At 38.4% G+C, this 72,089-nt stretch overlaps 1 pseudogene; it reads right to left on the bottom strand.

Annotated features, from left to right (window-relative positions):
- Positions 1–30,959: 30,959 nt before the first annotated feature.
- On the bottom strand, positions 30,960–65,416 carry LOC124527236 (tigger transposable element-derived protein 1-like; annotated as a pseudogene).
- Between the last annotated feature and the right edge of the window lie 6,673 nt (positions 65,417–72,089).

Raw genomic sequence — 72,089 nt, 5'->3', positions numbered from 1 at the left:
TGTGAGCAGTAAACAATTCTGATATATGTATTCTTTAGGGGGAAATGGAAAAAAGAGGGCCACAATTTCCAATAATTTCGTAATTTTAGATGCACCATGCTGGCAGTTATAGGAGAAATATAACATTTTTTAGCTTACAAAGTACTGGTGTATATGCCAAAGAATTTTCTTCTAGGGTTAGTAGAACCTCTTGGGAGGTCACAGTACCTCTGTGATACCAGAATTAGACTGTATTTTACACATACAGAGTTTAAGGCTTTTATCATCTCTCTCTAATTGGAACGCCTTCTTCCCGGAATGGTTTACCAGCTGTTAAACTCATAAAATACTTCTATGTCAATTCATAAATAGCTTCATCCTCTAACCTACTAAATATACCCAACCTCCCATAGCCCCAAATTATCTACCTGGGGCCATTGACTCTATACCTCCATCAATGAAACTGTTAATATCTAGCCTAGCCGGGAGTTTCCAGAATCCAGCTCTAAACTCTTCTGATTTCTCCTCTGATTGGCTCGTACCTAGGTCAGGCTGATTGTTAAATATCTTAAATCACATTTCCTAGTTACTAATTTTACATCTATTATCGATCTTTCAAAACTGTTGAAATCTGTCATCTCTTATGTCTTTCTAGTTCTTTTTGTTTTGGGGGTTTATGCCTTAAAAATCCTAATACTGTGATTTCAGTAGCATGTCAGGAAGGAGAAAAAATAAATGCATTAGTCAGTATGCTTTTTTTAACCATAGTTTGATTAGTAATATTAAAGGACGCTGAGAATATCTGCTGGAATAGGGTTTATATGAAAGCACACTGTGGAACTGGGTTAATAAGTGCTACACTTTGATCCAATAAGTGTAGAAATGTTGGATTAAAAAAAGTCAAACATTCTCCCTCCCAACTTTTTAATACTTTTTGTGTGCTATTGTTCATTGTTAATTCCCAAGTTAAGTTTAAAATATGCTGTGTTTCTCATATTTTTTCCCCCTCAGAATCCTCCACTCTTTTAAATGCAACACAAATGTCTTTTTAAGGTAATAACATCTTATCATGAGCATTGTTTTAGAAAGTGATGCATAATTTGAGGGAACTCGTGCTGTATCATCTGTAGCCCATTGGACACTTCTGTCTAAAGTCTCATCTGACTTTCAGGAAAGAGGTCGGGAATTATATTTCTCAGAACCCTTGAGGTTGGTCATGAAAGGAACCTGGAAGAGGAGAGGAAATCACTATTTTCTGGGCATAGTGCGACCAGATGTGCAGTCAGAGGTGAGCTCTTGAGAACCACCAACTAAGTGAATTCAGTCTGAGTCAGTTAATAGAACCTTCTCAGAGATACTGAGGAATTGCAGCACCTTCCAGGCATGATCTTTAATCAGCAACGTTAGCACTTTAAGCTGAGGTGACTTCTCTAACCTTCAGAGGCAGTTCCCTTAACCTGTGGTAAAAGCTTCTATGATCTCTTCTAAGAAAAGTATAAGCTCCTAATTCTTTTTTTTAAATTGTTGTGTAGTTGATACACAACATTACATTAATTCAGGTGTGCAGCATAGTGGTTTGACAACTCTATTATGTTATGCTGTCCTCACCACAAGTGTAGCTACCATGTGTCACCATAGGTCACTATTACAGTACTATTCCTTATATTCCCTATGCTGTGCCTTTCATCCCTGTGAATTATTCATTCCATAACTGAAAGCTTGTACTTTCCAGTCTCTTTCACCCATTTCCCTTCTGCCCTCCCCACTGGCAATCGCCAGTTTGTTCTTTGTATTTATGGGTCTGTTTCTGTTTTTGGTTTATTTGTTTCTTCATTTTTTTTTGTTTGTTTGTGTGTTTTTTGTTTTTTGTTTTTTTTTAGATTCCATATTGTAACTGAAATTATATGGTATTTGTCTTTCTCTGACTTATTTCACTTAGTAAAATATCCTTAGGGACCATCTATGTTGTCACAAATGGCAAGATTGCATCCTTTTTATGGTTCAGTAATATTCCATTGTGTGTGTATGTGTGTGTGTGTGTGTGTGTGTGTGCACGCACGTGTGCTACATCTTCTTTATCCATTCATGTAGCAATGGACACTTAGACTGCTTCTATATCTTGGCTATTGTAAATAATGCTGCAGTGAACATAGAGGTGCTATATAATTTTAAATTAGGGTTTTTGTTTTCTTTGGGTAAATAGTAGTGGAATTACAGTCTTGTATGGCATTTTTGCTTTTAATTTTTTTAGGAATCTCTGGACTGTTTTCTACAGTGGTTGCACCAGTTTTTTTTCCCCAACAGTGTGTGAGAGTTCCCTTTTCCCTATAATCTCAACAACACTTGTTATTTCTTGTCTTTTTGATTCTAGCCATTCTGACTGGTGTACAGTGATATCTCATTGTGCTTTTGAATCTGCATTTCCCTGATGATTAGTGATGTTGAACATCTTTTCATGTGTCTGTTGGACATTTGTATGTTTTCTTTGGAAAAATGTCTATTCAGGACCTCTAAGTCCTAATTCTTTTTGAAACCCTTTAGATGCATGATTCATAGGGTGGCTTCTGTTTTCCTGATGCATCACAACTGATTCAATACTGGTAAAGGGTAACTGTTGATTAGTCAATCAGAAATGTCTATGTAATTGCCTATTCAAATGTTAGAATAATCACATAGGATTTCAGGAAATTTAGTCAATTTCAGGAAATCAATGTTTAGAGGATTTTTTTCATAGTGTTTTCCAATTTGGGGCTGAGCAGTGTAACCAAAAATAATGATGTTGGTCTTAGAGGCAAGTCTTTACCCAGAGGTTGTCAGTACTACTTATGTCACCAAGATCTTTGCTATTATGTTACTTGGACATTGAAAAGAATAATTACTTAATAAAATATGCTACAGATGGTATGTCAAGTTCAGATAAATTAATAATATTGAATTGGTGAGCTTTTTTTTTAAAAAAAAATTAAACGTTTATTTATTATTGAGAGACAAAGAGACATGGAGTGTGAGCAGGAGAGGGGTAGAGAGAGGGGGAGACACAGAATCTGAAGCAGGCTCCAGGCTCTGAGCTGTCAGCACAGAGCCCAATGCGGGGCTCGAACTCATAATATGTGAGATCATGACCTGAGCTGACGTTGGTCGCCCAACCAACTGAGCCACCCAGGCACCCTGGTGAGCTTTTTTTAAAAGTTTATTTATTTTGAGAGAGAGAGAGCAAGTGGGTAAGGGGACAAAGAGAGAGAGAGAGAGAGAGAGAGAGAGAGAGAGAGAGAGAGAGAAAGATTCCCAAGGAGTCTCCATGCTGTCAGTGTGGAGCCTGATGCGGGGCTTGAATCCACAAACCATGAGATCACGACCTGAGCCTAAACCAAGAATCAGCTGCTTAAGTGACTGAGCCACACAGGTACCCTGAAGTGGTAAGCTTTCTTATTGGAAAAAGACCCCTTCTTGAAAATTGGTAGAGTATGAGGATGAAACTGAGATTAAAGAGCATAAACAAAATAAACAATTAAAAACAAACAAAACAACATTTAAAAAAACCCCAACAACTTCCTTCCCTACATCAGGGTATATAAACAAGTCCCCTGATGTCGCTCTTTTTATCTACTTTATTTCCCCATTCATTCACCTTCAGTGCAATGCGTATTTACCTTTGAACATTGTATATTATAATCCTTCAATAGTTTTGATTTTGGAAACCAGAATTCAGTGTATTGTGATCCTCTACAGGGCTAGGACCAGGCCACTTTTGTTTTCTTTGGAAACTTGAACAACATGCAGTTTAGTGTTCGAAAGTTTTCTTTGTGTTGATTTTGAGGGTTAGGTGTTGACTTGTCTTTTCTGTTGTAAACATATCTTGTTTCTACTCTATTTGTGTTGTGGAAAGTCAAGTATACACAAATGAAGATCAGTTAAATCTAGGTCACATATCCTCTTACCCCAGGCCAAAGAAGAGTGGGCAGAACAATCAAGCTAGAATTTAGGCACTGATCTTTTAGTTTTTTCTTGAATAAGTAATGTATTTTCTGAACTTCCCAATCTGTAAACTATTATAAGGAATCACACAGTTCATTTACATGTTAGCCAATCAGTGAGAATGTATTGGGCACTTCTGATGTTCTAGCATTGTCATAATTGCATATTAGTTTCATTGTTAATAAGTAATATTTTTTTGGTTCTTACACAGAATAAAATAGATGAAAGATTCAATTCTTTCCCTAAAGGAGAGTCAAATTATATTGTTCTGAGTGAAATTAAAAATAGTTTTTAAATGTTTTATTTATTTTTGAGAGAGAGAGAGAGAGAGAGAGCAGAGTACGAGCAGGGGAAGGGCAGAGAGAGAGGGAGACACAGAATCAAGAAGCAGGTTCCAGGCTCTAAGCTGTTAGCACAGAGCCCAATGTGGGGCTTGAATTTGTGCGCTGTGAGATCATGACTTGAGCTAAAGTTGGATGCTTAACCAATTGAGCCACCCAGGCACCCCTGTTCTGAGTAAAAATTTTTTTAATGTGTTTTTAAATTTATTTTTGAGACAGAGAGAGACAGAACATGAGTAGGGGAGGGGCAGAGAGAGAGGGAGACACAGAATCCGAAGCAGGCTCCAGGCCCTGAGCTGTGAGCACAGAGCCTGACGCAGGGCTCGAACTTACGGATTGTGAGATCATGACCTGAGCTGAAGTCGGACACTCAACTGACTGAGCCACCCAGGCGCCCCTGAGTGAAATTTTAATACATATCAGGTCGTCATGAAATCTTGGATAGGTGTGCTTTAATCTAGCATAGGGCAAAACAGGCTCAATATAGCACATCATATCATTCACCTTTACAAAAATATGTTTATTCTTGTTTTCAAGGATGGGCTGGAAGATTCTACAGTTTCAACAAGTGGGTGACATATAGTAGCTGAAATGCCACCAACATGAATACAAAAGAGATCTTTGCAAGGCCAGAAGTTAGTTGTTTGTTTAATTTTCCAAGCACAGAAACTATTTAGTTCTGAAAAGCAGCTATGGAGAAATTTGTTTAAAATGCAGTCTAGAAAGAAGATTGCAATTTTCCCAAGTTTTCAGTCAGCATGGAGAGGTTGTTAACAGGACTTGAATAATCAACATTTTTTTAGTAAATTCCAGGATTCGCAAGTCTCATAAATGGTGTCTAATTTGGAGTTGGAGGCTTGACAATGAATGATTTCTTGGTCTTTTTGTTCTGGTCATTACCAAACACCCTAGTGAGAAAAACAAAACACAACAAAACTTGTGTCTTTCTTATGGCGACCTATGGATTAGTTTTGAGCAGATTGAAGAAAAAGGAGATACTTATAAAACGGACAGTTTTATAGAAAGCAGTATTTTTAGAAGCATAATATTTCAGTAGTTTCAAATAATTAATTACTTTAATTTTGGGGTTGGTTTGGATGGAGAAATGAGCAAAAATAAATTTTAAAAGTGGAGTTTAAATAGACTTCCACTAATAAAAATTGAATTTTTTCCCTCACTTTAAATTAATCCATCTGTTGCATAAGGTAACACAAACCTATGCCATCACTAGCTGATACGATTACTAGTACATATATAGTATATATGCTATTTCTGGTTTGTTTGCAAATACATGTTGCTAATTACATAGCAAAAGAGTCTTAGAACATAGGTCTGGGAAAAGTGGAAGTACTGAGATTGAATCAGTTCAGAATTCATGTACTTTTAAGAATATATCATGTCAAAAATATAAAGGTCAGTGCATATTCTGGATGACCGGGTTTTTAAGTAGAGTGTCAGCATGATGGCATATTCAGACATATGGCCCTGGTAGTTCACTATGCTATTCTACGGCACGTCAGATCAGTCAGGGCGCTCATGGTCAGATGATTCAGAGGAGATATAAAACCAAACTTTATTATTGATTTTTAGTACACACATAGTAAAGTGGATAAAGCACAATAATCTTAAGTGTCAGCTCAAGGAACATGTCCAAATAATTACTACTTAGGTGAAGATATAATATGTTTATTGGTGCAGAGCTTTCTTCATATCATTTCTCAATCAAATCTCAACCTGCTTACCATAACCACTACTCTGCTTTCTGTTATTGTCAGTTTTGCCTGTTTATTCATTTGTTCTTTTTTCTTTTTAAGTTTATTTAGAGAGAGAGAGAGAGGAGTGAGCGAGAGCAGGGGAGAGACGGAGAGAGAGAGGGAGAGAGAGAATCCCAAGCAGGCTCCTTGCTGAGAGCATGGAGCGTGATGTGGGGCTGTAACTCACTATGAGATCCCGACCTGAACTGAAACCGAGAGTTGGACACTTAGCCAACTCAGGCACCCCTTTGTGTTTTGTTTTGTTTTGTTTTGTTTTGTTTTGTTTTAACTGCTAGTAGTCTTCCATTGTATTAACTGTCACAGTTTATGTATCCATTCTCCTATTGATGGATATTTTGGGTGTTTCCAGTTAGAGGATATTATGAAAAAAAGCTGCTATGGAAATTCTTGAACATATCATGTGGTGGAATCAGAGGAGATTTTACATCTCAGTAATGCTTACTTAGGTAAAATGTTTATAATTATTCCTTTTTATAAGTAAACCCAGGGTGCCCACTCAATTGTAAGCCATGCATCTTCCTCCAGAGCAGGGTGCTTCTATCCCTGAACCTGTGCTTAGTTTATCAAGGATGTCAGTGGTACAGCTCCAGAGAGAAAAATTCACATTGTAGCCTGAGCTCGGGGGCATATAGAATAGTGCAATGAGACCAGCCTGATAACATTACTCTTGGCCACAAGGATAGAGGAACTGACAACTTTCTAGGTCCAGATTCACTGTTACTATGAGTAACTTGGTTAATCTATGCTACACACAATTGTTACTTATGAATATAGGATAATAATAATCTACAAGGACTTAAAATATGCCTTGTATATTTTGCTACACAGTTGTTAAATGTTAGCAATGTACAATTTTTCCTTTCCTTTTTTTTTTGAAAATTGGCATTTCAGAAAGAAACCCTAAGTAACATTCATGACTATTTTCAAGAATCTTTCCACCAGGTGTTTTCTTTATTCATATGGTTGCTCTATGTATTTAGATAGTCACGTATCAAAAAAAACATCCCTCAAGGCCTCTTGTAAACTGTAAAGTATGTTGAAAATAGACTCACCTGCTTGTGAATTGCAAAGACATGTTAAGTCTTCTTTATAATTTGTTGCTCTTGCTCACCTACTGGGTTTTACATACAGATAAGAGGCCATCTATTCATTATGCCCATAATGTTTTTTAAAATAATATTTTAAGAGCTGGGAAATGTTCCCTAGAAAATGGTTAAAAAACAAGTGCCTTATAGACAGACAAGGTAGATTCTGTCCCAGCATGGTAAATGGTGATAATGACTCAAATTTTCTCACAACTGGAGCAGGAATAGAAGAGGTGAAGTTCAATATTAGCATGTCTTTTTGGGGACAGGTCATGGTGGAATAAAATTCTGTGTCTTTCATAGACATTCATACATAGTTCATCTTCATTTTAAAATAAATTTGGTGGTCTTTGCATTTAGTCAATCAAGATTATCTGGTTATAACTGATAGAAATATATTTAAAATAGCTTACACATAATAGGAGTATCAATAATAATAAACTTAAGAATATTTTTTTAGACCTTCCCTCCATAGGTCTTCTATCCCACCATCTTTGGGACTTGAAAGGGGGCCTGAGGTACTCCCCCCTTTTTACCTTTCAATACTTATAGCTTCAACACCAATATTTGTGTTGAGTCCAGTAGGAGTAATCTCACTGTACTCTCTGCCCTTGTTTATTTTGATTCTCCTAAGAAGCCCAGCTTCCCAAGTCATCCCCACCTCCCACCCTGTACCCTGTAATGCCTATAGGTTCTGTGTACCTACTATTTTTTATTAATTCAATTTATTTAAACTAAAAAGAAAAAAAAACAGTTCACTCCCAATTTCTCCCACTCCTCACCTCTGGTAAGAACCAACCTGTGCTCCGCATCTATGAGCTTAAATTATTGATCTACACAGTTATGAAGTCCAGGAATGTATCTGGCTGTAGGCACGGATTCAGGCATGACATCAGCACTATCACTTTCACTCCATCACTTGGAGGTGTTGGACAGGGGATGCCCAGGAGTCCAATAATCTCGCCCATTCATTTAGCAGTGGTTGCATTCTTCATAAGCCGAGATACTAAGATGGAATTTGTGGTGCACGCTGTTTGTTAGGGATCAGCACTTGTGAAAAGAAGAGTGGGGGAAAAAGATTGGGTAGAGGGAGAAGTCAAACTGAATTTCGGTTCTAATGAACCTCAACCAACCTGGTGAAATTTGGAATGAGTATTGCCTTTCAAAGTTGTCTCCCATCAGGCCCCAAAGACCAGAACTTTATACCCCCCATCTCACTCATCACTGGATACATGCTGCCCTGGGAACTGTGTGACCTCTGTCAAGGTGGCTATCTGCGGCTGGAGTGCTGTATCAAACTCTGAGGGAGCTCACAGGTGGAGGCTGTCTACTGAGTGCACTTTGTGCAGTTAGTTGGGCAGAATGTTTTGTCCTCATTTGGGATCTTCTTGTCTCTCACAGTCTGCCTATTGTGCTGCTCAGATCTACTTCAAACTGCATTTGGGAGAACATTTAGTGGGAAGAGCTACACACAGGTCCTGCCACTGAAGTTGGTCTTGGGGCCACAACTGATATTTACCTCTCCTTCCTCCAGTATCCATCCTAGATTCTTCTTAATCTTAGCTACCATCTGTGCTTGTCTTAGTGGCCTTCTTTTAGTCATGACTTGAACCCTCAATCCAAGGTGGTCTGGGTCCTGGGTTGCCATGCTGTTTCTAGTCAAACTGTGATTCATGCCTGACAAAGCCTCAGCCAACCCTATTGTGAACTAGCAAACATAGTTTGTCAGTTCCCTCCTTCTAGCTAAAATGAATGAGGCTTTATAATCCTACCTTGCTCAGTCACTGGAATACAGGCTGCTTGGGAAGTTCATAACCTCAGATGGAAGTGAGTTTAAAACCTTAGGTAAAAACTGAAAAAACTGGTAACTGAAGGACATTTGCTGACCATAGTCTTAGCCTTGGATCTCAGCAGGATCTAAACAGTGCACTTTTAGGTCTGCCATTGCAAATCCAATAGAAATAGGCGGTCCTTTCCTAAAGCTGTGGCAATCAGAACAGTCTAGCATGAGTGAGGGAGTATTGGCTCTGATTGGCCTGCTTGTTAAACTTGCCAATCTCTCACCAATCACTGTGGTCAGGAGTACAGGCTTCCCCCACTGACTACCACTGTAGTCACGAAGGGGAGTGGTTATCCCATTTGGCATGTCATGATTCCACATACTGGATGGGATTGGAAACTTATCTTTTAGTTGTCAGACTAAAGGAGGGGGGAATGCTGGGCAGCCAAACATAGCTGATGTCCACTACTTATAGGAATCAGAATATTAGAGGCAGCTATAAAACGTCTGGAAAGTGAGCTAGTATTAAAGTCAAAGGCTCTAAGAGGTCCTGAGATCAACATTTTTAGTTCTCACAGTAGAGACTTGCAGATGAGAACAAAAGGAGGAAAAAACACTTTAAAAAAAAGTGTAGAGACAGTAGTGGCAGTAGTGAAAACTGCCCACCCCTTCAACCTCATGTAGAGATGTACTCTCGCTGTGTGCTGATGAAAAATAGAACAGAAGGCCACAGCAATAAAGTCTTTTGCTTAGTGGGAAGTCTCCCAGAATTTCATTTGATGTGTATTTTTCTTATGTAGAATCATTGTCAGAGTTTCATGTAGGAAAATAGAAACTTTTCCATTGCCTCAGGTTGAGTGGGAAGGAGAGGGAGAAATACCCTGGCTTGCTCTGATTTCCCAGCTATTCCAGTGCTTTTGAATAGTGTTGCTGACCCACAGGCCAGCTGATTGTAATCAATCCCCTAGCAGAGGCTGGAAAAAACAAGGCATATATCGGAGGGCAAGGTCCAGGAACATCACTTGCAGCCAGGATGAAAATGCTATCAGCCTTAGACTAACTAGCTGACTTAAATTAAAGGTGAAGCAAATGGAAGGTAGTTCAGAGACTGACATAGAGATTTCTTTCTTTTAGTGTTTATTTTTGAGACAATATGAGAGACAGAGTGCAAGCAGTGGAGGGGCAGACGGAGGGAGACACAGAATCTGAAGTGGGCTCCAGGCTCTGAGCTGTCAGCACAGAGCCTGACACGGGACTTGAACTCACAAACCGTGAGATCATGACCTGAGCCAAAGTCGGACACTCAACTGACTGAGCCACTCAGGCACCCCAAGATTTCTCCTTTCTGAAGTAATCCTTATTCTTCACAGTCCCCAAGACCAGTAAATTAGTAGTAATAGTTATTTCTCCAAGTCTCTTATCTGTGACACAGTAAGACTCTTTTCACTTTTCACATGATTTGTAATTGGGAAACCAGCTATGCATTAGTGATCTTGACTTCTTTATCTCATAGGGACTGGGGAAAGCAAGCACTGAAGCAGTTTGGGAGTACAGTAAAGTACAAGAAAAATTTACAGCTTGAGGTGTTATTACCTTTTCTAATACTGTGGTTTATTGAAGAGCAGCTGCTGTTTATCTGGAAACAATTGCTACAGCCTGGGCTTAATTGTTTCTTAGAAACTGCATGTATGTAACTGTCTGTGAAATTACAACATATAAAAGGCCAGATAAAGATAAAGCTCATTATAGCTGAATTACATGAGAAACAGTTGACCATTCTTTCTCTCTGAACACAGAACCCTATTGGCCATTTAGGATCAAGTAGGTCCCTGTATATAGCAATAGCCAGAGAGGTTCTTGGTTCAGGACATTATGAAAAAATTAAAGGTATTTGTTGAGATAACTTAAAGTTATGCTCTATAATGGAAGTTATATATAGTTTTCTCTATATATTTACACATGATTGGTCTTGATTCCAGTTGCTAATTTCTGTTCTGTAAGTAACTACAGCTACCTCCAAATCATGTGAGCTAGGTCTATTTGGATCTTCTTTAAAGAATTTATCATTATTCTGCGTAATTATGGAGTTTTCATTTCTTTCAACAAGAAAGCTATTACTTAGATTGTTGTAATTACTGTTACTTCATTGGCAATTCTTTACATATAGTAGATTACATTGATTTTTGAATGTTGAACCAACCTTGCATTTTTGGGATAAACACCATCTGGTCATAAAATATCATTTAAAAAGTATATTTCTGGATTTGATTGCTAATATTTTGCTGAGGATTTTTGTATTTATGTTAAGGAAGGATATTTATGTATAGTGTATAATTGTTTTGTCCTATAGAGTCTTTGTCACATTTCTATAAAAGGATTGCCATATTCAGCTTTGCTCTTCCTTTCTCTGCCATTATTAGGAAGGTGTTCTTGGTCAGAGAGCTAGGTACAAGTGCGATTCAGCTTGTGGTTTTACTCTATTTCATAAATTGTACTATTTTTCTGTCTTTTGTCTAGTGTCTGAAAAACATTTACCTCATTTATTTGTTCTACTTCTGTAGTTCATGGTGTGGGGGCTAGTCTGGAATAGGTTACTCAGTCACAGCAGACAGTGAATGGCCTTCTGGAGTATTCTGATATATGATAGGTTGTCATTCCTTTTCAAAAACATGTAGGATCTTGTTACACATTTACTATGTCAGATTTATTACTTGGATTGTATTCATTTATTTATTCACTTAAAGTATAATAAGTCAAGGGCTGGTTATGTGCTACCATCAATATCAAATACTGAATATAGGGTGAAGAGTGAAGGAAGCATTATATGTGACTTCATGTGGTCTAGTTATACTTTAGGACTGGCTTATGACATTAAAAATCAACTTTATATTTTACCGGATTTAATTGCATTTATAGATTGGTTTGGGGAATGTATCTTTGCAATATTTCTTCTTCCATTCCACAGAATTTCAAATTGCCTTTCTGTCCTTGAAAAAAAGCTTTATAAATTCTGTCTCTTCTTAAATATGGTGCTTGCATACTTCTTATTTACTTAACTCTAGACATTTTAAGGGCTTTATTGCTGTTGTCAATGTGTTATTCCCCCTCCCCCCCCCGCCCCCTCCATTATACTCTGGTGGTTATTACTGGTATAAAGGAAAGCTATTGCTTTTTGTTATGAGTCACTTGTAATCTCTCTGTGAACTCCTAATAGTTGGTTTCTTTGGGGTTTGCCAGGTAGAGCTTATTGGATCTTTCTTTTTATGAAATATGCCCTGCAAAATACTGGTTACCATTGTGAATTGATATAGTGTCTGTGTTTATCTAATGTGAGCAGATCGTTTATGCATTTTCTCTGCAGGGATTGGTATTCAATGTATTGTGGCCATAGGGCATTTAAAACTCTTTTGGAAAGATCAGCTACTTCCTGCTTAAAGTCAGAGTTGAAAATAGAATTCCCATCTATCCAGCATTGTATCTTATTCTGTGAAATACCATTAAACATCCTCCTGGCAGTAGTACCTTAGGACAGGCCTGTGTAACCATGTAAAGCTTTGTGGTGTTCAGATTACATAATTTTCATTTGGTGTGAGACTGTAAGGAGAAGCCACCATAACCCAAAATGTATGTATTTTGGGGGCACCTGGGTAGCTCAATTGGAAGCATCCAACTTCGACTCAGGTCATGATCTCACTTGTCAGGAGTTCAAGCCTCACGTCAGGCTTGCTGCTGTCAGCACGAACCCACTTCAGATCCTCTGTCCCCCTCTGTCTCTGCCCCTCCCCCACTTACTCTCACTCTCAAAAATAAACATTAAAAAATATGTATTTTGTATGTCCACTTGTAAACTGAAGCTAGTCTTTACTAACATGTATTTTAAAATCTGAAATATTTGATGTAAATACTACGTCCAATCATCATACTTTTTCAAATCAACATTAATAATAATATAGTTGAAACCATCGGTAAGTAACTGGATGAAAAATCATTATGGTGTACTATTCCATGACCTCAAGACACTGTTTGCTTTTTTTAAAATGTATTTTTATATATTACATTCTTCTTATTTTAATATTTTTTACTTTTTAACATTATAGTTTACATATATTAGTTTCAGATGTATGACATAATTCAATATTTGTATATATTGTGAAATGATCACCATAGTAAGTCTAGTTATCATCTGTCAACATGTAGAGTTTCAAAGTTTTTTTTCTTTTTTTAAAGTTCATTTATTTATTTTGAGAGAGAACACAGAAGGGGCAGAGAGAGAAAGAGGGAGAGAGAGAGAGAGAGAGAGAGAATCCCAATCTGTCAGTGTGGAGCCCAACATGGGGCTCGAACTCATGAACTGTGAGATCATAACCTGAGCCAAAATCAAATGCTTAACCAACTGGGCCACCCAAGCACCCTGCAATTTTTTTTCTTTTCTTTTTTTTTTTAATATATATATATTTTTTAATTTTTTTTTAACGTTTATTTTTGAGACAGAGAGAGACAGAGCATGAACGGGGGAGGGTCAGAGAGAGGGACACACAGAATCTGAAACAGGCTCCAGGTTCTGAGCTGTCAGCACAGAGCCTGACGCGGGGCTCGAACTCACGGACCGCGAGATCATGACCTGAGCCGAAGTCGGCCGCTTAACCGACTGAGCCACCCAGGCGCCCCAATTTTTTCTTTTCTTAAGAGAACTTTCAAGGTCTACTTTCTTAGCAACTTTCAAATATACAAGACAATGTTATTGAGTATAGTGACCACTGTATACATTGCACCTCTATGACTTATTTAAATGGAAATTTTTACTTCTTGATTCCCTTCACCCATTTTGGGTACCCCCTTGACCCTCTCCCATCTGGCAACTGTTCTCTGTATCTCTGAGCTTTGTTTCATTTTGTTTTGTTTGTTCACTTATTTTATTGTTGTTGTTTTAATTTTTTTGAAGATTTTCCATATAAGTGAAATCATACAGTATTTCTCTGACTATATTTGTCTTTCTCTGTCTGACTTATTTTACTTAGTATGATACCCTCCAGGTCTGTGTTGTCATAAAAGGCAAGATTTCATTCTTTTTTTTTTTTTTTAATTTTTTTTCAACGTTTATTTATTTTTGGGACAGAGAGAGACAGAGCATGAACGGGGGAGGCGCAGAGAGAGAGGGAGACACAGAATCGGAAGCAGGCTCCAGGCTCTGAGCCATCAGCCCAGAGCCCGACGCGGGGCTCGAACTCCCGGACCGCGAGATCGTGACCTGGCTGAAGTCGGACGCTTAACCGACTGCGCCACCCAGGCGCCCCTATTTCATTCTTTCTTATGGGTGAATAGTATTCTGTTGTGTGTGTGTGTGTTTACTGCATCTTCTTTATCTATTCATCCATTTCTGGAGGCTTAGGTTGTTTCCATATTATTTTTCACTTTATAGAGAAAGAAAGAGGAGGGGAAGGAGGGTAGGGAGAGAGAGAGAGAAAGAGAGAATCCCAAGCAGGCTCCATGCCCAGTGCAGAGCCTAATGTGGGGCTTAATCCCGTGAACTGTGACATCATGACCTGGGCTGAAATGACAAGTCAGACGCTCAACTGATGAGCCACCCAAGTGCCCCAGGTTGTTTTCATACCTTTACTGTTGTAAATAATCCCCCAAAGAACATAGGGTTGTGTATATCTTTTTGAATTAGTTTTTTTTTTCTTTTCCTCAGCTAAGTATCCAGAAGTGGAATTGTTGGATCATATGATATTTCTATTTTTAATATTTTGAGGAACCTCTGTAATGTTTTCCACAGCAGCTTTATAAATTTTATTCCCGCCAGCAGTGCACAAAGGTTGCCTTTGGTCCACATCCTCACAACACTTATTTCTTGTCTTTTTGATAATAACCATTTTGACAGGTGTGAGGTGATATCTCATTGTGGTTTTGATTTCTGTCTCTCTGATGATGAGTGATGTTGAGTGTCTTTTCATGTGCCTCTTGGCTATTTGTATGTCTTCTTTGAAAAATGACTATTCAGATTCCCTGTCCATTTTTAAATCAGAGTGGTTTGTGTTATTATAATTGAGTTGCAGGAGTTCTTGGTATATTTTGTATATTAATTGCTAATCAGACATATGCTTTGCAGATATCTTTCCCATTTAGTAGGTATCCTTTTCATTTATTTAGTGGTTTTCTTCACCTTGCAGAAGCTTTTTAGTGTAATGTAGTGCCGTTTGTTTATTTTTGTGTTTCTTGCCTTTACTTTTGGAGTCAGGTACAAAAATAATTGCAAAGACCAATGTCAGGAGCTTATTGCTTACATTTTCCTAGAAGTTTTATGGTTTCAGGTCTTACATTCAAATCTTAAATACATTTTGAGTTAATTTTTGTATATGGTGTAAGATAGTGGTTCAGTTTCATTCTTTTGCATGCAGCTATCCACTTCTCCCAACACCATTTATGGAAGGGACTGTTCTTTTGACATTGTATTTCTTTTTCACAAATTAATTCACCATATATGCATGGGTTTATTTGTGAGCTCTCTGTTATGTTTCATTTATCTATATGTCTGTTTTTATGACAATATATACTCTTATGATTAGTGTAGCTCTGTAATTTGAAATCTGGGATTGTGATACTTCTAGCTTTGTTCTTTCTCAAGATTACTGTTGGCTATTCAGAATCCTTTGTGGTTCCATATACATTTTAGGGCTGTTTTATTTCTTTGAAATAATCATTGGAATTTTGATAGGGATTGCACTTAATTTGTGGATTGCTTGGAATAATATGGACATTTAATGATATTTTAATGATGAAGATATTAATTCTTCCAATACTTGAGCAAAGAATATATTTACATTTAGTTATGTCTTTTTCTTTTTTAAAGTTTATTTATTTATTTTGAGAGAGAGAGAGTGCACATGAGAAGGGGAGGGGCAGTCAGAGGGAGGGAGAGAGAATCCCAAAATCCCAAGTAGGCTCCATGCTGTCATTGTGGAGCCCATCATGGGGCTTCATCCCAATAACTGTGAGCCAAAATCAAGAGTCAGATGCTTAACCGACCCAGGCTATTTGTGTCTTTTTCAATTGCTTTCATCTGTGTATCATAGTTTTCAAAGTATAGGTTTTTTACTTCCTTGGTTAAATTTATTTCTAGTTGTTTTATTCTTTTCAATGCAATTGTAAATGGGATTGTTTTCTTAATTTATTTTTCTGATAGTTTGTTGGTAGTATATAAAAATACAACAAATTTTTGTATATTGATTTTATATCCTGCAATGTTACCGAATTTGTTTATTTTTTGCTACTAATTCTGTAAGTTTTTTGATGGAATCTTCAGGGTTTTCTGTATATAAAATCATGTCATCTTCACGTAGTGATACTTTTACTTCCAATTTGTATGTCTTTTATTTATTTATCCTGCCTAATTGCTCTGGATAGGTATTCCAATAGTGTGTTGAGTAAAAGAGAGTGGATATCCTTGTCTTCTTCCTGATCTTAGAGGAGTAAAAGAGAGTGGATATCCTTGTCTTCTTCCTGATCTTAGAGGAAGAATTTTCAGCTTTCACCATTGAGTATAAATAAAATCTTACCAAATATGGCCTTTATTGAGGTACGTTCTGTTTTGAATTTTTTTTTTCAACGTTTATTTAATTTTGGGACAGAGAGAGACAGAGCATGAACAGGGGAGGGAGACACAGAATCGGAAACAGGCTCCAGGCTCCGAGCCATCAGCCCAGAGTCTGACGTGGGGCTCGAACTCACAGACCGCGAGATCGTGACCTGGCTGAAGTCGGACGCTTAACCGACTGCGCCACCCAGGCGCCCGGAGGTACGTTCTGTCTGTAGCCACTTTGTTGAGAGTTTTTATCATAAATGAACGTTGAGTTTTGTCAAATGCATTTTTTACGTTTATTGATATGATTATATGATTTTTATCTTTCATTTTGTTCATGTGGTGTGTCACATGGATTGATTTGTAGATGTTGCACCATCCTAGGATTTCTGAAATAAATCCCACATGATTATGGTATATGATATTTTTACTGTATTGTTGAATTTCATTTGCTAATATTTTATTGAGGATTTTTGCATCTGTGGTCATCAGGGATACTGGCCTGTAATTTCTTTTTTTCTTTTTGTTTTCTTTCTTTTTTCCTTTTTCTTTCTTTCTGTGTGTGTGTGAGAGAGAGAGAGAGAAAGAGAGAGAGAGAGGGATCTTTGCCTGGTTTTGGTGTCAGGGTGATTCTGCCTCATAAAATGAGATTAGAAGTATTCTCTCTTACTTATTTTTTGGGGGGGTTGCAGGGGGAAGTTTGAAAAGGGTAGGTATTAAATCTTCTTTGAATGTTTGTTAGCATTGACGAGTGAAGCCGTATGGTACTGGAATTTTGTTTTGGAAAGATTTTGAATACTGATTCATTTTTCTTACTAGTAACTGGTCTGAATGTTTTCTATTTTTGCATGATTCAATTTTGGAATATTGGATGTTTCTAGGAAATTATGCATTTTTTCTGGGTTTTCCAATATTTTGGCATATATTGGTTCATATAATCTATTATGATCCTTTGTACTCTATATTATCAGTTTTAACTTCTCTTTTAAAACTGATTTTATTTGAGCTTTTTCTTAGTCTAGCTAAAGATTTGTCAGTTTTGTTTATCTTTTCAAGAAAAATGTTTCATTGATCCTTTCTACTTTTTTTAAATCTCTATTTCATTTATTTCAGCTCTGATCTTAATTATTTCCTTGATTCTACTACCTTCAGGCTTCATTTGTTCTCTTTTCTAGTTCATTTAGGTGGAAAGTTAGACTGTTTATTTGAGATTTGTCTTTTCTTGAGATAGGGCTGTATCACTACAAACTTCCTTTTTAAAATGCTTTGGCAGCATCCCATAGATTTTGATATGTTGTATTTCCATTTCATTTGTCTCAGGTTGTTTTTTGATTTCTCCTTAGATTTCTTTGTTGATGCACTGGTGGTTTTGTATCATATTGTTTAATCTCTACATATTTGTGATTTTCCCACTTTTATTCCTATAATTGATTTCTAGTTTTATAACATTGTGATCAGCAAAGATGCTTGATATAATTTCATTGTTCTTAAATTTATTGAGTCTTGCTTTGTGGCCAAACATAGGATTTATCTTAGAGAATGTTCTGTGTACACTTGAGAAGAATGTGTATTCTGCTGCCTTTTGGATGGGATGTTATGTATATGTCTGATAAATATTGGTGGTCTAAAGTGTCATCTAAGGCTTATGTTTCCTTATTGATCTTCTGTTGGGATGATCTATCCACTTAGTAAGTGGGATATTGATGTACCCTACTATTACTATATTGCTGCCAATTTCACCCTTTAAGGCTGTTAATATTTGCTTTATATATTTAGGTGATTTATGTTGGGTGCATAGAGATTTACAAATACTATATCATCTTGTTGGACTGACTGTTTATCATTATGTAATATTCACCTTTCTCTCTTGTTACTGTCTTTGTTTTAAATTTTGTTTTCTCTGATATAATTATAGCTACCCCAGCTGCAGGTTTCCATTTGAATGAAGACAAAATTCCATCCATTCACTTTCAGTTTATGTGTGCCTTTGCATCTGAAGTGAGTCTCTTATAGGCAGCATATAGATATACCTTTTTTCTAAAAATTCATTCAGCCACTCTGTCTTGATTGTAGCATTCTGTCCATGTACATTTAAAGTAATTACTGATAGCTATGTATTTATCGCCATTTTGTTGTTTGCTGGCTGTTTTATAGTTTCTCTTGTTTTTTTTCTCCTTGTGTTTTGATTAGTTTCTGTATTATTATGCTTAGATTTTTTTTCTCGTTATCCTTTGTATATTTAATGTAGGTTTTTGCTTTGTGGTTGCCATGAACGTTACGTACAACAGTGTGTGTCTATATAAACTTATATTTTAAATTGATATCAAGTTAAGTTTCAACATATTTAAAAAATTATATTTTTAACACCCCTCCGTGTTTTATGTTCGTGATATCACATTTCACATTTTAATTTTATATACTCCTTAACTAATTATTATTTTTTCTCTCTTTCACTTCTTTAATACTCTGTCACATCATACCGTATTTAATATAAACAACTGTTTTAGTGCAATGTCCCCATATTTCTCATTTAACTCTAGCTCTTTGTAGATTATCCTTATGTTACTCCCAAGATAGGGTTCCTATTTTTAAGGGCTTGATCCTTGTTAGTTCATATTTTACTACATTATTTTTATATTTCTTATACTCCAATTTTTTTTTTTAATTCCTTGTGTCCTTAAGGGTCCTTATAGAACCTTTACCTTATGTTTACCATTTTGTTTAATTTATTTTTTTAATTTACAACTAAGTTAGTTAGCATATAGTACAACAATGATTTCAGGAGTAGATTTCTTAATGCCCCTTACCCATTTAGCCCATCCCCTCCCACAACCCTACAGTAACCCTCTGTTCTCCATATTTAAGAGTCTCTTATGTTTTGTCCCCCTCCCTGTTTTGATATTCTTTTTGCTTCCCTTCTCTTGTGTTCATATGTTTTGTATCTTAAAGTCCTCATATGAATAAAGTCATATGATATTTGTCTTTCTCTAATTTCACTTAGCATAATACTCTCTCATTCCATCTATGTAGTTGCAAATGGCAAGATTTCATTCTTTTTGATTGCTGAGTAATACTCCATCGTGTGTGTGTGTGTGTGTGTGTGTGTGTGTGCGTATATATATATATATATATATATATATATACCATGTCTTCTTTATCCATTCATCCATCAGTGGACATTTTGGCTCTTTCCATACTTTGGCTACTGTTCATAGTGCTACTATAAACATTAGTGTATGTGTCCCTTTGAAATAGCATACCTGTATCCTTTGGATAAATACCTGGTAGTGTAATTGCTGGGTCATAGGGTGGTTCTATTTTTAATTTTTTGAGGAATCTCCATACTGTTTTCCAGAGTGGCTGCACCCTCAGTTTGCATTCCCACCAGCAGTGTAAAAGAGATCTTCTTTCTCCTCAGCCTTGCCAACATCTGTTGTTGCCTGAGTTGTTAATGTTAGCCATTCTGACAGGTGTGAGGTTATATCTCATTGTAGTTTTGATTTGTACTTGCCTGATGATGAGTGATGTTGAGCATTTTTTCATGGGTCGGTTGGCCATCTGGATGTCTTCTTTGGAGAAGTGTCTATTTATGTCTTTTGCCCATTTCTTCACTGGATTATTTGTTTTTTGGGTGTTGAGTTTGATAAGTTCTTTATAGATTTTGGATACTAACCCTTTATTTGATATGATGTTTGCAAATATCTTTTCCCATTCTGCCGGTTGCCTTTTAATTTTGCTGATTATTTCCTTTGCTGTGCAGAAGCTTTTTATTTTGATGAGGTCCCAATAGTTCATTTTTGCTTTTGTTTCCCTTGCCTCCAGAGACGTGTTGAGTAAGAAGTTGCTGTGGCCGAGGTCAAAGAGGTTTTTGCCTGGTTTCTCCTCGAGGATTTTGATGGCTTCCTGTCTTACATTTAGGTCTTTCATCCATTTTGAGTTTATTTTTGTGTATGGTGTAAGAAAGTGGTCCAGGGTCATTTTTCTGCATGTCGCTGTCCAGTTTTCCCAGCACTACTTGCTGAAGAGACTGTCTTTATTCCAATGGATATTATTTCCTGCTTTATTCTGTTCCATTGACCTGAGTATCTGTTTTTGTGCCATTAACTAATTATTGTAGTTGTAGCTATTTTTGCTACTTTTGTCTTTGGATCTTCATACTAGCTTTACAAGTGATTAATCCTCTACCCTTACTTTATGTTTATGAAATAGTGAGATTAATAATGAGATTTTTACCTTCATGTTTTCTTGTTACTTGTTACTTGCCCTTCCTTTTCAGTTTAAAGAAATCCCTTTAATATTTCTTATAAGGCAGATTTAGTTGTGGTAAACTTTTTTAGCTTTTGCTTATATGGAAAACTTTATCTTTCCTTCAATTTTGAATAATAACTTTGCTGTGTAGAGTATTCTTGGTTTGAATTTTTTTACCTTTTAGCATTTTGAATATGTCATTCTCTTCCCTATGGCCTGCCTAGTTTCTCCTGAGAAATCTGCTGGTAGTCTTATTGATTTCTTCCCCTGTATATAACTTTTTTTTTTCCTCTTGCTGCTTTTAGGATTCTCTAAGTTGATATTTTAGTCATGATGTGTCTTGGTGTAGGTCTCTTTGGGCTCATCTAATTTCAAACTCTCTGACTTTCCTCTATCTGAATGTCTATTTTTTCCCCAAGGTTAGGGACTTTTTCAACCATAATTTCTTTAAATATGTTTTTTTTGTCCATTTTTCTTCCTTTTTTCCATTTGAGACCCCTATAATGCAAATGTTAGTTTGTTTGCATTTGTCCTATAGTCCCTTAAACATATCTTCACTTTGCTTTTCAAGATTCATTTTTTTCTCCTTTCTACTCTGTTTGAATGAGTTCTACTTCCCTGTCTTTTAGATCACTGATTCTTTCTTCTGCTTCATCTGGTCTTTTTTTGAACCCTTCTACTGTATTTTTCATTTCAATTACGGTATTCTTCAGCTCTGTGACTTCTGTTTGGCACTTTCTTGTATTTTCTATCTCTTTGTTGAAGTTCTCAACTGTATTTATCCATTCTTTTTATGAGTTCAGTAAACATCTTTAGGACTATTACTTTGAACTCTGTATCATGTATATTATTTCCCTCTGTTTCATTAAGATTTTTTCTGGGGTTTTGTTTTCTTCTTTCATTTGGAACATATTCTTCCATTTCCCCATTTTGCTTGATTCTCTGTGTTTGTTTCTATGGATTAGGTGAAAGCTCTCTCTCCCAGTCTTGAAGGAGTGGCTTTGTACAGGAGATGAACCATAACATTGAACCTTGCTGTAGTTCTTGGTTGTCTTTTGAACCTTTGTGATTGTCTAAGCAGCATGATTTATTATTGATAGGTCCCCGTTGTTGAGGATATGCTAAGACCTGTGTTCCAGAGGGAGGTTTCTCAGTCAGCACCTAGTTTCAAGCTAATTGGAAGCTAGTCCATCAGGCAGAAGCTTTTGAAGTATGCAAATATATAGTCCTGTGGTTCTGCAATTGTAAACCCTGCTGGTCTCCTGACCGGGTGATCTGCAGGTATTTCCTTGGCAACAGTTGTAAAAAGCAGGGATTGATTGATTGATTGATTGATCTATTTATCTATCTAGAGGAAGAGAGAGTGTGAGTGGGGAGAGGAGCAGAAGGAGAGGAAGAGAATCTCAGGCAGCTCCACACTCAGCACAGAGCCTGACATGGGGCTTGATCCTACAACCTTGGGATCATGGTCCAAGCCAAAATCACGAGTCAGACACTCAACTGGCTGAGTCACCCAGGCATCCCCAAAAGCAGGGTTTTAGACAAGTATATGAACTCCTTTCTGGGAGGTACTGGTGACCTGAAGGAAGGCCATGAGGGAGTGCAAAGATACATCCTCTGATCTTTGTTCCCTGTGAGTACCTCTGTAACCTGTGGATACATGGTAAACCTGAAGCTTGCCCCTCAGGCTGAAGCTTACAGACAAAGTGAATAGGCCTTTTTTTCACAGGAAGACTGTTAATATGTTTCAGTCTGCCCTCTATGCAGTGCCCTGAGAGTGGTAATCTACCAAGAACTGTCTCTTTGATTGTTTCAGATCTGTTTGGCTCAGAAATGTAATCCCCCTGGCAACTAGAGTGAGGCATTCTTGGGGCATCTCCTGTGTGAGCTATCAACATGGAGTGGCTTTGGTGTGGCAATAGTAGTGGAGCAGGAGTGGAACATGCCCACTCGTTCTAGGAGGTTAGAGGGAGAGTGCAGTATGGTTCCTGCCTGTGTTGGCACCAACAAGGTGGAAGGAAACCTCAAGATGGCACCTGCCAGTTCTTCCATCTCTGTAGCCAGTCACAACAGGCTTCTGCCCTTCCAGCAGATACTTTTATATTTTTTATGTTTATTTACTTTTTGATATAGAGAGACAGAGTATGAGAAGGAGAGGGGCAGAGAGAGAGAGGGAGACACAGAATCTGAAGCTGGCTCCAGACTCCGAGCTGTCAGTACACAGCCCAACGCGGGGCTAGAACCCACGAACTGTGAGATCATGAATGACCTGAGCCGAAGCTGATGCTTAACTGACTGAGCCACCCAGGCACCCCCAGCAGATACTTTTAGTTTAACAAATTAATTTTATTCACATACGATTTAGGTGCTTTTCAAACTGCTTTTTTTTTTGCTGGTTCCTAGGGCAAGTGAGTCTGTGCATATACCCTTTAAGAGTGTAATCTTCATTTCTTACAGCCCTGTGGTTCTCCTGGATGTAGCCTCATTGATTTCGAAAGCCTGACATTTCTGGGGCTTGTCTCTCTGGTACTGGTTGCAAATGTTGGGGTGCCTGATGTGGGGCACAAATCCCCTGATCCTCAGAGAGAAGGTCTGTGTTCGCAAGATCCTGCCTGATTGTGGCACTTGTTGGTGCAGTTTTCATAAGACCAGATCTTTGTCCTTCATATATGTTTCTGTGTGACCCGTTTAAAATTCTTTGTTGTGGAAGAGCTGTTCAGCTAATTTTTAGGTCTTTTTCAGGGGAATTGTTCCATATATGGCTGTAGATTTGTTGTGTCCCTTGGGGGAGGTATTTTCAGTTTTTTCTTAACACCACTATGGTGAACTGCCTCCTAACTATTACATTTTTTATTTAAGGCCATTAGTGGTATTCTTTTTTTTTTTTTTTTTAATTTTTTTTTTTTTCAACGTTTATTTATTTTTGGGACAGAGAGAGACAGAGCATGAACGGGGGAGGGGCAGAGAGAGAGGGAGACACAGAATCGGAAACAGGCTCCAGGCTCTGAGCCATCAGCCCAGAGCCTGACGCGGGGCTCGAACTCCCGGACCGCGAGATCGTGACCTGGCTGAAGTCGGACGCTTAACCGACTGCGCCACCCAGGCGCCCCGATTAGTGGTATTCTTAACATCACCCAGATTTTACTTAAAAGTAGTTTCCAGGGATGCCTGGATGGCTCAGTCAGTTAAGCTTTGGACTCTTTTTTAAAATTTTTTTTAATGTTTATTTATTTTTGAGACAGAGAGAGACAGAGAATAAGCACAGGAGGGTAGAGAGAGAGAGAGGGAGACACAGAATCCGAAGCAGGCCCCAGGCTCCTAGCTGTCAGCACAGAGCCCGACGTGGGGCTTGAACCCATGAGCCATGAGATCATGACCTGAGCCAAAGTTGGATGCTCAACCGACTGAGCCACCCAGGTGCCCCTAAACTTCAGACTCTTGATTTAGGCTCAGGTCATAAGGCCCCACGTTGGGCTCTGTGCTGGGCATGGAGCCTGCTTAAAATTCTGTCTCTCTCAGTCTCTTTCTCTTTCTCCCCTCCTCTCTCCCTCTCCTGCTCATGCGCTCTTTCTCTCTCAAAAACAACAGCAACAGGGGCGCCTGGGTGGCGCAGTCGGTTAAGCGTCCGACTTCAGCCAGGTCACGATCTCGCGGTCTGTGAGTTCCAGCCCCGCGTCGGGCTCTGGGCTGATGGCTCAGAGCCTGGAGCCTGTTTCCGATTCTTGTCTCCCTCTCTCTCTGCCCCTCCCCCGTTCATGCTCTGTCTCTCTCTGTCCCAAAAATAAATAAACGTTGGAAAAAAAAAATTAAAAAAAAAAAAAAACAACAGCAACAATAACAAAAAACCCCCAAAGCCCCCAAAAAACAAAAAAAATCCAACCCAAAACAGCATAGTTTTTAGTAAGTTTTATTGTTGATACCCATTGAATTCCTTTACCTGATAGCATTAAAATAATTTAAAACCAGAGTTAGAAAAACACACACATAAACACACACACACACATCATAGGGGATTTTCATTCTTCAGAAACATATGAACATTTTTTGAGACTGTATTGGAGAAAATGACTCTTTTATTGCCTGGGTTGTTTTAAGACATAAGAGAGAACAGAATGTTGGTTGGCTAGTCTAAGTAGCAAATCAGCTATGGTTTAAAAATCTGTTCTGAAAAACTGATATATGATGACTCTTCTCCTTAAGAAAAATGCATGTAAACACAGAATTTTACATTCAATTTTGATTTAGTCAAAATCAGACCTCCTCATTTTACAGGTAGTAAATACGTACAGGGAGAAAATAAACTACATGATTAAGTACAGTTAAGTTCTGGCTTATACTGTCTTCTGATCTCTTAGTCAAGGCCTTCCATGATCATTGTAGAATAGCTAAGCAAGAAAAGGGCAAAGAGGAGTAAATAGAAATGAAGTGGACAGACATAAAAGAGATGCAAACAGGAGCAAAGAACTATTTAACAATTATTTGACTGTCTAAGTGAATGTCAAAAAAAGGAAGCCATATGCAAGTGACAGTATGATCAATAAAATAATTTTTTTTCTCACTTGAAGATAAGAGCCAATATTTCCAACAATGGGCAAGTTCTATCATTATTATAGTTGAAACTAGTAGATTTTTAACATATTCATACAGATAAAATTTAGAACTGAAATGTACAAGGGGACTTTATCTGTGTCTGTAGAACTTGAAGGTTAATATATGTGGGTTGAATCATGCCAAGTGATATATGTATGTAGCACTTACTATAAAAACACAACAATTTTATTTCTTTAAAGAATCAAAATAAGAAATAGTCCTGCTAAAAGCAACAATAAAAAAATCACATAAAATACTCACTGTGTCTGTTGCATACAGCGTTGGGTCTTCTCATTAACTATTGTGAAAACATAAAATCTGTTTATTTTCTTGACTTCAGAAAGTTCTGCTTTGTGGATAGCTAAGGTAAATGGATTCCTTTGTCTTGAACCATGTAGTAACTTAATGAAGTCATTTATTTCCATGCCAGGCTCCCAGTTGTCTCTACAATTTACCTTTGTTAGAAACTTTTCAGTTTTATTTGCTGCACTAAAATTTTCTGGTATCATAATGAACAGTCAATATGTACCTCCCAACAGCTGATTTTATTTTTCTCAACTGAAAGATAGTGGACAGTGTCTTGATTTTTCTAGACCATCCCATCCTGTTTTTGGAAATTTGTAGATGCTGGTCTATTCTTGTGTTCTATCCTTAAAACTCTGGATTTTTCCTTGGGTGAAGCTTGAACTTCTTTTTTTTTTTTTTTTACGTTTTTAAAAAAATTTATTTATTTTGAGAGAGAGAGAGTGACCATCTGCAAGTGGAAGAGGGGCAGGGGTAGAGAGAGAATCCCAAGCAGGCTCTGTGCTGTCAGTGGAGAGTCAGACATAGGACTCGATCCCACAAACTGTGAGATCATGACTTGAGTCAAGATCAAGAATTGGACGCTTAACCGACTAAGCCACCCAGGCGCCCCTTGAACTCATTTTTTCTGACTTTCATTAAATTTTTGTAAGCACTAACAATTGAAGATTAATAAAAGGTCTCCATCATAGACCATATTTTGTTTGCAACCAATTGGAGGACAGACAAAATGTTTTGGAAGATAAGAGTAAAACATCTAAAACAGTTTTATATAGCAATAGTTTGAAGAAGGGAACAAAACCTGGTAAGGCAGATTTACCTTGTCTTATCAAAGGAAGGCAAATCTAATTTCAACACATCATCCAACAATATTAGATATTTGCATGCCAGAGTTATTAAAGAAATCTGATGTTCAGCCACTAGCCTAGATCAAGTTCATGGACAACTGTTTTTCTTTTCTTTCTTTCTCCCCCCCCCCCCCCCTTAATGGCATTACTGGTTCTATATCCAACTTCTATGAACACATCACTGGTCTTGAGGAAGCCTCATGAGAAATGTCTTTGACAAGAACAGTGTTTTAAAAATTGTGCTAATTTGAGTATAGATTGTAAGAACACTTCAGCTCTGGGAACAGTTCTCTCTATTCCAGATGCTGGAATAGATTTGCCCGTGACATAATCCCCGTTACTTCTTTTGGGAGGAAGTTCATGGCTGAAACTTAGGGAGATCCAGGACTGCAAAGTTCAAGTCAGGGCACCATGACAGTAGAGGTGGCTAGGGTTGGGAGTGAAAGCAGAACTCCAGCACAACATACTACTCTTCATAAGGGCTTCCCCCATATATCTAAATAATGTAATCTAAGAAGTAATAACTCTTTCCTGGAGTTTCCAGGTATCTATTAGGGAGAGGAATGGGAGGATTTAGGTTCTCTTGATTACTTTTGCCTTTTTCATTTGCTATTTTAAAGGACAGAATGGTGTGTCACTGGCTTCTCAGAAGGAGTTGAAATACATTTACAAAGGCTTTGAGGTCTTGACTATGTAGTGACCCAATAGGATTTTTATAACTAATAAAGCTTTTTAGAATTAATACAACCAATGCATTTTTACTCAAATTTACTGTTTTCAGAGGTGTGTCTCATAAAGGAAAGATAAGGAAGCATGTTTTGCTAATTTATATAGAAATACAAGGAAAAATTAATCTCTTGAAACTAACATTAAAGTGCTAGTTAGGGAGAAGTAATTCATTCACATTCATTTATTCATTTATTCATCCGTTTTCTCCTTGAAGTAGCAAAGCTCTCTCAACTCCTTCTGATGTATTGGTAATCATATGATCATATGTGTTGAAGATGCAACTGTAAGTGATGAATAAGTAGCACAAATTTTAAGTGCTTTAGCAGTTCACCTCACTTTGAGCCGTCTATGAAATAAGGGGTATACAGAGAATGAGGGAATGAATATATGAAAGGTAGTGTCGTTATAGTGAATAGTTATGGTGTCATTATATTTTTACTTGATTTTTTTCCTTCTCAGTTCGTTGCTCTAGATGAGCATACATAAAGGAACAGCATAGAGAACTAAATTAAAAAAAATGTGTAAGAAGCTTTAAACTAGTCTGTTTCTGCCATGGAATAGATATATCATGTATAATGGATTTATTATGCTGTAAAGAATCTGGTTGACTTTGCAAGAGGGTGGAAATAGCAGTTGTCACATCTCCACTTCCCTCTCAACTCTTTCCCTTTTTTGAATAAATGGAGCTGTTTGTTTTTGCTCATCTGTTAGAATTTAACAACTAAGAATAAGCTGGAACATCAGCAGTTTTGCCCTGGCAAAGGGCATTCTGTGAGTGACCCTGCTGACAAACTTGTATTGTCCTAACGGTAGCACAGCTTGCATTTGTCACAGGTGAATGAGCTCAATTAGCAAGAGAGAGACAGTGTTTCAATCATTTAAAAAAAAAGCAAACAAAGAAGAAAGCATTTTTTTCCTTAGGAGTTCTGAAAGTGAGGTGACATTGTAAGCATATAATTTTGGGGGGGGTGGTTTCAAAGAAAGCAACTAAAAGCAAGAAAACACATTATTTGGCATTGGCAAAGTGATTTGAAACAAAATTTCAGGGAAGAATTCTCAAATGACATTAATAGGGAGTCAGGTTTTTCATGGGTATTAATGTGTCTTACACCTCCTAAACTTACATGCTTCCTGTTCTGCTTATTAAAATCCTAGGAGAAATATTGGGCATTTGCTTATATAATGAAGAAGATAACCCCAGTTTTGCCTGAACTTATGCAATGTGGGAAGAGATGTTACTTCTTTGAGCTTGTGGGATAATATCTAGTCCAGTGGAAAAAGAAACCTTTTAGGTAGTATTGTGATGGGTTGAAAGTCTCACCCTACCGCTAACTGGTTAGGTGAGTTATGTGGGCTTTGACTGTAGTGAGGAATATACATTCCCAAAGTGTTGTGAACGAAATTAAATAGAACTGTGGAAACAGCATGATAGACTCTTCAATATTAGAAAAGGGATAAATCGGCATTTACAGTGAAAATCTGACTATATAGTTTCTCAAGAGGAGTTGAGTATTAAATTTAGTATTATATTATGAAGAGCAAGAAAAGGTCCGTGTTCTAGAGACTAGTAGAGAGATAGATGAAAAGAAGAAAAACCTGAAACAAAACCAAAATGGAGTCTATGGTACCTCCTTCCGAGAAGCACTCAGATCTCCTTGTTTCTCTGCTGCCTCTAATTCATTTGTCCATTTATTAACTGAGTTAAATAACAAGGCTTCATTTAACTCCTCTTAAATGTCAGGAAACAGAATAGGTGTTAGTGATACAATCATGAGTAAGATACAGATCTATCCAAAGAAATGTCTATCTACTAGCAAATATAGATATTTAAACAAAGAATGCAGGTAATGTTAAGATAGGTTGGATTCCACAGGTAAGTAAAAGTACATCAGGAGCAGAAGGAACAGGATAGATAACTTTGCCTACATCTAAATGATGAATTCTATTGAACAACACCTGTTACTGCCTTCAGAGGAGGAGTTCTGAGTTGGGGACAGCAAAGAGCTTTAGGTGCTGCCCACAGGAGCCACAGTCCCCGATGTCAGCCCGCTGCATGGTTTTCAAATGTCAGGTAAGGAAGACACAACTCACACAAACACTAGATGCAACAACACTTTACTGATAAAGAGAAGAGACAGAGCAAGATCAGCTTCAACTATGAGTGTCTGTCCCCATTGCCAGTGGGTCTAACTCACAGCTGATGCAAAGAGATGGTCTGCATATGTCTCTCTATACTGCAGGTGGAGGACTCCATTCTCTCCCCACAGATATGGCAGTGGGTACCACATGGTATTGTATGACACCCAGGCTTAAGCAGAGCAAAGACATACACACCAAGTCTGGAATAGGGGAAGATATTTCCAAGCAAACAGACATATCCAACAGAGGCTGTGATGGCTCCTTATTTCTTTGCAAAAAAATGTTCTAGGCTTATGGCCACTCTTATGCACCTGTGCAAGGGGCAACAAGCTATATGCAACTGTGTTTCCCAGCAAGTAGACTTGAGTGGTGGACAAAATGGAGAAGAGATGTTAGTAAAAGGACCAACACACGCAAAGTTGTAGAAGAGTGAAATAGCGGAACATGTTTATTTGGGGATCTTTACATGGTGTTGTTTATTTCCCACATATAAAGTGTGCAGTTGTCTTAAAGATTACATCAAGAAAATAATGTCAGGGCGGAAGGACAAGAGAAATGTAAAGAGTTTGGTCTTACACAGTTACTAACATTCAGCTGAATTTTTGGTTATCTGGTAGTCAAAACAAACAGGGCAGTATAATAAGTTTTGTGCCATCCACTGTCCTCCCAAGAGACAATTGCAGTTTCTTCAGATGAGAAAATCCTTTGCTTAAGGAGAAGGGGATGTCTCTGTTTTGTTTATTTATTGATCTAATTATCAATTGATTGTTCATTGATTGGTTATTGATTTACTGCTTCTCTCAGTCTGATTGGTGGGAATGTGAATTATGTGGTCCCACTTCCTCTGACCAACCTAATCATATAATTTCTTCTAGGAGTTTGCTTTTTCAAACATGTGGGATATGAAATGGCTCATTAATACTGATAAATTATGTGTCAGAATCAGAAAATGACTCTTCAAGTGTCCATGCTATTCAGATCCCCAGACTCATCTTTCATGAAATTTAACTGCTCAACTCTTCTTCAATTTTGTGAATTCTCCACTGTGTGCTTCTAATAAGTACAGCACCCTCCAATTTCCTTAACTAGAATTAGTTTCACGTATTTTTAACAAAGTAACACGAACCTTCTGATTCTGTGACAAATGACTTTATTACGCATGACACAGAAACATCATGAGTATCCTATTTGTGTCAATTTACCTTGCCCCTCAAGTCCCAAAGAAGCAACATGATGATACCTAGTTAGATGCTACAGTCACAATAGGTGTATGTCACAGCTGAGTTACCCTGAGTATAGGAAACCTGAAACTTTTATGATAGGCAGCAAACAAACTTGCCTGTGCTCTGGAGAGAGACATTATCTTCTAAAGCTGTTCACTACAGTCGTACCTGAGAAATATTGTAGATTAAGATCCAGACCACCATAATAAAGCAAGTATCACAATAAAGCCATAAAATGAATTTTTTTGTTTCTCGGTGCATATAAAAATTATGTTTATAGTACCTTGTAGTCTATTAAGTGTGTAAAGGCATTATATCGAAAACCCCCCCTAAATACATGCCCTAAATAAAAAATACTTTATTCATTAAAAAAATGCTAACACCATCTGAGCTTTTAGTGAGTTGTCATCTTTTGCTGGTGGAGGGTCTTGCCTTGATGTCAATGGCTGCTGACTAATCAGGGTGGTGGTTGCTGCTGGTTGAGGTGGCTGTGGCAGTTTCTTAAGATAACAGTGAAGCTTGCCACACTGACTGAGGCTTCCTTTCACGAATGATTTCTCTGTAGCCTGTGATGCTGTTTGATAGCATTTTATCCTCAGTAGAACTTATTTCAAAATTGGAGTCAATCCTCTCAAACGCTGTCACTGCTTTATCAACTAAGTTTATATAACATTCTAAGTCCTTTGCTGTCATTTCGACAGTCTTCACAACATCTTCACCAGGAGTAGATTCCACCTCAGGAAAACACTTTCTTTGTTCAACCATAAGAAGCAACCCCTTGTCCATTAAAATTGTATCATGAAATTGCAGCCATTCAGTCACATCTTCAGGCTCCACTTCTAATGTTAATTCTCTTGCTGTTACTAACATATCTGCCATGACTTCCTGCACTGAAGCATTGAACCCCTCCAGGTCATCTATGAGGGTTGAAATCAACTTTTTAAAAATTCCTGTTAATATTGATATTGTCACTTCCTCCAGTGAATCACAAATGTTCTTAAAGGCATCTGGAATGGTGAATCCTTTCCAGCAAGTTTTCAATGTACTTTGTCCAGATCCATCAGAGGAATCACTGTCCATGGCAGCTGTAGTCTTAAAGAATGTATTTCTTAAATAATAACACTTGGAAGCCACAATTACTCCTTGATCCATGGGCTGCAGAATGGATGTTGTGTTAGCAGGCATGAAAACAACATAATTCTTGTTGTCCATCTCCATCAAAGCTCTTGGGTGACCAGGTGCATTGCCAGTAAACAGTAATGTTTTGAAAGGAATCTTTTCTTCTGACAAAAGGTCTTACAGCTGTTTTTTTTTAAATATGAAATTTATTGTCAAATTGGTTTCCATACAACAGCCAGTGCTCATCCCAACAGGTGTCCTCCTCAATGCCCATCATCCACCCTCCCCTCCCTCCATCTCCCCATCAACCATCAGTTTATTCTCAGTTTTTAAGAGTCTCTTATGGTTTGGCTCTCTCCCTCTCTAACTTTTTTTTTCCTTCCCCTCCCCCACCGTCTTCTGTTAAGTTTTAAAATATTCAGTAAACCATGTTGTAAACAGATGTGATGTTATCCAGGATTTGTTGTTCCATTTATAGAGCACAAGCAGAGTAGACTTAATATAATTCTTAAGATCCCTAGGATTTTTGGAGGGATAAGTGAGCATGGGCTTCAACTTTCAGTTACCAGCTGCATTACCCCTTAACCAGAGAGTCAGTCTGTCCTTTGAAGCTTTGAAGCCAAGCATTGACTTCTTCTCCCTAGGTATTAAAGTCCTAGATGGCATCTTTTTCCAATAGAAGGTTATTTTGTCTACATTGAAAATCTGTTGTTTAGTGTAGCCAACTTCATGAATTATCTTCACTACGTCTCATCTTCTGCGTAACTTGCAGCTTCTGCATCAGCATTGTTGCTCTACCTTGCATTTTTATGTTATGGAGATGACTTCTTAAACCTCATGAACCAACCGTTGCTAGCTTCAGGCTTTTCTTTTGCAGCTTCCTCACCTCTCTCAGGCTATGTAAACTTGAAGAGAGTTAGGGCTTTGCTCTGGATTATGCTCTGACTTAAGGGAATATTATAACTGGTTTGATCTTCTCAGGCCACTAAAACTTCCTCCGTATCATTAACAAGGCTGTTTTGCTTTCTTACCATTTGTGTGTGTACTGGATTAGCACTTGTAATTCCCTTCAAGACTTTTTCCTTTGCTTTCACAACTTGGGTAACTATTTGGCACAAGTGGCCTAGCTTTCAGTCTGTCTTGGCTTCCAACTTGCCTTCCTCACCAAACGTAATCATTACTGCCTTCTGACTTAAAGTTAGAGAAGTCCTACTATTCTTTTCACATGAACACTCAGAAGACCTTGTAGGATTATATATTGACCTAATTTCAGTATTATTTTGTCTCAGGGAATAGGGAGTCCCGAGGAAAGGGAGAGAGGTAGGGAACAGCTGGTCAGTGGAGCAGGTAGGACACACACGCAACATTTATGAAGTTTGCTCTCTTATGTGGGTGCAGTTCGTGGCTTCCCTAAACAATTACAGTAACATTAAAGGTCACTGATAACAGATCACCACAGCAAATATAATGATAATGAAAAAAAACTTAAAGTATTGTGAGAATTCTAAAATAAGACAGAGAGACAAGAAATGAGCAAATGCTATTGGAAAAATGGTGCTGATAGACTTACTTGACTCAGGGTTGCCAGAAACTTTCAATTTGTAAAACTGGACTGTCTGCTAAGCACAATATGGTGAAGTGCAGTAGGTATGCCTGTATCCAAACATCTTTGAAAAAAAATATCCATATGAAAAATCATTTGGGTCCTCTGCTCACATGGTGTGCAGAATGCAGAACATGAAAGACCCATGAAGGGTCTTTCATGAAGAATTATCTCTCGACACAGTGAGGACTTCAAGATTGAGATGTTTAGTAGCCACTTTTACATAAATTCACACCATTATTATTATTATTTTTAAAAGTTGATTTATTTATTTTGAGAGAGAGAAAGAGAGACAGAGAAGGAGAGAGAGAGAAAGAGAGATTGCAAAAGCAGGGGAGGGGCAGTGAGAGGGAGAAATAGAATCCCAATCAGGCTCCACATTATCAACAGGGAGCCTGATGCAGGGTTCGATCTCACAAACCGTGAGATCATAACCTGAGCCAAAATCAGGTGTTGGATGCTTAACCAACTGAACCACCCAGGCACACCCAAACACCATTTTAAATATTGCTTGCATTTTCCCAACATTATGCTTTCCTGAGTGACTTATATTTCCTTCAGATTCAGTGATGCACTTAGTGACAGTTTGGCTCCAAGTGTCAACCTTCCATTCTCAGTTCTGATTTACTATTGTTATTGTTGTTGTTATTATTAAAATTTTTTTGAATGTTTATTTTAGTTTTTAGAGAGAGAGAGAACGAGAGCATTAGCCTGAGTTGGAGAGAGGCAGAGAGAGGAGACAGAATCCAAAGCAGGCTCCAGGCTCTGCGCTGTCAGCACAGAGCCTGACGTGGAGCTCAAACTCACAAACTGCAAGATCATACCTGAGATGAAGTCAGATACTCAATCGACTTAGCTACCCAGGTGCCCCTGTTATTTTTATCATTATTATTGTTACTGTTTGTTCAGCCACACTGTGACCTACTGCAAAAATATTGGATAGAAGGCAGTAAATGAAAGATTGGTCAACAGAATATATTAAATAAGAATAGTTAGGGGCACCTTGGTGTCTCAGTCGGTTAACTGGCTCAGGTCATGATCTCACAGTTTGTGAGTTCCAGCCCTGTGTCCAGCTCTGCACTGACTGTGTGCAACCTGCTTGGGATTCTCTCTCTCACCCCTCTCTCTCTGCTCCTCCCCTGCTCATGCTCATGTGCATGCTCTCTTTCTCAAAAATAGGATAAAACATTAAAAAATATTTAAAAATAATAGTTTAAATATCCATAGTTATGAAATATGCTAAAAATGTTTTCTTTCAACATGAATCAATTTAAGTTACAATATGTAACTATTAATTCATTATTGAGAAGTTACTTTGTCTAAGACTGTGGTGTTGATATATATTGATCTTTAAGAAACAGAACCTACCCTTAAGAAATTCACATCTAGATGGGAAGATAATATACATACACAAAAATTAAAATGCAGTAAGGTGCTGAGTGCATTTAGAGACAATACAGATAAAGTGTATTTTGAAGAGTTTAGAGGAGACTTTTTTCTGATGAGGTGGGTATCAGAAAGGAACACTTAAAAATGTGTGGAAGTTTTTTTACACCTAGAAACTGAATGTGGATGGAAGGAGTGGGAAGGAGTGTCCAGTCTATAGGGAAGATGTGAATATTGACAAAGAGACAGGGAAACATAGTGTGTGTGGTGAAGAGACAGTGGTTATGGTTTGGCTCTAGAAGAATGAAGTGAAGGCTATAAAAGTACTGGAGGACTTTGAATGCTATTTGTAGAACTTAGGGTAGAAAAGGTGGGATCAATGGGAGAGCCATGGCTGTTGAATATGAAGGGGGAAAATATGAAAATGTAAAAACTCAATGAGAACTTTACAAAATTTGAGGTAAAAAATGAAGCAGAATAGGTCTCTATACCTAGTATTAACCCCACTCCCCTCTCCCAGTGGGATCCCCAAACCTGAGAAAACAGAGTGGTAACTCTGCCTCAGACCTGTCCATTTGTTCTATTCTCTTGATTACACCTGTCCTTCTTCCTTAGGTTGGTCCATGTGAAAGGGACCTCTGGCCATCTTTTGTACCAGTTAGGGCACAGGCCTCTTTTACCCTCTTTCCTATTCCTGGGAGCAAAGGTAGTACCTGTTTCGATAGGGGGCGGCCAGCTCCAGCCTCAGCCAAAGCTTGGGGCCCAAGTAAATGTCTTGTCTTTGTTTTATTCCTTCTTTCTTTAGTATTCTTTCCCCACTTGGATAAATTATTTATTGGAATAATGTAAGTTGTTCAGTGATCTCCTGGGATATGGGGAGAAGAAAGGACAGGGATCAAAACTGGTGAGGGAGGGCAGATTTTTCAAGGTAGAGTCAATTGTCTGGATCCTCTTGAATGTGGATCCATGAACATCTGCTGCCTGGAGGAGGCCCTGTGTTTGCCCTTGGCCTGAACTTCACCTGTTTCAGCCTTGTTGAAGGCAGAGACAAGAGAAGATGAGTTTTTTCATAGCACTTTTTTTTTATGAAGAGAGAAAACTTGTCATCTGGGTTTGCTGAGATTTCACCTTATATCCACTACACTGTTTAAAAAAAAATGTTTATTTATTTTTAAGAGAGAGAGAGAGACAGAGACAGAGACAGAGACAGAGTGCAAGCATGGGAGGGACAGAGAGAAAGAGAGACACAGAGTCCAAAGCAGGCTCCTGGCTCTGAGCTGTCAGCACAGAGCCCAATGCAGGGCTCGAACTCACGAACTGTGAGATTATGACCTGAGCCAAAGTTGGACACTTTACTGATGGGGCCACCCAGGCACTCCCCAGTACACTATTTTTATCTTGTGCTAGGATAATGCATTAAAAGAGAAAAAAGATGTGAAATACTTGAATAAGCTTATAGTATAACAGTAATATTGTCTGTATCTGCTCTTTAGCCTGATGTAATTCATTCATTGAATATTCTAATGTCATTTTACTCCTTTGTAATTTTTGAAAATTATGTTTTTCCTTTTTATTTAAAAAAGTATACAAAATGAAAACTTGAAAGAATAAAGTATTTAAGTAGGATAAAATCACATGCTTTAGAAAAGACATTGCAGAATAATGTAATTGACTATGTTTAAGATAAATGCATTTAAGTATATTTAAGATAATGAAATTGACTTACTATTCTACAATAATACATATCAATAAATTTTCAATATATGTAAAATCATTTTGCAATAATACATATTCAATATATAGATCTATTCTGTAATAATAAGTATTCAACAAAATATAAACATATGTTAAAACTAAACTTACAGTTTTATCACCAGAAGTTTCAGAGAATGATCTTAAATATGGTGCCTAATAAAACATTTCAGCAGGCTGGGAAAATCAAATGTTTGAAGTGTTTATGTATGTGTTTAAGTGTGTGTGTGTGTGTGTGTGTGTGTGTGTATGCGTGTGGTTTTCTAAATGGAATAATTATAAAATACAAAGTACATTAGTAATACATGCAGAGTTTTCAAGGTCTTCATTGATAAACATATCAGCCCATGGATTATGATTTTCCAAAATGAATATTGAGGAACAACCTTAGCATATATTGAATGGGAGATTCAATACAGTTTTATTAAAACTTACTATGTGCAAGAATCTGTGGTCATTTTCCCTTATATTCATCAATCAGTTAGTTCTTTTTCATTTATACACCAATAAGATCTATTCCAGGCACTGAGATGCAAATATAAAGACATACAGAGAGAATGAGTCTCCTTATGACAAAAGTAATATTCTTGTGCAAGGTGCAATTAATAAATAAGTTTACAAGCACTTAATACCATTTAAAAAAAGTGCAAGTTTTTTTTTTTTTTTTATAGATAGAATATAAGAAAGGAGTTACTTTTGTAGGCAGCATGTCAGGGACAGTCTTTCTGAGGAAGTAATATATGAGTAGAGGTCTGAATGAAGTGAGAGAGAAAGCCAAATGAAGTACTGGAAGTAAAGAGTTCAAGTCAGGGACTAGAGTGGGGCAAAGAGTGATGAGAAGTGAATTCATAGAGGGAAGCAGTAATCAGATCCCAGAGGATCTTGTAAATGATGGAATGGATTTTGGAATTTATCCTGATTATGATGGAAAGCCATTAGAGAATTTTGAGCAGGAGAATGGTATATAGTTGATGCTTGAATAATGCCGTGGTTGGGGCACCTACCCCCTGTACAGTCGAAAATCTATGTATAAGTTTTGACACTCCCAAAACTTAACTACTAATAGGTTGTTGTTGACTGGTAGAATTACTGATAGCATAAGCAGTCAATTAATACATATTTTGTATGTTGTATGTATTTTGTTTTTATTTTTTGTTTTTTAATTTTTATTAGAGAGTGTGAGCATAGATGAGGGGCAGAGGGAGAGAAAGAGAGAATCTTAAGCAGGCTCTATGCCCAATGTGGAGCCTGATGCAGGGCTCAATCCCATGACCTTGGCATCATGACCTGAGCTGAAATCAAGATTCAGATGTTCAACTGACTGAGCCACCTAAGGTTGGAGTTCTGAAGGTCAGAGTGCTTGTCTCTGGGAGAGGTTGGAGGACTTTGGGGCTCCTCTTGGAAAGAAGGCAGGGCTTAGAGCCCGCAGACATACTGTGTGGAAACAGTGATCTGAAGAGTGCCTGGAGGACACAGTGAGGAGATTAGTTGCTCATCTTGGAGCATGTCCCAAAGAGGCAGCATTCACTACATGAACAAAGGAACTGGCAGGTGTCATTTCCTTCCCCTGCCCCTCAACATAAACACAGAGCCACCTGTGGGAACCAGCGTAGTGCCAATACTTGGTACCTAATTTGCTTATACCAAGCCCAGGTGGAACTGCTGCTCCTAGTCACACTTGCCTCAGGCAACATGGCAGTTTCCCTCCCCAAGAAGACCGGCCTAACCCCCTTCCATCATTGCATATCTCAACCCAGGAATTTTGTGAGGCCTCACTTCCAGTGATGATGGTGACAGGTCTCATTTCACAAGTAGACCAGAGAGCACACCTAGTTAAAATGAGTCACATTCAGGCCAGGGACCAAGCACCGCCCACAATAGGCACGGAGAACCTCTGGAGATGACTAACCTGAAGGATAAAGTATCTAGGACACAACAGCAGAGCACACACAGCACACATTGGAGACATTCCTGGAAGTGCCAGGCCCTGGGGAACAGGGGACACTACATGGAAGGGCACTACAGGACGTTTTCTTCCTAAAACCATTACTCTGAAGAACAGGAGATGCCGCTCACTTTCCAAACACACATAGGCAGACACAGAGACTTAGACAAAATTGGAAAACAGAGGAATTTGTCCAAATGAAAGAACAAGACAAGGCCAGTGTTGGAGACCTAAAAGAAACAGATATAAGTAACATGCCTGATGGAAAATTTAAAGCAATGATCATAAGGATGCCCACTGGGTTTGAGAAAAGAGTGGAAGACATGAATGAGACCCTTAACACAGAGATAAAGAATAAAATAGTGATAAAGTGCTCAATAAATGAAATGAGAAATACACTTGATGGAAGGAACAGCAGACTGGAAGAAGCAGAGGAACAAGTTAATGACTTAGAAAACAGAATATGGAAAGTAATCAAGCTGAACAAAGGAGAGAGAAAATTATGCAAAATGAGAACAGACTTAGGGAACTGAGAGACTCCCTTGAACAATACATTCATATTATAGGAGTCCCATGAGAAGAAAAAGAGAGAAAAGGGGGCAGAGAATTTATCTGAAGAAATAATGGCTGAAAACTTCCCCACTCTGGGGAGGAAAACAGATATCCAGATCCAGGAGGCACAGAGAATGCCCAACAAAATCAACAAAAGCAGATCCACACCAAAGTAATCTTGAAAAACAAAGCTGGAGGCACAAGAAACACAAGAAACAAGTGTTGGCAAGGAGGTGGAGAAAAAGTAACCCTTGTGCACTGTTGGGAGTACTAACTGGTGCATCCACTGTGAAAAATTGCATGGAGTTTTCTCAAAAAGTTAAAAATAGAACTGTCCTAAGATTCTGCAATTGTACTACTGGGTATTTACCCAAAGAATACAAAAACACTAATTCAAAGGGATATATGCACCCCTATGTTTATAGCAGCATTATGTACTATAGCCAAAGTGTGAAAGCAACCCAAGTGTCCATTGACAGATGAACAGATAAAGAAGATGTGGTATATATACCAAGGAATATTACTCAGCCAGAAAAAAGGAAGAAATCTTGCCATTTCCAATAATATGGACAGAGCTAGAGAATATAATGGCAAAAGAAATACGTTACTCAGAGAAAGACAAATACCATGATTTCACTCATATGTGGAGTTTAAGAAACAAATTAGCAAAGGGGGAAAAAAGAGAGAAACTAAGAAACAGACTCTTACCTATAGAAAACAAAGTGATGGTTGCCAGGGGGGGGGGCAGCGCTAAATAGGTGATGAGGATAAAGGAGAGCATTTGTGATGAGTACCGGTGATTAAAATAAACACTTAAAAAAAAAGAATGTGTTCAGGAGAGTAGTGAGGAAAAAGCCTAATTAGAGTGTATTTATGAGAGAATAGAAATACAGGAATTAAAGGCAGAAAATTCAAAGTAAGAAAGGAATACCCAACACTCTTTCAAGGACATTCCCTACAAATATTAACAGAAATACTGTAGTAACCAGAAGGAGCATGGATTCAGGGAAGATGTGCTGCAGCATAATGTATAACCATGAAGCCTATTTTCTTCTATTGCAGCCTTCGACTTTAAATGTTTTTTACAATAGTCTTGCCAGTCATGCCCACTATATAGTAGAAAAATCATGTCTTAAAAAATATATATAGGGGCGCCTGGGTGGCTCAGTCGGTTGGGCGGCCAACTTCGGCTCAGGTCAAGATCTCGCGGTCCGTGAGTTCGAGCCCCGCGTCGGGCTCTGTGCTGACTGCTCAGAGCCTGGAGCCGTTTCAGATTCTGTGTCTCCCTCTCTCTGACCCTCCCCCGTTCATGCTCTGTCTCTCTCTGTCTCAAAAATAAATAAACGTTAAAAAAAAATTAAAAAAAAATATATAGTTGTAACTTGTGGGAAGCATAACAATTACAAAGATTATTGTGTTAAGTATTACAGACATCTAAGAAAATTAGCTACATTTAGCATAAAACAAAAACAAAAAAAAAATAGAAAAAAAATTGTGGATATAGTTAGATTGCAGGTCTTCCCTGCACTGTAATGTACTAAATTTTGTGTAAAAATTATCTTGGGGGAATTTCATTGACCTAGTAAATACCTTTTAATTATTGTTCTATGGATGTATTCAAATGTGATAGAGGTATAGAACAAAGCACACTTGATACATGGAAAGATACGTTTTCTATATTATTATCATAAACTCAACCTGATTTAATTAAATGAAGGATAATTGTCAGGCAAAGAAACAATAACCATCATTTTTGTTTTATGTAGAGCTTACTCCCCATCAGTAAAATTGTTTCACTTTATTTATAAATCACAGGCTAGGTGGAGGAATATGGATTTATGCATATGATCTCTCACTCCTGAGGATCAATGGAAAGAAAAGGAATATAATGATTCAGTTACTAAACCCATTCTGTGACCTTAAAGGTTTAAAAATTCTGGCCAGGTACTGCAAAGTCTTTAATAATAGTGCTTATAGATGATAGGTATGTAACAAATATCTAGGATCCTTGGAGTTTCAATAAGAGTCTAATAAGAAGTGAAGTCATGAACTTGAACCTCTATGATGTATAGAGATATCTAGACTTTAAGTACAGCCTTTGGGGAAGAGCATTATAGGATTGAAGCTGTCAGAAGAGATCAAGCACTGCCTAATGAACAAAAAAAGCTTGCTAAAGCTGACACAGATTAAGTGTCTAGGAACAGTACACTCTTCCACATTAATGAGCCAAAAATAGCAGAAGTAGATAATATAAAAAGTTACATGTAAAATGAAACTGGCTTATAGCAACTAGAGATTCTTAATTATCACCAAATATTTATTGAATAGCTACTTGAATAAGGTACATTGGTTGCAAATAATGAAATTGCACAATCTCTTCTCCAGGTGATGTGACAATCCAGTTAGACTTTTAACATCCTTGCATATATCAACAGAAAGAACCAAGGTCCATACTAAAGATCAAAAGAAAATTCTTTGTTGTTGTGAGGGTAAACCTGCAGTACGGACTCTGGTATTTATGCCAATTTTTCTCATTGTAGTATCCTCCTTTTGGTTCCTGAAAGAATATTACCACCTTCTTCTGAGGAACTCTTCTCTTACATGTAATATCTGAGATGGGGCTGCAACTCAGTGAACTGTGCCCTCTTATCACCCTCTGAGTCATAGGAAAGTGAATATGACCAGTTATTTCTCTGATCACAGTGATTGAGCTAGGTAGATTCCTTTCTGAGCCAGTTAAGAGTCTTCCTGGGATTTTATATGCAAAAGTTGGTGACAAAAATCTCTCCTTCTCTGGTTTATAATCTAGGATGATATAAAGTTGGAGTTACTTCTGGTTATATGCCACCCATCTGCTCTCATGCCGGAAGCCATCTGAAGTAGGAGAAAATAGTCAAAATCCAAAGAGTAGCCAGGATGAGAGAGTAAAAGATCAGAGTGTCATTTCAGTGTTTGGACCCCTGCTGTCCTTCCCAGCTATATGAGCCAATATCTTTCCCACTCCCCTCCTTTTTTTTCATAAGCTAGTTGCAGTTGAGTCCTGACTAACATGTAGGCAGTAATACACTAGTAATAGTATATTACTATTATTCTGCATAGTTGAGTAATGCAGAAGTAAAAAGAGGTAGCATACAATGATTTGGTACTGTGTATGAGCCTGTACATGCTAGACGCAGGTTTCTAAAAAAAGAAAAAAAAAGAATGTTTCAACTATCTTAATACCTAAGGAGAATTTTAAAAATGCCACTAAAAAAAGTGCTTCATCACGTAAATGGGTAAAGTCAGGAAAAACCAGTGGTGTATCTCCTAGGGTCAAACAGCAAATCACTAGAAAACCTGAAACCCAGATCTTTTGCTTATAGTTCAATGACCTTTCCCCTATGTTACTATGCCAGTGATGAATTTCAACATTGTATTGGAAATTCTATTGGTATTGCAATCTGCAATTATGTCTGGACAAAATAAATCATTATAACAATAAATTCAGTATCTACATTACTGAAGGGCAAAAAATAAAGTCCTTTTTAGTGGACTTGTCTCATAAATATACAACAGGAAAGTAAGGGAAAATGGTTTGATGGAAAGAATACCTTGGATGTGCCTATTTATCCGTTGCAATAAAAAAGAGTGACATTCACTATTTCTGACATTCAGCTCTTCATTGGTCCTCTTGTTTCTTTTGAAAGCTGTGATGACAAATAGTCTTAATTGATAAAATGTTCTGCCAGTTTCTGGGTCACTCAGTGTTGTTCAGTCAGTCACATTAAGAGAGAGGGAGTCCCTTTATAAGGTTGACCCAGTATAATGTACTTATTAAAGTATTTGAAAACTTAACAGTTTGTTTCTCTTGAGATAGCTGGTTGAAACATGAGAGATGTAATGCAAAACTTGATCGTAGACTGTGGGAAAGTGACCACAATGATTAAAAAACTTGCACAGCAAACTCTAAAAATGGTAGGTGACAGATTTTAAAACACCATGGAAAGGTGCTTAGTTAAAAATGGATTTTTATCAAACAGTCCACTATCTTCTCGTACAATTGGGGATAATGAAGGAGACTTCAATATTCCTTGCCAGATTCACATTTGAAGTAGTAGACTTAGAGATCATCTGGGAAAGAGGATGACTGTCTCTTAACACTCTCTTCTCCTTTTTTCTAAATGCCTGGACACCAACCATGCTCACACTGATGCTAACATGGACAGAGACTCATCTGCTCAAGTGTGCCATGAGCAAGTCTGGCCTCTTTTCTCTCATAAACACCTTTGTCCATTTCTTTTAACACCATCTATGGTTGCCTAGTCTGTGGTACCAGACTGCCACCTCTCTTGCCTGGATGGCTGCTGAAGCCTCATGCCTCTTTTTCCTGTTTCCACACGCTGCTGCCCTTTAGTCAGTGGTGTGTGCTAGGGCTGCCTTGTTTGGGCTATCAAGAGCCAGCTGTGCCCATCACTTTCCAACTTCACCTCCACCTTGGTAGCTTGAAATTGGCCATAGTGGGAATACTTACAGCACAGAAATTGGAATATGCTATACAAATCAGGACTTTTTATAATGTATATTTTCCAGAGAGCTAATTGTTAAACATTTATTAGTACACCACAGACTATAATTCATTCTCCATATAGATGCAAAAGTGATATTTAAAAAAATATAAATTACCGGGCGCCTGGGTGGCGCAGTCGGTTAAGCGTCCGACTTCAGCCAGGTCACGATCTCGCGGTCCGTGAGTTCGAGCCCCGCGTCAGGCTCTGGGCTGATGGCTCAGAGCCTGGAGCCTGTTTCCGATTCTGTGTCTCCCTCTCTCTCTGCCCCTCCCCCGTTCATGCTCTGTCTCTCTCTGTCCCAAAAATAAAAAAACGTTGAAAAAAAAAATAAAAAAATACAAATTACCTTATGTCATCTTCCTTCTTTAAAGTCTATAGTGATGTCCAGTAAGATCCAAATTGCTTATTGGATCCTGTAGACCCTAGGAGTTTCTGACCTCAGCCTACCCCATACTCTTGTTTCTTCCACTATCCATCTCACTTACTCACTATAGTCCCACCACCCATGTCTGCTTTACGTGTCCCAGGATGCCAGGTTCATGGTCATTTCATGCTAGGCCTGATCTTTTGGATTTCTATGTAACTAAGTTGTGCTTGTTAGGTAGGTTTCAGGATAAAAATTAGTTCCTCAGAGAGCTCTTCCATGACCACTCTGTCTTAAGTTTTATGATACTATGTTTTTTTCTTCTTCATAATACATACTGTATGAAATGTTATGTACTTATTTTCTTTCTCCTGTATCATAAAATGCTTTGTAGGGGCACCTGGGTGGCTCAGTTGGTTAAGCGTCTGACTTCAGCTCAGGTCATGATCTCACGGTTCGTGGGTTTGAGCCCTGCATCGGGCTCTGTGCTGACAGCTCAGAGCCTGGAGCCTGCTTCGGATTCTGTATCTCCCTCTCTCTCTGCCCCTCCCCTGCTCGTGCTCTGTCTCCCTCTGTCTCAAAAATAAATAAACATTAAAAAAAAAGTGTGCTTTGTGAAAAAAAAGGTCATGCTTTTTAGTTCCTCTTGCTGTGTTACCAGCACCGGGAAAAATGTATGGTTCGAAGTAGCAATTGAACACATTTGTTGAATTAACAATTGGATGAACCTATGTAGTTCACAACTACACAGTATAGTGTGTGGCATAACAATTTATTTGAATAAATGAATGAAAGGGTGAGTTGTTATATAAGTTAATTTAAGAACTTGTGATTGAAGTCTTATTTTTAATTTCATCCCATTCTCTGTGTATCTATCATAAGGCTCGAGAGGAGAAACCATACCTACCCATAGTGGTGAGAGGCTTGTAGTCTGAAGCTCAGGATATGCCTGTCAGTTTCCCGGAGGAAAATCTAAAGATATCCCCAGAACTTTAATTTGATGTTATTGACTCTAGAAATTGGTTGAGTCTAGGTTGTAGAGACTGACATGATCTATGCCTTTAAGTCTAGACTGTTTTGTTCCCCAAAACATTATTTTTAAGACCGCTCTTGTAGTGTTGAAATGAGAGATGAGATCTCAAAAAACAAAAACAAAAAACAAAACCTTATCTTATGAGAGTATTTATTATTATAAGCATTTAGAATCTCCATAAGATTTCTTTTACCATTTGGCTATTAATGATGAGTTTGATAAAAGCTATAAATGACAGTCATAGTAGGTTTTGGAATAAACACACATGATCCTATAAGACCTCCTATACAGAGGGTACACCAGAATCTAGGTGAATAGCTCTTGCCCATCACTCTAAGGTGGCTCCCTTATGATGGCCACTTCTGAACCTGGACCACTCACTATTTCCTGTACTGCTAACTCACTGTTCCTCTGTGAGGGGGTGCCCTTCTGACTTGCAACTTTAACTGGACCCATTTTGCTGCCACCTGCCACCTTTAAACTGAAGAAAATAACCCCCACACCCTCAGGGTACCCACTGTCCTTTTTGCCTAGGGGTGATGAATGGTACCACTTCATTTCCACCAATTTTAATAGGGGAAGACCTTGGCATTGAGGTCATTGTTACTGGTATCATTTTCATTGTTTAGAAATCACAAGACAGAAGAAGAAGTATCTGCTTTGGGACAGATGGGCATTTTAATCCTTAATGCCCTACAGAAAGAAAACTTTGTGGGCTTTTCAGAAGTTTTCCCACTGATACAGACCAACTTTTCTAATTGGGATACCGATCAGAGTTGGCAAGACATTGGTATATAAAGCATGTTTTTTTTGGTGGTGGGAGTCTGTCTGGTCACTCATTTCTCCCTAGCTGTATGCCTCTGAAATGAAAGTCATGCCAAGAGATTTAAATTTCTTAATCTCTAAAAGTTAATGCTTAATACTCAGTACTCAGTGCTCAATACTCAGTACTATTTTACACAGACATTGCTCATTAGGGAAGCTGGGATATATTAATTTAAAGATTTTTGAAGTTTAGTTATACTTGATACTCTTTTCATGTATCTCTATGATTAAAGAGAACAGTTAGTATATGCTTAGATTCTATTTACTATACTGCCAGAAATCCTTTACATAGATTACCTCGCAATACATACCTTGCAATAACTCTATGCTATTTTTCCCATTTGCAGGTTGGAAACCCAAAACCAGAGTTTAGGTAAGTTGTCCCAAATCATACAACTAGAAGTAGAGGTAGCTAGAATTTGAACTCAGAATTTGAATGGCAGGATTCAAAGCTACTGCTCCCTTTGCTAATGTCTATGCAAATCTGCCTCTCAAAAGTTGACCATTGTGCCGGCGAAAGATGGAGGGCCAAACTGCAGACACTTACACTTCTGCACTCGTGTATACCCTGAATGTAATGGAGGTCACTTGTGCTCTCAGGAATCAAGAACACAGTGGAAAAAGCATTTGACTGAGAATGAAAAGAACCGTGATTTACTTCTGGTGTTTCTACTGAGTTACCTTCTGACCTGTAAAATCAGAGAATAAGTTGTTAATGTGTGAAGTGAAAGGTTCAAACTGGAGCTGTGGTGTTCATACTCTGCTCCTATTCACCTTGAGATTCTGTAGAGGGGTAGCAGGGTTGGCTTCTGGGGTAAGAGAATGCCAAGGATGCAGAGTTTCTTCTTGGTGCTGGGAAGTGTTTCTATTTTAGTCTTATACCATGTTTTACCTTATGGAATTGGTTCAAAATATGTCTTGAGGAAGGCAGGATTCATTTTTGAAACCAGTTCCTCCCTGGCACTCCCTTACAGCAGTCTGGCCTTACTTTCATTTGCCTGTTATTCTAATAATCTGTCACCTTCCAGAGAGAGCTAAGGATAGTTTCAAAATAACATGAATTTCCTTGGACTTTTGGAGAGAGACCATGTTCTTGTTTTCTTTTTTTTTTTCAATATATGAAATTTATTGTCAAATTGCTTTCCATACAGCGCTCAGTACTCATCCCAAAAGGTGCCCTCCTCAATACCCATCACCCACCCTCCCCTCCCTCCCACCCCCCATCAACCCTCAGTTTGTTCTCAGTTTTTAAGAGTCTCTTATGCTTTGGCTCTCTCCCACTCTAACCTCTTTTTTTTTCCTTCCCCTCCCCCATGGGTTTCTGTTAAGTTTCTCAGGATCCACATAAGAGTGAAACCATATGGTATCAGTCTTTCTCTGTATGGCTTATTTCACTTAGCACAACACTCTCCAGTTCCATACACGTTGCTACAAAGGGCCATATTTCATTCTTTCTCATTGCCACGTAGTACTCCATTGTGTATATAAGCCACAATTTCTTTATCTATTCATCAATTGATGGACATTTAGGCTCTTTACATAATTTGGCTATTGTTGAAAGTGTTGCTATAAACATTGGGCTACCAGTGCCCCTATGCATCAGCACTCCTGTATCCCTTGGGTAAATTCCTAGCAGTGCTATTGCTGGGTCATAGGGTAGGTCTATTTTTAATTTTTTGAGGAACCTCCACACTGTTCTCCAGAGTGGCTGCACCAGTTTGCATTCCTACAAACAGTGCAAGAGGGTTCCCGTTTCTCCACATCCTCTTCAGCACCTATAGTCTCCTGATTTGTTCATTTTGGCCACTCTGACTGGCGTGAGGTGATATCTGAGTGTGGCTTTGATTTGTATTTCCCTGATGAGGAGCGACGTTGAGCATCTTTTCATGTGCATGTTGGCCATCTGGGTGTCTTCTTTAGAGAAGTGTCTATTCATGTTTTCTGCCCATTTCTTCACTGGATTATTTGTTTTTCGGGTGTGGAGTTTGGTGAGCTCTTTATAGATTTTGGATACTAGCCCTTTGTCTGATATGTCATTTGCAAATATCTTTTCCTTCCCACTCCGTTGGTTGCCTTTTAGTTTCGTTGGTTGTTTCCTTGGCAGTGCAGAAGCTTTTTATCTTCATAAGGTCCCAGTAGTTCATTTTTGCTTTTAATTCCCTTGCCTTTGGGGATGTGTCAAGTAAGAAATTGCTACAGCTGAGGTCAGAGAGGTCTTTTCCTGTTTTCTCCTCTAGGGTTTTGATGGTTTCCTGTTTCACCTTCAGGTCCTTTATCCATTTTGAGTTTATTTTTGTGAATGGTGTGAGAAAGTAGTCTAGTTTCAATTTTCTGCATGTTGCTGTCCAGTTCTCCCAGCACCATTTGTTAAAGAGACTTTTTTCCATTGGATGTTCTTTCCTACTTTGTCAAAGATTTGTTGGCCATACGTTTGCGGGTCTAGTTCTTGGGTTTCTGTTCTATTCCATTGGTCTATGTGTCTGTTGTTGTGCCAATACCATGCTGTCTTGATGATTACAGCTTTGTAGTAGAGGCTAAAGTCTGGGATTGTGATGCCTCCTGCTTTGGTCTTCTTCTTCAAAATTCCCTTGGCTATTCGGGGCCTTTAGTGGTTCCATATGAATTTTAGGATTGCTTGTTCTAGTTTCGAGAAGAATGCTGGTGCAATTTTGATTGGGATTGCATTGAATGTGTAGATAGCTTTGGGTAGTATTGACATTTTGACAATATTTATTCTTCAAATCCATGAGCATGGAATGTTTTTCCATTTCTTTATATCTTCTTCAATTTCCTTCATAAGCTTTCTATAGTTTTCAGCATACAGATCTTTTACATCTTCAGTTAGATTTATCCCTAGGTATTTTATGCTTCTTGGTGCAATTTTGAATGGGATCAGTTTCTTTATTTGTCTATCTGTTGCTTCATTGTTAGTGTATAAGAATGCAACTGATTTCTGTACATTGATTTTGTATCCTGCAACTTTGCTAAATTCATGTATCAGTTCTAGCAGACTTTTGGTGGAGTCTATCGGATTTTCCATGTATAATATCATGTCATCTGCAAAAAGCGAAAGCTTGACTTCATCTTTGCCAATTTTGATGCCTTTGATTTCCTTTTGTTGTCTGATTGCTGATGCTAGAACTTCCAACACTATGTTAAACAACAGTGGTGAGAGTGGACATCCCTGTCGTGTTCCTGATCTCAGGGAAAAAGCTCTCAGTTTTTCCCCATTGAGGATGATGTTAGCTGTGGGCTTTTCATAAATGGCTTTTATGATGTTTAAGTATGTTCCTTCTATCCCTACTTTCTCAAGGGTTTTTATTAAGAAAGGGTGCTGGATTTTGTCAAAGGCCTTTTCTGCATCGATTGACAGGATCATATGGTTCTTCTCTTTTCTGTTATTAATGTGATGTATCACGTTGATTGATTTGCAAATGTTGAACCAGCCCTGCATCCCAGGAATGAATCCCACTTGATCATGGTGAATAATTCTTTTTATATGCTGTTGAATTCGATTTGCTAGTATCTTATTGAGAATTTTTGCATCTGTATTCATCAGGGATATTGGCCTGTAGTTCTCTTTTTTTACTGGGTCTCTGTCTGGTTTAGGCATCAAAGTAATGCTGGCTTCATAGAATGAGTCTGGAAGTTTTCCTTCCCTTTCTATTTTTTGGAATAGCTTGAGAAGGATAGGTATTATCTCTGCTTTAAACGTCTGGTAAAACTCCCCTGGGAAGCCATCTGGTCCTGGACTCTTATTTGTTGGGAGATTTTTGATAATCGATTCAATTTCTTCACTGGTTATGGGTCTGTTCAAGCTTTCTATTTCCTCCTGTTTGAGTTTTGGAAGTGTGTGGGTGTTTAGGAATTTGTCCATTTCTTCCAGGTTGTCCAGTTTGTTGGCATATAATTTTTCATAGTATTACCTGATAACTGCTTGTATCTCTGAGGGATTGGTTGTAATAATTCCATTTTCATTCATGATTTTATCTATTTGGGTCATCTCCCTTTTCTTTTTGAGAAGCCTGGCTAGAGGTTTATCAATTTTGTTTATTTTTTCAAAAAACCAACTCTTGGTTTCGTTGATCTGCTCTACAGTTTTTTTAGATTCTATATTGTTTATTTCTGCTCTGGTCTTTATTATTTCTCTTGTTCTGCTGGGTTTAGGCTGTCTTTGCTTCTGCTTTGTTCTGCTTCTGTTTCTTTTAGGTGTGTTGTTAGGTTTTGTATTTGGGATTTTTCTTGTTTCTTGAGATAGGCCTGGATTGCAATGTATTTTCCTCTTAGGACTCCCTTTGCTGCATCCCAAAGCGTTTGGATTGTTGTATTTTCATTTTCATTTGTTTCCATATATTTTTTAATTTCTTCTCTAATTGCCTGGTTGGCCAATTCATTCTTTACTAGGGTGTTCTTTAACCTCCATGCTTTTGGAGGTTTTCCAGACTTTTTCCTGTGGTTGATTTCAAGCTTCATAGCATTGTGGTCTGAAAGTATGCATGGTATGATTTCAACTCTTGTATACTTATGAAGGGCTGTTTTGTGACCCAGTATGTGATCTATCTTGGAGAATGTTCCATGTGCACTCGAGAAGAATGTATATTCTGTTGCTTTGGGATGCAGAGTTCTAAATATATCTGCCAAGTCCATCTGATCCAATGTGTCATTCAGGGCCCTTGTTTCTTTTTTTTTTTTTTTTTTTTTTTTTTTTTTTTTTTTTTTTTTAAGTTTACTCATTTATTTATTTATTTTTTTATATGAAGTTTATTGACAAATTGGTTTCCATACAACACCCAGTGCTCATCCCAAAAGGTGCCCTCCTCAATACCCATCACCCACCCTCCCCTCCCTCCCACCCCCCATCAACCCTCAGTTTGTTCTCAGTTTTTAACAGTCTCTTATGCTTTGGCTCTCTCCCACTCTAACGTCCTTTTTTTTTTTTTTTACCTTCCCCTCCCCCATGGGTTCCTGTTAAGTTTCTCAGGATCCACATAAGAGTGAAACCATATGGTATCTGTCTTTCTCTGTATGGCTTATTTCACTTAGCATCACACTCTCCAGTTCCATCCACGTTGCTACAAAAGGCCATATTTCATTTTTTCTCATTGCCACGTAGTATTCCATTGTGTATATAAACCACAATTTCTTTATCCATTCATCAGTTGATGGACATTTAGGCTCTTTCCATAATTTGGCTATTGTTGAGAGTGCTGCTATGAACATTGGGGTACAAGTGCCCCTATGCATCAGTACTCCTGTATCCCTTGGGTAGATTCCTAGCAGTGCTATTGCTGGGTCATAGGGTAGGTCTATTTTTAATTTTCTGAGGAACCTCCACACTGCTTTCCAGAGCGGCTGCACCAATTTGCATTCCCACCAACAGTGCAAGAGGGTTCCCGTTTCTCCACATCCTCTCCAGCATCTATAGTCTCCTGATTTGTTCATTTTGGCCACTCTGACTGGCGTGAGGTGATACCTGAGTGTGGTTTTGATTTGTATTTCCCTGATAAGGAGCGACGCTGAACATCTTTTCATGTGCCTGTTGGCCATCTGGATGTCTTCTTTAGAGAAGTGTCTATTCATGTTTTCTGCCCATTTCTTCACTGGGTTATTTGTTTTTCGGGTGTGGAGTTTGGTGAGCTCTTTATAGATTTTAGATACTAGCCCTTTGTCCGATATGTCATTTGCAAATATCTTTTCCCATTCCGTTGGTTGCCTTTTAGTTTTGTTGGTTGTTTCCTTTGCTGTGCAGAAGCTTTTTATCTTCATAAGGTCCCAGTAATTCACTTTTGCTTTTAATTCCCTTGCCTTTGGGGATGTGTCGAGTAAGAGATTGCTACGGCTGAGGTCAGAGAGGTCTTTTCCTGCTTTCTCCTCTAAGGTTCTGATGGTTTCCTGTCTCACATTTAGGTCCTTTATCCATTTTGAGTTTATTTTTGTAAATGGTGTGAGAAAGTGGTCTAGTTTCAACCTTCTGCATGTTGCTGTCCAGTTCTCCCAGCACCATTTGTTAAAGAGGCTGTCTTTTTTCCATTGGATGTTCTTTCCTGCTTTGTCAAAGATGAGTTGGCCATATGTTTGTGGGTCTAGTTCTGGGGTTTCTATTCTATTCCATTGGTCTGTGTGTCTGTTTTTGTGCCAATACCATGCTGTCTTGATGATGACAGCTTTGTAGTAGAGGCTGAAGTCTGGGATTGTGATGCCTCCTGCTTTGGTCTTCTTCTTCAAAATTCCTTTGGCTATTCGGGGCCTTTTGTGGTTCCATATGAATTTTAGGATTGCTTGTTCTAGTTTCGAGAAGAATGCTGGTGCAATTTTGATTGGGATTGCATTGAATGTGTAGATAGCTTTGGGTAGTATTGACATTTTGACAATATTTATTCTTCAAATCCATGAGCATGGAATGTTTTTCCATTTCTTTAAATCTTCTTCAATTACCTTCATAAGCTTTCTATAGTTTTCAGCATACAGATCCTTTACATCTTTGGTTAGATTTATTCCTAGGTATTTTATGCTTCTTGGTGCAATTGTGAATGGGATCAGTTTCTTTATTTGTCTTTCTGTTGCTTCATTGTTAGTGTATAAGAATGCAACTGATTTCTGTACATTGATTTTGTATCCTGCAACTTTGCTGAATTCATGTATCAGTTCTAGCAGACTTTTGGTGGAGTCTATCGGATTTTCCATGTATAATATCATGTCATCTGCAAAAAGCGAAAGCTTGACTTCATCTTTGCCAATTTTGATGCCTTTGATTTCCTTTTGTTGTCTGATCGCTGATGCTAGAACTTCCAGCACTATGTTAAACAACAACGGTGAGAGTGGGCATCCCTGTCGTGTTCCTGATCTCAGGGAAAAAGCTCTCAGTTTTTCCCCGTTGAGGATGATGTTAGCTGTGGGCTTTTCATAAATGGCTTTTATGATCTTTAAGTATGTTCCTTCTATCCCGACTTTCTCAAGGGTTTTTATTAAGAAAGGGCCCTTGTTTCTTTATTGACCGTGTGTCTAGATGATCTTTCCATTGCTGTAAGTGGAGTGTTAAAGTCCCCTGCAATTACCACATTCTTATCAATAGGTTGCTTATATTTGTTAGTAATTGTTTTATATATTTGGGGGCTCCGGTATTCGGCGCATAGACATTTATAATTGTTAGCTCTCCCTGATGGATAGAGCCTGTAATTATTATATAATGCCCTTCTTCATCTCTTGTTACAGCCTTTAATTTAAAGTCTAGTTTGTCTGATATAAGTATGGCTACTCCAGCTTTCTTTTGACTTCCAGTGGCATGATAAATAGTTCTCCATCCCCTCACTCTCAATCTGAAGGTGTCCTCAGGTCTAAAATGAGTCTCTTGTAGACAGCAAATAGATGGGTCTTGTTTTTTTTTATCCATTCTGATACCCTATATCTTTTGGTTGGCACATTTAGTCCATTTACATTCAGTGTTATTATAGAAAGATACGGGTTTAGAGTCATTGTGATGTACATAGGTTTCATGCTTGTAGCGATGTCTCTGGTACTTTGTCTCACAGGATCCCCCTTAGGATCTCTTGTAGGGCTGGTTTAGTGGTGACGAATTCCTTCAGTTTTTGTTTGTTTGGGAAGACCTTTATCTCTCCTTCTATTCTAAATGACAGACTTCTGGATAAAGGATTCTCGGCTGCATATTTTTTCTGTTCATCACATTGAAGATCTCCTGCCATTCCTTTCTGGCCTGCCAAGTTTCAGTAGAGAGATGGGTCACGAGTCTTACAAGTCTCCCTTTATATGTTAGAGCACTTTTATCCCTAGCTGCTTTCAGAATTTTCTCTTTATCCTTGTATTTTGCCAGTTTCACTCTGATATGTCATGCAGAAGATCGATTCAAGTTACGTCTAAAGGGGGTTCTCTGTGCCTCTTGGTTTCAATGCCTTTTTCCTTCCCCAGATCAGGGAAGTTCTCAGCTATTATTTCTTCAAGTATACCTTCAGCACCTTTCCCTCTCTCTTCCTCCTCTGGAATACCAATTACGCGTAGATTATTTCTCTTTAGTGCATCACTTAGTTCTCTAATTTTCCCCTCATACTCCTGGATTTTTTTTATCTCTCTTTTTCTCAGCTTCTTCTTTTTCCATAATTTTATCTTCTAGTTCACCTATTCTCTGCCTCTTCAATCCGAGCCGTGGTCATCTCCATTTTATTTTGCAGCTCATTAATAGCATTTTTTAGCTCCTCCTGGCTGTTCCTTAGTCCCTTGATCTCTGTAGCAATAGATTCTCTGCTGTCCTTTGTACTGTTTTGAAGCCCAGCGATTAATTTTATGACTATGATTCTAAATTCCCTTTCTGTTATATTGTTTAAATCATTTTTGATCAGGTCGTTAGCTGTCGTTATTTCCTGGACTTTTTTTTGAGGGGAATTCTTCTGTTTCGTCATTTTGGATAGTCCCTGGAGTGGTGTGGGACTGCGGGGCACATCCCCTGTGCTATCTTGAATAACTTGCATTGGTGGGCGGGGCCACAGTCAGACCTGATGTCTGCCCCCAGCCCACTGCTGGGGCCACAGTCAGACCAGTGTGTGCCTTCTCTTTCCCTCTCCTAGGGGCGGGATTCACTGTGGGGTGGCGTGGCCCATCTGGGCTACTTGCACACTGCCAGGCTTGTGGTGCTGGGGATCTGGTGTATTAGCTGGGGTGGATGGGCAAGGTGCACAGGGGTGGGAGGGGTAGGCTCAGCTTGCTTTTCCTTTGGAGATCCACTTTAGGAGGGGCCGGGAGGGAGTCAGACCCACTGGAGGGATGGATCCGCAGAAGCGCAGCGTTGGGTGTTTGCACAGCGCAAGCATGTTCCCTGACAGGAACTGGTTCCCTCTGGGATTTTGTCTGGGGGATGGGTGAGGGAGATGGCGCTGGCGAGCACCTTTGTTCCCCAGCCAAGCTGAGCTCTGTCGTCCAGGGCTCAACAACTCTCCCTCCCGTTGTCCTCCAGCCCTCCTGTTCTCCGAGCAGAGCTGTTAATTTATAACCTCCCAGATGTTTAGTCCCGCTTGCTGTCAGAACACACTCAGTCCGGCCCTCTGCTTTTGCAAGCCAGACTCGGGGCTCTGCGTGGCCGGCAGGCTGCCCCTCCACCCCGGCTCCCTCCCGCCAGTCCCTGTAGCGTGCACCGCCTCTCTGTGCTTCCTACCCTCTTCCGTGGGCCTCTTGTCTATGCTTGGCTCCAGAGAGTCCATTCTGCTAGTCTTCTCGTGGTTTTCTGGGTTATTTAGGCAGGTGTGGGTGGAATCTAAGTGATCCATAGGACACAGTGAGCCCAGCATCCTCCTACGCCGCCATCTTCCCCCAAGTAACCTGTTCTTGCTTTCTTATTCAAACTTTGTGATGCTAATGATGAAACTTTAAGCCTAATGGGACTGGAATTTTGTTTTGTTTTTTCATAGCAGCTAAGAAGTACCTTCCAAATTATAAAACATAAATGGTCACTTGTTCAAACTGTGCATATTCTAAATGTGTACATACACACACAATGCCAGTAATAATCTTTAGCTGAGTCTTTTGCTATTTATTATTCATATTAAAGGGAACGTGCATGTGAATGCACACATGTGCACACACACACACACACTTTTTTTTTCCACTTCCTGGCGATCCTACCTCCCTCTTTCCATGATACTCAGCAGGTGAACCCACCCTAACTAGGTTTAGGTACACATCACTTCGATAACTATTCTAGGCTCTAAACAAAAGGCAAATAAAATATACAACACATATTTATTAGTACTCAATACTCTAGAGGCCATGGGGGTTTGCAGAGAAACACAAGACACCTATGTCCTCTAGGATCTTAGCACACATGAAACATTAGCAGGCAACATATAATTAACTGTTAAATTAGCTGACACAGGCTGTTAAGTATAATGGGAATTTCAGAGAAGAGGAAGATAAATGAGAGCTAATGAAGTCAAATAAGGCTTTGGGGGAGGTGAAACTTGAACTGGATCTTTAAGGGTGGGTATCATTTCAGTTGACAGTAAGAATATGAGGAGGAAGTTCTTGTTCTGGATCTATAGTGACTTTAATGACTTGATGTGCATCACAAAGGGTATAATTTGAAGAGCACCCAGGGAACTCTTTTGTTGTATCACATATGAAAAATATCTTCCTATTAGATGTAATACCACATTTATCTCTCAACATATAAATATTTGGGGAGATTATAATACATTAAGATAGGTTACCCTTTATTTATACCTTTAGCTAAATACAGTTAACATAATTTCCTTCCACTGACAATTGTGTAGACTGGGAAGGACTTATGTCACATGTCTCAGTGTCTCCTGTATCAGGGTCCACCAGGAGATTTGTTCTTATGTCCCAAGCCTCAGCAACAGGAAACAACTTGGTTCACTTAGATAAACTTTTTGTGTCCTTATGAGAAAGGGGAACCATAGGTATGACTCGTTGAGTAGTGATGGAAACTTTAGGCTGCTTTTTTCCCTTATAACTTTCTTGTAAGCCTTTGCCTTCTATGCGTGTGTAACGCAAGCATCAGGCTCCTCTTAGTCATGTCCAGGTTTGCCATCTTAATGTATGTACCAGTAAAGGGAGAAGTATTTCCATCATCCTCTGAGTCATTCAGGTGTTAGTTGCTTTTCCGCATCATTTCCTCATCAGGATCAATTTTGAGACATGACTCCCATTGCAAAGACTGCTAGTTATCTGCTCTTTGTTTCGTCTTGTTCCTCAGTAGTAGAATCTTTGGTAGTTAGAGAAATATATATCTGCCTATAATAAAGATCACTTTCCCAGATTTCCTTGCTGTGAGTATACCCATGTGATGTGAGCAGTAGTGCATGCATCTTACATGCACTTCATAAGGAAGTGGGTACGCTCTTGTTTGTTGCTTCTCCTGTCTGTTAGGATATAAATGTATTATCAAAGTTTCTAGTTGCCATTGTGGACAATGAGATGACCCTGGGAATGTAGGTCATCTATGGAGGACAATAAGAAAATAGTACCAATCTGAAAAGATGAGTGTACAGAATAATGGAAAAGATGAATAAAGTGTGTTTGGGCAGTGCTTGCCACATAAAAACTATTCAATAAATATTTGTTGATTTCAGTTTAGATTGAATTCTGACTTTTTTGGGGGAAGACCATGTGTTTGTATATGTGTGTGTTCTAACCCTTATTTATTAGATATCAGAAGAATATAGCATCAGAGCATCAGATTGTACTCAGAAGGAACCAGACTTGGAAAGACCACATCCACCGAACTATACGAGTGTCCAGCCTGGGTTGCCATGGTAGAGGTTCCATGACATTGTACCGGATTGGATGGCTCAGATTTGGATAAATGTGTTGCAGAGGAATAGAAGATGGATCTTGTGAGAGACCAGCCTCTGATATTGGGAGAGATAAGTTAAGCTTCAAGTAATAAAGGCCCAAAATAACACAGAGCTTAAAAGAGACATTTTTGTTCTCTTTCATTTGAAGGTTTGTATAGCTGCTTTTAAAGATCTGATGAGATATTTTAGAAAAGTTGCTGTCTTTCTCCTTGGTCTATGGGGAAATTGCAGGAGAGGTGTAATTCTTGCAGTTAAGTGTATTTTCTTGGATCTAACAATTAATTTAAAAATATGTTTTATAAACACACTTTCATAAGTGTCCTTAAATCATTGGTGGGCTAAGTGGGGCATAACAATAAAAATAGTTAGAACTGAGAAACTGCAAGATTTAATGGGAGAGGGGGCAGGAAGAAGCCTTTCTGGAAGCTGCAGTGTTAATACATATTCCAGGAGACTGAGTGCAGCACCCTGAGGGTAACAAGAAGGCACTGGCCTAGGTGTCGGGAGAGCAAGATACTGACCGGACCAGGGCCCTTGGGTCAGCTCTGCCATCTCACTTTTGCTTCTCTTGATTCAGATTTTATTTTTATTAATGAGCATTACTGTAGTATAATATCTATGATAGATTTTTAACATTTACTGAGTGCCAGCATGGTACAGATATGCAGATATGTTCCAAAGGAAAGAAAAGGTTTTTAAAATCTCCTATTGTGAAGGTCAATTTATTTGTTTAGACTTAAGAAAAAATAGTAATGCATCCTATAACAAGCTTTCTCTCCAAATCAATGTGCAATGTGGGAGTTCTAGTGAGCATTTAAGGACTGAGAAAAATAATAAAAACAGGGAGAGAAAGCATAAACACAAAGCAGGTTCATCAGCTAATAGAAATCTTTGTGTTTACTTCGTCCCTCATGAAGAATAAGATAGGCCAACTCTGTTCTTCTATGCACAGTGAAGTACTGAGAATCTAATACGAATTTCCTAATTTATTCCCTGTAATATAAAATGGGAACTAAGGATTGCCTGAAAGTGAAAAAGTATTGTGGGTGGAGATAAAGGAGGAATCTGCAATTCCCAAATGATGTGGCTTAGTGAAGGTGGCCTAGTTCAATTCCGTGTGGTTTATATGTATTTAAGGACTTTTTTCTTTTTAATATACATTGACCTCCTTTGTGATAGGTAAGGGTATCAGAAACCAACTGAAGCTAGATTAAGAAAAAAAAAATGAGGGTTATTATAAGAAAGCGGGGATAATGCATGAAAATTAAAGGCAGGTATGAAGCCAGACTTCAGAAGCCAGGAGGCAGGAAAAGGAAAGCCATCAGGATCAGTGCAGAGCTCTGGGTTTTGACTGCTTCTCTCTTTACTTGTGCTCTGGTCTCTCCTTGTCCATCACATGGCAAAATAGGTCATCTCACAGCTCACATGTTTCTATGTTATAGTTCCATGAACTGTGGGTGGCTTCCTCATTGGCCAAATCAGGAATCTCAGGAGAGAGAAGCTGAGCAGTTTGAATCGATGTCCACCTTTGTCCCAGATAGCTATGGGCAGGAATGAGAGACATCAGGGTCATGTGGTAAAACAGAGCTGCCAGGAGCCTACCTCACTGTATTCATGGGAGTTATTTTCAGAGAACGTGATTTGGCCCATGGCCTAGGCAGGCACTGCATACGACAAAGTGCTGTGTTTATTTAGCGCTCAGCCCCAAAGAGACTGCTTAACTCCTGTATGTTGCTCTGAAACAAAATGGTAAATAAAAAGAGAAGGATTTTTCATTTACTTCCTTGTATTAACTTCATGTCTTACAAATTTTGCTATTCTAGGTCAGCGTAAAGGAACAAAGTGAGCTCTTATTAATTTGGTATATTCACTTTGGAGGGTAAATTCTGAACTGCCCGATCTCTCCATGTTGTGAGGATTTCACTCTAGGTAAATTTAGAGCAGAGATAACTGAATATAGACAGTTTATTTCATACATGTTTTTAAGCAGTAGGGCCTGTGATTCATGTGTTTATAACCCATCATTGATACCTAGGGACAGATTTAGAATCTCCCGTAGCAATTTCCCTGTCATCAAACAACTTCACAGACCATATTGAAAGAAAAAAGAAAATCGGCAGACAACATCTAGCCACTTTGCGGGTGTATTTACAAAGGGAATGCAATTATCAGCCTATATTTGTAGAATATATGCCTTGTGAAATAATTCCTCAGCAGTCTTTGGATTGCCTCTTGTTTGGTGCTGAGGCCTCAGAGTCAATCTCTATTGAGATTAGTAAAAATGAGGAAAGCAGCTGCAGAGCCAGGATTTATTTGCATACCTGATCATGTCAACTAAGTCTTCTAGAATCTAGAAGAATGGCACTTAGTTTAGCATGCATGGAGCCACCTTCTTTAAGCAAGCAGAGAGCAAATATCTAAGGAGACAGTGCTTAGTTTTCAGAGGCAAAAAAAAAAAAAATCATCTCTTATTTTTGCTACTCACAGATCATTCCTGGATGTGAGACTCCCGGCTACTAAGACGGAAACCATTAACCAAGATTTTTTATTTTTTTTTTGATAGGGAGTGGTCTAAGTTAATTGCTCATGAGATGACCTAGATACTGTTGAGATAACCAGTTTAAATTGGGGCCAGTTATTATGCATCAAGAAATATTAAGTAAGACACAGATTATCTCTCAACCCCAAATAACTGAAAAGATCCCCCCCACCAAAATCAGCTTGGTAATTTCTAAAAATAATATGAATCTTTTGAAAATGATGAATTAGGTGATATGAGTTTGTTTTAGAATAACACCAGAAGTTATTAGAGGGTTCGCATGAAATAAACCTTCGTCCTACCACACCCTGCAACTAAGAGAGGCCACGTGATTTTTAAAACTTTTTAAATTTATTTTTGAACTGTGTATGATGTTTAAATATTTTTAAATTACTTTATGTACAAGAAGCTGTGCATATTTAATGTGTATGATTTGGGTTTGGAGGACTTGACTTTTTTTTAGGCTAAAAGGAAGAGAGTATGATTGTTTTTGGAATATTATTTTTTGGATTTTTTGTTTAGTATTCAGTTAGTTTCTAATAAAAATGCATATGAAATATTAAAAATTGCATAGAAGATAAGATTTTAATGGGTGAAATTACAGCAGAAATCCATTAGATTGACAACACACAAGGCAAAGAAAGGATACAGACTCATTCAAGGGTAACAGTGTGGTGATGTCAGGAATGATTCTAAAGTTATTGTTTAGTGTGTGTGTGTGTGTGTGTGTGTGTGTGTGTGTGTGTGGTGGTGGTGATGGTTGTAGGGGTATATATGTATTTTTCTTAACCTGAATGGCAAATAAGAATAGAAATCTTTTTCATATCTCTGACTTAATATCTTGACAATCTTGATATTCTGAATCAGAGCAACAAAATAGCATGCTTTTATTTATTTGATATATTCTCTTTGGAGACTAAATTTATGGTATGACATTTATTGTCATATTTTAGTAAGATGTTTTTGTACAAGGTATTCTGAAACCTCTATTTTCTAAGACAGGGAGAGCTGTTAAAGAATGACTAAACTAATTTTATGTATTTCAGAATCTATTTTTACTTTGAAATTTCTGACATAATATTTTCTAGTCTCTTTTCCCCTCTCTTTTACATAGTACACTTCATTTCCTTCAATTAATGATTATTAAGAACCCTATATAGCTCAAATGAACAAATGTCTGGCTTAAAATGTGGTGGAGAATTCCTGTCTTATCTTGACTTTACACATATTATGCATATCCTGTCATCAGGGAATGATTTCATCGTTTTGGTTGCCTCCAAAGCTTACAATACTCTTACACCCAAATGTTTTGTTGGCTGAGCATGATCCCTGGATGGAGAATGGTTGTGTTCTAATTCCAGATATTGATTGACCATGTGTTACTTTGGGAAGAACAGCCGACTTATTTTCCTTAGCAGGATAATGAGAAAATTACTGACCTCCTCTCAAGAGAGGTTTGGCAAATGGAGAATTACAAAATGCTTTGCATCAGAAGTGCTAAATATTCTTCTAAGTGCTTTCATTTTTCTTGGCATAACAGTGTTCATTTGTGGACTGTTTTATGGGAAGACTTTCACCAAGGAGCACATATGTCTTTGCTTTGGCCACTACAAACGTCTGTACATTTGAGAGGACCTGACCAAAAAGGGAATTCTAGAACTACAAAAATGCCCTGACAGAATCTAACCATGTGCTTATTAAGGAGGACACTAAGAGCTCCCATGCCATATTTTCCAGATGGATTCACTGTAATACCTGCAACTTAGCCAATCTGAATCTTTGCCTACTCACTTTTAGACAGTCTCCTAATTGGGTCATTACTGGGAAAGGTAGGAAACAGTGTAACTGAGATCATACGGGACTCCTAGCACAGTGAAGGGAATTGCAGTACTGCTGGAGGCATGGCAGTCCAAAACAACCAGGGCTGTTCCAGTATTGGCAAACACTTTAAAGATAAAATAAATGGGGGATCAACCAACATTTCATTTGTCATTGTCTCAATAGCCCAAGGCGGAGCTCTGTTTTGCCAGCCACACTATCAAATGGGAACTCGTGGTTCAATTGCATTTGTTTTCTTGACAGTGCAGTTGGTTGTAAGGCCAGCTGCAGCTCACTTGCCCTTGGCTAACTGCTTTTCTCTGGTGCATCTTCACAGCCATTTGCTCATAACATAAGGTCTCCAAGCACACTGGGGTTTGTGTTGATTGGGATAGCATTTAGTTGCACTAGAATCGAAGACCTGCAGGGGCCCCCAGGTTTGACTGAGCAGAAGTCATTCTGAAGAGATAGCTGCCTACCATCTTTTAAAACACATGCACACACACAAGAAAACGAAAGAATTGTCATACGCCTCAAAGTTTAGTGAAGGATAGAGCTGTTAGTATACTTAGCATCCCCTCCCTCACTGTCACACTGTAAGTCACTAAGTTCTGGCCTTAGTTCTAAGACCAGGTATATAATCTTAGACAAATCATCATCTCTGTGAGGCAGGATCCTATGAATAAAACAAAAATTATAATCTCTCCTCTGATCCACACTGATCTCAGATATTTCTGAGATTTGATTAGAACTTAATATACTGTACATGTTTGTATGGAACAAGGAATTGACTAAGTTGATAACTGTTGAAGTTGGGTGGTAGGTACATGGAAGTTCATTATGATATTTTCCACATGTATTTGAAGTATTCTATAATAAAGCTTTTAAAATATAGTAAGTGAGTGGCACTTGGGTGGCTCAGTTGGTTAAAGCATCTGACTTTGGCTCAGGTTATGGTCTTTCTTTGAGTTCGAGCCCCACATTGGGCTCTTTGCTGTCAGCGCAGAGCCCTCTTTGTATCGTTTCTATTTGTCTCTCTCACTCTCTCAAAAATAAATAAACATTAAAAAAAAACTTAAAAAAATATAATAAATGAAAATAAAAACTGGCTCTGCCTCTTTCTCAGCAGAGTTATAGGTGAGACTCACAGAAGATAATGTGTAAAAGTGTTTTGTGAATAGTAAATGACAAGAGCAAGTATATTTTTAAAAATATATATCTCCAGGGTATCCACATCAGACTTACCCGATGTATTGAAAATACAGTTGCAGAGTTCCACAGACATATGGAATCAGATATGATGGCAGTGTATCCCAGAGGACTCTCCATTTTTTTAATACTTTTTTTTTATTTACACCCAAATTAGTTAGCATATAGTGCAACAATGATTTCAGATTTCAGATTCATAGATTCCTTAATGCCCCTTATCCATTTAGCCCATCCCCCCCCCCCACAGCCCCTCCAGTAACCCTTTGTTTATTCTCCATATTTGAGTGTCTTATGTTTTGTCCCCTCCCTGTTTTTATATTATTTTTGCTTCCCTTCCCTTATGTTCATCTGTTCTGTGGAGGACTCCCCATTTTTAAGTAGCCCTACATACCTCTCATCTCAGAGGATGTTTCTACATTATTGAATTTAAAAAGTATGTATTCCATAAGTCCTTGTTAACATTATCCAGGTCTTTGAGTGATCAGGAAATTGCTTCTAGGGAGTTGAAGACCTGTTATCTATGAAGCTTGGAGTCTCTAGGCTAACCCTCCCCGCCCCCAATCTATTATTTGAACCCTGATTCCTGACTGTTGATTAAGTCTCAAGTTCATGGTCTCTGCTGTCTCTACTATGGTCCCATTTGGTTATCAAACTTTATGCAGGATTTATTCACAATATGCTGGGCCCTCTTGCTTATAGATCATAATCTTTGGCCTCAATCTTGCCATCATATGATTGTATGTAGATTTTAATCTGCCCGACAACACCTTTTACCCAAACACTGTCCAGGCACCCTCTGGGTTAATTCGTTCAGTTCTCAACTGTTGAACATCTTTTATGTGATAGCAGTCCTCTAGGTGCTAGCAAACATTAAACATAAAATTCCTTTCCTCATGGAATTCGCATTGTAGATTTGAAGATTTTATCTTTGAGCAAATAGGTCAGATGATACAATTCAGATAGTGGTAAGTGCCAAGAATAAAATTACTGGGGGAAGAGGGTTTTAGAGAGGGTTTTAGAGTTACAGTTGTCATTCTCTGAGAATGAAGTATTTAAACAGAGACCTAAGATGAGAAAGAGAAGGTGGTAGAATTGGTGGAAGAGCTGAAACAGTAAGTGCAAAGGCCCTGAGGCAGGAATGAATTTAGTTTCAAGTAATAATAGCAAGGAGGCTACCATGGCTGCATTTTAATGATCAAGGATCAAAGTGGAAAGTGATGAGGCTGGAGGGAGAGGGCCAGGGGCTAGATCCTGTAAGGATTTGGAGGATGTGATAAAGATTTTGGATTTTATTTTTTTATTTTTATTTTTTTAAAGTTTATTTTATTTTTGAGAGAGAGAGAGAGGAGAGAAAGGCAGAGAGAAAGAAACGTGGAGCCCATTGAAGAGCTCAATCTGTCACCTGCAACCTGAGCCGATATCAAGAGTCAAACACCTAACTGACTGAGCCACCCAGGCACCCAAGATTTTGGATTTTAAAAACTGGTTATGGCTACTGATCATGTTTCCATCAGTCTAATCAAGTATTGCCATATCATCTAAAGCCTGATAACCCTGCAGAAGCTGTGGCTTATTCCATAGTTCCCTATAGTGCTCAAAGGAACAACATTAAAAATATGTAAATTGTTTATAATTTTCTATAATTCATACTCAGAAAAAAATAGAGAAAACCTGCTCCTTCATGTTCTCCATTACAGACTGATACCTACTTTTCCCTGAACATAATCCTTACAACTGCCAGGAAGCTACCTGGAGAAATGTTCCCTTCACCAAGTGCACAAGCATGCAGATACCAGATTGGGCCACTAGATGGTGGCTTATATCAGTACCGTGGAACTATGCGGTTTCTATTTGACAAAGGAATCAAAGAATAAGTATTTTAAAGACAAACAAAATAGATGTGCATTTAAAATTTCTTTGGATGAAACGATTAGAGAAAGAAAGAAAACATAACATCCTGCAGCCTGCTTTTTGTTCAGTTTACCTTTTTCCTTGGGAGGATTTTTGGCTTCTTGGAGAATGGTCTTGTGACATGGAATACTCATATCCTCATGACCCCACTGGTCTTGGCTATGACTATGGAATAAGTTCCCCCTACTCCTCATTCACCTTGCTGCTCATTTGGGGTTCCCTGGAAATTTTTTTTCTTGCTGTCTTATATTTTCCTAGATGATTTCATTCACTCCCCTGGCTTCCATCATGAAATATTTATGTGAATGATGGCTACAGTTAATATTCTTAGCTGGTATTCTCCAGATCCCCAGACCTATAATTCCAACTGCTCTTAAATGGCAGGTAGATGGTCTTAGGTACTTCAAACTCGATGAACTTTTAACCAAATTCATATTATTTTTTCTTTACCACTTCCTTTCCCGGAAATGCTTTTCTTCCTATCTCAGTTAATGGTGTTGCAACTTAATCAGTTGTCTTAGAAATCTGTGAGTTATTGATTTCTGCCTCCTGCTCACTCCCCATATTCACTTTGCCTTGAGGAACTGTTGATTTTATCTCTGAAATGCCTTGAAAGTACATTTATTCTTTTTATTTTCTCACCTCTGTCATTGTTTCTATTCATGTAATAAATCCTTAACCAAATCTGTTTTCTATTTTACAGTCCAAACATTGTCCACACAGTCTTCAGAAGAATCGTACCCAAACTAAGGTTTGAACTAGTCACTTCTTTGCTTTAAATTATTTTCCTCAGATAATACAGTCCAAACCCCATATTATTCTACTGTTCAAATCTTTCAAGTAATGGCTCCACTCACCTTCCCAGCCTCTTTCTGGCCTCTCCGTCCCACACAGCCATGTTGAGTATTTGGAGGCCCTGGTTGTGCCATTGACTTTCATGACTGTGTCCCTTTCTTTGCGAATGTTTTTTGTCCTGGAACTCCTGTCTCCTCCCTGTTGGCTTTCCGTTTTCCATCTTCCCTGCAAAGTCTAGTAAGGCTTATCCCTTCATTCCATAAAATTCTCCTCCATGATCCCATGATCCTCGTACACGTTAACTGTACTGTTTGTCCAGAGGTAGTATACTTATTAATTTATATATCTGCATCCTGCCACTGAACTGAGACCTGCTTTCCAGCAGAAAGTGGAAAGATTTGCCAGCAGAAAGATTTTCAGCAGAAAGATTTGCCATCTTTGTGTTTCTAGCATTTTCGTAAGTCTGGAAATGCCTTAGATGGTCAATAACTCTTGTTTTAATGAATGGAAAAAATGAAAAAAAATCTGATTTCCTCTGCATCTTTCCCAGCAGGCAGGAAAGGCCTTCCCCTGTTCCTTTTTCTCTTGCACTTGTACTCATGGATATTTTTACATGAGAAAAAAAAGGAAAATAGATCTCTGGAGACATGATCTTCCAGACACAGAAAGCAGACCATCTTGGAAGGGAAGCTTTAGGAACTGGAGAAGAGATGGAAGCAGGGGCCATAGTTGGAATCACCAAAGCCAAGATGCTGGAAGCAGCCTCCACATGCCACACGCTTGTCTCCATCTCTTACTGCACACACAATGGTGGCGCTGATGGAGGATAAACCTTATGAATTGATCTGTTAGGAGATATGTGCAATCAGGAAACCTGACTATATTGTTCATTTCTCTCTTCTCAAGGATTGGCACTCTGCCTGGCATAGAACAGGTGCCCATTAAGTGACTGAATCCTCACTGATTATTTTCTTACAGGCAGACTGCAATCTTCAGTTGATACAATATCTGGAAGTGTTCATAACTTTGAGGTTAAAAGGTGCCACTATAAGTGACTGTATAGAGGTGTCTGTGATGACCGAGAGGAACTAACAAGCTGACTTTGCTTCATTAGATCATTTGAATGTCTTTGGATAGACATCTATGCATTACATGTATGGTTTCCCTTCAAATGTATTACTCAGTCTAGATGCTTATTGTGTTTATTGGTTCAAATGAAATAAACAGGAAAGTAAGAAGTTAAAAAAGGTAAAAACTTCTGTCTTTATGACAGAAAAAAATATTTCTGCCTCTAGCCATTCAGGTACATTTATTTGGTAAGAGGTAAAAGAAATACATGAATTTCATTCATATTTATATTTTATTAAAACAAATTTCAGGGGCGCCTGGCTGACAGTTGGTGGAGCATGGAACTCCTGATTTTGGGGTTGTAAGTTTGAGTCCCACCTTGGGTGTAGAGATTACTTAATAAAATCTTAAAAAAAAAACCAAAGAAACTCCAAGCTCTTTAATTCTGATAGACATTGTTTATGGAGCTTAAATATATATTTTTTAAATGTGACACATCTCTACTACCCAGAGATCCCGGTTGTGATTGAGGTGTTTTTGGACAGGAAGTTATCTGAAGCATTATGTGTCACCCCTGTGCTACCCCTGGGACTTCTGGGAAGAGTATAGTTATACTGCTCACTGCTAGCAATTCCCTATCTAGCTGTGCTTTTTTTGTAGACCCTATCTCAGAGTGTCAGTAAGAAGAGTAACCACTTATGTTTGCATAACGCTTTATATTGTTCGATGCATTATGTACACTTTTACTCCTTTGATCCTCATAAAAAGAAATTGAGCAGTACTGATGGACCTACTCTGCAGGTGAGGAGACTGAGGCATAGAGATATTTTTAAAGCAAGTACATACCAATAACAATGTAAGCAATAGAATTAATTAGGTTCAGATTTTAGTTTTCAGATGTCCCATCTCTTTTTTAACCACACCATTTGCTCAGTTGTGCTCACATCAATTTATTAGAAGAGGTGGCTGTTGGGTTGAGAGCTACTTTTATTTAGCACACCTGGAAATGGCACCCTAATAACAATATCCCTGCTAATAACCTTTTCCTTATTCATGAGATAGAGAAGCTCTTATAATTATTTGCCAGTGTCTGCTCTGTACTCCAGGCCCCTGACAATGAGCACATGGGCACGGATGTTACTATTCTCGGGCAGAGCATTAATAATTAGATATTACTTGGGGAAAAGGGCAATACTTCATCAAAAGACAAAGTGCTAGCTTTGATATCTTTTTGTGCAGTTGCTGGAACACTCCTAGTACCTACTTCTAATCTAAAGATTAGCTGGCGGCTTTGCCCTTTTTCTTGTGAAATATCTGTTCTTAGGGGAAACCAGTATCAACACATATTGAGAATTTTTATGTCTTATTAAAGGTTGTTCTGTGATATTTGTAGGATCCTCCAGCACCTACCACATTATTATCAGGCAAATTCTAAATTTACTCAGAGAGAAATAATGTTATGAAAAGAATTGTTCAAAATCATAAGGGATTGCACTATGGGGTGAACACCTTTGCCATTGAAAAAGTCTCCGATGATTCACTTTTTTATTGGCTTTGAAGTGGCTCGGAGTGGACCTTGCCTCGGAACTGGAATTTTAAGAGGAAAGCTTTAATGTCACCATTGCGATATTTCCAGATGAGACAGGGCATGGCTCAGCTACCATCAGAAGACTGGGTAACAGAACATACAGTTCTCATTTGGGGCAGACAGAGAGATGCATGTCATTGCAAGTACTTGGGACTCTTTGTTCTTATACAAAAACAAGAAAAAAACATTCCACACTACTGCACAGGTTCTGAGACAACATGTTAGATGAGGTAAACAGTACTGGGTGGTGTAAAGGATCAAGAGGGGAGGAGATGGGTGGCCTGTGAATACCAACATGTCCAGGGGAGTTGGGGTGGCTTCCAGGAAGTTGTAGAAAGAGTGAATCAGGGAGGTCTGCCTAGGGTAGGAGGCTCAGCCACTAAGGTTGCAATCCAGGGATCAGGCTCCAGTCCCTGGGGGGACATCCTAGAGGCTGGAGTCTACACAGACGTTAAGGTAGGGACTTGATCCTAGGATAAGGGTTGAAGCTTAGATGTCAGAACTGGGCCAAAATTCTTGGGAATGAGGCAGGAGTCCAGCTGACACTACGAAGAACAAGAAGAAAGAATAGATTAGTAACCTCCCTTTCCCCTTGCATTCTGTGAGACCTTGCCCAGGCCACTCATTCCCACTGCACTCCCATCTTTTCTCATGTTACATGGCAATGATAATACAGTTGACTTCATAAGTTGTGAGAAATCCATGAGTGCATATTATAAAATGCCATACAGGGGTACATGGGTGGCTCAGTTGGTTAAATGTCCAACTCTTGATTTTGGCTCAGGTCATGATCTCACAGTTGTGAGATCAAGCCCTGTGTTGGGCTCCCCACTGAGTGTGGAGCCTGCTTAAGATTCTCTCTCTCTTGCTCTCTCTGCCCCTTCCCTGCTTGCACACATTCACACTCTATTTAAAAAAAAAAAGTGCCATACAAATAGTTACTGTTTGTAAGTTCATCATATGAATAGTGAGCATTTATCTTTTAAGTACTGTACCTTTATGATTGATAAGGTTTTTTAAAAACATTTTTTAATGTTTATTTTTGAGAGAGACAGAGCGTGAGTGGGGGAGGGACAGAGAGAGAGGGAGACACAGAATCCAAAGCAGGCTCCAGGCTCTGAGCTGTCAGCACAGAGCCCAATATGGGGTTTGAACTCACGAACCATGAAATCATAACCTGAGCCAAAGTCGGACTCTCAACTGACTGAGCCACCCAGGTGCCCCAATAATATATATATATATATATATATATATATATATATATATATATATTTTTTTTTTTTTTTTTTTTTTTAATAAACCTCATCAGACTGTCCTGGTGCTGTCTTGCCAGCAGTGATCCTTTCTCTTCCTCCCTATCTCTGATTTGGATTCTCTATCCAGCCATATTTTCTGTGGCCACTCTGAATTAACACCGCTTTCTGTCTTATTGGTCCCTTGGATGCCCATGTTGTGTGTGCACTTCCATGCTGTCGTGGGACAGTCCAAAATTGTCAGTCTAGGAGTTGCTGAAGAAAGTGCCTCACCTGACTTAGGCTCATTGGATTGCTCCCATATGGAGCTTAATGAAAGTTACTGGAGATGCAGTCGCCGGCCCCCAGCCCCATCCCCTTCAGCGTGTTTGTGAATGTGGGGGACAGGATTTAGCAGTAGTTTAAGAAACCAATGCCTAATGCTTAGAGAATGGAAGGACCCCAGGACAGAGAGTTTTAGGTTATTATTGCAGCTCAGGCATAATTTGAACTACAAGGCAATGCAAGGAAGTAACAGAACGACCTCATTGTGAATGAAAATTTTAATGCAGAGGCAATAACTCTCCAAACAGGACACACATTAAGATGGAAGATCTGCAGTCTGAGATAGGGGATCTGAAGGGGAACTGTAAGCACTGATCAGGAATGTTCATCTTCTTCCATCAGTATTCTTACACAGGAATATCCAAAGATTATTTTTGGATAGAGAGAGTACAGGCAAGGGTGACATCAGCAAAGATGTGAGCTGAACACCAAGGGCTGCCTCTCTGAAGGAGGTACAACAGATCTTGGAGACAGACTCAAGCAGCTTCCTTGGGGACTGACCCAAGGAGATACTTGTGAGACATTTAAAGACATGGGAACATTGTGGGCTTTTTGGCTACTCCTCATTTTGATGTTTGTCAGTTACTTTTTCTGTTAAAACTGTTTTTTTTTTCTTTTTTTTCTTTCTGGAAATGTGCTTGCATAGTCTACTTGGTTGGTATTTATTTGACTATCTAAAGAAGAGGTTTTCCTAGGTCTTTGAACGTGTGTTTAAGGCAAGAGAAATATGACAGACTAAAGCAATGTACATTTTCATTGTTGTTATTATTTTTGTTTTTCACTTTTCCCCCAATATCAACTCTAACACTAGGCTTGTATGTGTTAATCGTAGTTTGGTTTTTGTGTATCTGCTAAGTTAAACAAAAGTGTTGATTGCCCAATAGGGATGAATTGCTGTGTTATGTGTTACCAGGAACTTCAAAAAAACCCAAAAAGATATATTTTTCTCATTCAAAGTGGGGGAACAAAACATGAGCAATGATACATTACAAAAAATAAAAAAGAAATAAATATAGACAATTAAATAATGAAAAAGTTTCATTTTACCTCTTTCCTTCCCTTATTTATGTTTTGTTTGAATTTCCTGTCAAAACACATACACACATACACACAAAGAGTCACTCAGAAAAGTTCCAGTAATTACGGGCAAAGGAAAACAATAAAACTCTAAGAAGCTAGCTTTAATATTAATAGATCTCTCATAAGGTAGTGAATAATTAATTCTAAAAGTAGTAAGATAGAGTCATAATGTCAGATGGAATAGAAGAGGGTGAATATTGGGCTAAAATATTTTAGTACCATTTTATAGAAGAGGAACAATTTAAACTGGGTATTAAATAATGGATAGAATTTGGTTAAGAGAAAGGAAGTGAAGACACCATGAACAAAAGTGTGGAGAAAGAAAAGGCCAATAGAGAGATAAGGAGGGACAGAATGGAGATTAATATTTGGAAATGAAATTCAAAAAGTGTGAGGTTTATTTTTGGAGGGTCTTAATACCAGGTTAGGAATTAGGATATGGCTTTTCTGAAACCAAAACCCGAACCGAAACCCAAACCCAAACCTAAACCCAAACCCAAAACAAAACCAAAACCAGAACAAGGATTTATGAACATAAGCCCCTTATTGCCATTAAATTTTTTTTCTATAACATCTGAGTATAAGTTCATTTTCACCCATGTAAAGATGCTCATGTTGATTACTGCTATGATAACAGCATCAACAGCTACCACTCATGTTGAAAAATACTTAGAATAGTTATTTTTTCATTTATGCAGTGAGCTACAGCCATCTTAAAATACGATGGGTGGATGTTGACCAAATGTGTTTTGAGATGGTCTCAGACACATGCCTAATGCTAGTTAGCACATTCTAGTCCGCAATGTCATATGGTATGGTCCATTTAATAATCGGAAAGCAATAATGCTAGATAAATTTCAAAAGTACTTTCAAATATTAATGTAATTTTGAAGATGAACATACTTCACAGTAGAATTCCAGTTTGTGTCCTAGTTGATGAGTCTTGCAAGCTCTTAAAAGAAAATATTTAACCCAAGGCAACTGACAGAATGGGAGAAGATATTTGCAAATGACACATCAGATAAAGGGTTAGTATCCAAAATGTATAAAGAACTTACCAAACTCAGCACCCAAAAAACAATTAAACCAGTGAATAAATGGGCAAAAGACATGAATAGACATTTCTCCAAAGAAGACATCCAGATGGAAAACCAACACATGAAAAAATGCTCAACATCACTCATCATCAGGGAAATACAAATCAAAACCACAATGAGATACCACCATATACCTGTCAGAATGGCTAACATTAACAACTCAGGCAACAACAGATGTTGGTGAGGCTGTAGAGAAAGAGGATCTTTTTTGCATTGTTGGTGGGAATGCAAGCTGGTGTAGCCACTCTGGAAAACAGTATGGAGGTTCCTCAAAAAACTAAAAATAGAACTACCCTACGACCCAGCAATTGCACTACTAGGCATTTATCCAAGGGATACAGGTGTGCTGTTTCGAAGGGACACATG

Source organism: Lynx rufus, unplaced genomic scaffold, assembly GCF_022079265.1.
Source record: "Lynx rufus isolate CCGP_SWC_20201006 ecotype Redwood Valley unplaced genomic scaffold, mLynRuf1.p SCAF_5, whole genome shotgun sequence".
NCBI classification, from domain to species: Eukaryota; Metazoa; Chordata; class Mammalia; order Carnivora; family Felidae; genus Lynx; species Lynx rufus.
Note: the sequence above shows the minus strand (reverse complement) of the source record. Positions and strands in the feature narration are given on the sequence as shown.